The sequence below is a fragment of the Dermacentor silvarum genome, chromosome 7 (genome assembly GCF_013339745.2).
Source record: "Dermacentor silvarum isolate Dsil-2018 chromosome 7, BIME_Dsil_1.4, whole genome shotgun sequence".
In the NCBI taxonomy this organism is placed as follows: Eukaryota; Metazoa; Arthropoda; class Arachnida; order Ixodida; family Ixodidae; genus Dermacentor; species Dermacentor silvarum.
In genome coordinates this window covers 56493360-56565448 of record NC_051160.1, presented here as the reverse complement: position 1 = coordinate 56565448, position 72089 = coordinate 56493360, and the positions used below count along the sequence as shown (strand labels likewise).

Genomic DNA, 72089 nt, shown 5'->3' with positions numbered 1-72089 from the left:
ATTCAGCTAGCCTTAGTTGGACACGCACTCCTTGTAACGCCTCCGTCCAGTTTCCTCGCTCTATGCATATAAAGCTTGATTTTGCAATTATTGTTCGTAGTACATGCAATAACCAAAGCGGCGTATATGCCACTTGTCTACATACCGACCTTGGCGACACACTATAACGGCATTGTCAGGCATCCAGTGTGGCCGGTGGCAAAAGGACGTACACTACGGCCTTGGCTGAAGAACGTGCAAGTCGTCAGGGTCGACGAGCGTTGCACGTTGCATATGGGGTGCGTTATATGGACACGAGCGCGCGTGCGTGTGTGAACCAGCAGCCGCGAAGAATTGACCTTCGATGCGTGCGATGTGAACGGCAAACGGTGGTGAGCGTTTCGACAGTAGCAATAAAACGGTTAGCGGCCGTAACGGCGTCGACGGACGTCCCGTCGCCGCCGCCGCCGGGATTCCCACAACTGAGACGTCAAGGTCGTGCGTAAGGTGACCCACGGACCTTTAAGCGTGGGCGTTTGGCATGCGTAATTCTCAGCTAAATATTTGAAGACCCCTACACAGGACTTAGAAATTTCTACTCTGGATTCAGGAAAGTAAGTCAGCAACCTTAGCAATGTTGTATGAACTGTTAACAGAAAAGCAGCAGTGATTTTTGTGAGAATTCTGATATATTGAAAATAGTTTGCCTGTGACAGGATTCTCGTCGTTAAGAAAGCACTATACTTGCATACCCTGTAAACACGGGTCATGATGAACCCGAAGCTCGTATTTGTACGAAGAAGTATTTTTTCTTCTTGTGTGAGTCAGTTCGAGACCACTCCAGCAACTCGAACTTGTCTGAAGTATGCCGTTTATAATCGCATATGCGAAACAAGTGCTCCACAGGGGTGAAAATTACGGCGCCATTCACACTCGGCGGTGGGAAAGGCACACATTAATTCGTCTATGATGACAAACGCATTCTTGGTGCTACGTCTCTACTAACTACTCTTGCAGTACCGTTATGCAAGCTTCAAGAGGCGCAGCAGACTAACAAGACAAGAATGGCTAACGTTTCAAAGCACACAGATAACAATTACCTGACCACAGTGCGAGCACAAAAGAGTCGTTAGCACGACTGCTTTTGCCGGCGAGAGCGTAACCTATATAAAATAACAAAATAAAGGCCATTTGAGCAACGTTAACGGTTCGGGTACGCTCCTGAACGAAAACACAACGCCGAATACCTCGCGGTAACGTCGCAAATCGCGCATGCGCCGCCTCTCGGGCGCCATCGAAGGAGGATACATGGCAGTGCGTATACACGTGGGTTCGCTTCCATTAGCCCTCGGGGCTCTCTGTTCGGCCTATAGTGCGTCCCACGGGCACAACGAGAAACCGTAGACGAAGACAAAGGAGGACGTAAGACAAGAAGAAAAGAAAAAGAACCTGCAGAATGACATCGCTCGATGGCGGCCGGAAGTGGCTATCTAAAACGCCCATCAAACGAACACTTCCCGTGTCTCATAATCGCCATACCCCTTCCCACCCCCTCCTCCTCAAGGCTGGCATAGACAAGTCGCGACCCAGGCTCTCTTAGTAAGAAAACAAAAGCGACAAAATACGCAGAGAAGGCTCCGTAACGCACAACCTTTAGCCTTCTCGGCCATTGTTTTTTACCCGCCGCGAGCCGATCGTCGCCGATCCCGCAGTCAGAAGCAGGCTGCTTAAGTATGCGCGCCGGAGTCGAAGAGCTGTCCCGCCATTCACCGCGGGGATGGCCGCACGCACGCTGACGAAGGGGTACACGAGCACCTATATGCTTTCCGCGCCTATATAGCTTCGAACAGCGGAGGCACATGGACGGCGAGCGAGAACCACGTGAGCTGCCTTTCGCGGCGACGCGGGTGCATGTATATATCTGCACGCGCCGTCCGCTGCTTGCGGTTGAAGAGCACTAAGAGCTTTGGAGACGAGTCAGCGGGCGCAGAAACAAACACGTGGCTGGCTCGCGAAGACAAAACGCGACGACGCTGTGCGGGCCCATCACCGCCGTCACAATCACGCAGCACAATCGGCCCGAATAAAAGCGAAGCAAGAGGCGGGGTCGGTCAGCGCCGACATTGTTTTGTATCGAAGCGCCTCTTGCATGATGCGCGGTGGCGTCGCCGGGCGTCGTGAATGTCTCTAGGTCAACGGGCGACGGAAGCGAAGAGACGCGAGAACGCGGGGCGGGCTACTTTGACGAAAGAAGACAGCGGGAAGACAAAGCGCACACGATGCATCGAGGTCGCGGAGATTCAATAAACTATGTATACTCGATGCTCTACGTAATTTCGAACGAAGAATCGCCCCTGCGGTGCCTGAATTCTGAATAACAGAAGCATGCGTTCCGTCGTGTCAGTTTTGCTGGCGGAACACCGACGTAGTACTGCGATGAAAACTCGTTCACGAAAGCGAAGGCAGGATTTTGTCACAAGTAATGCAGTTCGGTTGGCAGTAGTTCACACTATGTTACTAAGAACATATGCAGGCACGGTGCAGATGACCCACAGCGCCGTACGGTGCAGTGATCAGTGCATGGGCTTTTTTTAAATGTTTATACATACTCTAACTAGATCGATAGTAGCTAAAGGCAGATGAGCTTCGCATGGCTAAACCGCTTCGTCACCTATACATTGTGTGCCGGCGAAAAGCTAAATGTTAGAAATTGTTAACAAAATAAAACAATGCTTGTCAGCAAAATACCAACATCCTGATGGAACGAGCAATACCACTTCAACATTCAATGTAGTGCAAAGTAAAAGGCAAACATCACATAGTGAGCTATCTTGCATTACTGACCTTAATAACATTGGCAGAAAATCACAGGTATTACAGATATTTTGCTTGGTAGTTAAAATTGTAAAAAAAAGACTAGTCCGTTTCATATTCAGCTCAATAAAAAAATTATAAGTGCGCTTCAGAAGAGCTCTTTAACATTATAAATGTAAGCAACAGCAGGACAGTAGTTAACGAAACAATAGTTACATAATTAACAACAATAATCACGAGATAGAGATACGCGATAAGAATTCTGCCCACGGCACGTGATGCTTACTACAATCATCGGCCGAGGTCCATTTTATGTTTAAATGATTAAAAAATGCACGTTATTTGAACTTGAAGCTTTTTAAACCCACACAAAACACGCCGATCGCACCAAGAGATTTCATATCTTCACGCACTGTTGTCTCTACTCGTACAACGTTTCGCTATAGCAACGGTGGGGATGCGGGTTGTACAACGCCCGTGCGTCCCGTGTGGTACGAGCATGTACGAAAGCCCCTGCACCTGCTGTTGGCAACGTATACATGTGGCATCAGCGCCAAGGTTTTACGCACTTTTAATGTTCGGCTGGTAACGACCACCGCAGTTAAGTCCTCCCCGTCTTTATGATCAGATGGTTAACGCGTCCCCAAGTCGCCAAGGAAGAAAAAAGAAAGAAAAGATTCCTTTCGTACCGTAAACAAGCTGCGCTGGTTTATTACGCGGCCATAAATATATAATTAGCGACTGTGTTCCAGTGAACACGAGAGTTATCTTGTCAGGAAGCCCGATATACCACCTGAGATGGATTGGCACCGTCGAATTTTCCCGAGGCACCTACTACACGACGTGATAAGCCGACAAGATGAAATTATCTTCTTGAGAAATGCCATGTTGTTGCCATGTTTTTGCCATGTTGTAGCCATGTTGTAGCCATGAATGCCATGTTACTAGTAATACTGCAATATGGGGCTTCCTGGTGGAGCAACATGGCTATAGTTGCGCTGATTCGTATAGAGCGAAAAAGGACGCGTTAACGACAAGCTCGCACAGGCAAGGTGACACGTATAAAAACTGCAGTTGCGAGTGGTGCATCATCTTGTCTGCGTCGTTATCTTGTGCACACCTTTTTCCCTCTGTTTATTGAATTTTGTCTCTCCTTCCATCGTTCTTTTTCCCCTCTCCTGTTTACCGCAGCACACTGGCTTACCACTGGCTTACCAATCTTCCTTCTCTCTTTACCTCCTTCCCTCTTTTTCTCCTCTTCTCTACAGTGGACAGGATGCGATGATAATTTGCAAAGGTACGCCACACTCAGGAACAAACGTGAATCTCCCGCTGAAGAGCTGCGAAAGTGAAATTGACCTGCAATGGCCCGCGGCGGCAAACTTAAGTAGTTCCTGGCGGCTTTCACTTTACGCTTCCCGCCCTAAATAACCGCGCAACAATTGTGACTCAATCACGGTGGCAGATTCCCGGGAAAAGGTGCACGCGGAACAGGGACAGCCGTGTACCTTTAGTGAGGATAGAAGCAGTAATGACCGCGGCGTATAACTAGTAAATGGGACAGCACTTACTCAAATTGCCGGCTAGTTAGTGAATGTCTGCCGGGACTACTGCGCACCGTGTGTCGACCGAATTAGCTGAACTGGTGAAAAGGCCAGTAGGTCAAAAAGTTTGCGCACTGCTCGACGATTTAGTTGTTCGTAATGTGACAGGCGCACGCGAGGTGCACGGAAGCTAATTGGGAGTTGAAGAGCGAAGGCGTGAACTCGCTTTGTATTTCTTATCAGGAGCCGTCTGACTGCGGTGCGTTGAATTGCCGTAAGCATTCTATAGCGAGCGAGAAACGCGAATCTATGCACGCGTTTCTCTATATTCCCAAAATGGAGACGGGAGCACGAGTTGAAGGAAAGCGTAAGCGGCTTCATTTGTCGACGTTGAATGAGAGCAACAGGCAGCCGGGTGAAAGTACGAAGTAGTTCAAAATTCAGTGTACAGGAAGTGAACAAGCCAACAAAAGAAAGCTGAAATATGTATATATCATATCAAGCCAACCAGTACATACACCAAGGACAACATAAGGGAAATCACTCGCACTTACTAGGTGAATTAAAGAAATGATAGATTAATGGCAATGAAAGTGGATGGGGGGTAATTCTAGTAGGAAAACATAAATAGCCCAGACACTGTATGGGAAAACGGCGCCGCGGTAGCTCAATTGGTAAGAGCATCGCACGCGTAATGCGAAGACCTGGGATCGTTCCCCACCTGCAGCCAGTTCATTCACTTTCACTTCCATTAATGTATCATTTCTTTAATTCAATTGGTCATCATCATCACCATCAGCCTATATTTATGTCCACTGCAGGACAAAGGCCTCTCCCTGTGATCTCCAATTACCCCTGTCTTGCGCTAGCGTATTCCAACTTGCGCCTGCGAATTTCCTAACTTCATCATCCCACCTGGTTTTCGGCCGTCCTCGACTGCGCTTCCCTTCTCTTGGTATCCATTCTGTAACCCTAATGGTCCACCGGTTATCCACCCTATGCATTACATGGCCTGCCCAGCTCCATTTCTTCCGCTTAATGTCAACTAGAATATTGTTTATCCCGGTTTGTTCTCTGATCCACACCGCTCTCTTCCTACAATTCAATGAATTGGCTTCCTATACGGCTTCCTATATATATATATATATATATATATATATATATATATATATATATGCATGATGTTGCCATAGTGTACGCTAGCTAGCTACTCTGGCGAAAGCCACTGAAAAGGAGTGGTGACAGAGCATGATGTGCGGGTCTGGAAGACGGGAATCGAATTTATACACATTAGCATATAACAGCGCGGTTTACTGAAATCCGGGACGAGAACAAGCAGGAAAACGACAGAAACGTGGGTATTAAGTGTAGGGAAATTGCAAAGAGCATGTGTTAACCTAAGTAAGCAGTCTTCAGATCCAACGCCCTTTAAGGACTACTTAACGCTTCTGTAAGAAATGGACGCCCATACCGATTAACTTGAGAGCGAGATGCTTAAAGTCCGACGACGTGCCCCAAATTAGCTGAGAAACTAGGAGTCATACAGCAAATACACTGTAATGACGAGGAACGCCGGGACATAGGCAGCAGGATTGCCAACAGCATCGCGTGCCGCGGAGGCTCGAGCTTTCGAACTGTACTCGGTGAAGCGCGCTACCGGTCATCGGCCCTTAGTCGAATAAACCTCCTTTATAATACTATGGTCAAAGCCCGTGAGTAGGGCACCTATCAAAACATTGCCATTATACTGCCTCTCGGTTTGCGGTGGAATGTCTGCGAGGTGTGAAATAATCGTCACGACTTGTCTGGTGGGCAGTAGTGTGAACTCCACACAGATGCGCCTATAGGGGAGAGAAGAAAAAAAAAAGCCCACGCAATAACAGCTAGCTTCATTCGGTAACGAAATAATGGTCCAAAAGAAAGCAGGGACACTTGGCAGGACTGCTGGCCTAAGTCGAAGCGAATGCGCCAACGTTAGCTCGCTGCTATAGGGAAGAACAATAGAGAGGGAGCGGGGGGGGGGGGGGGATGAGAAGCAAAGACAAAAAAAGGGAGGAGGAAGGAAACGACCGCGAATGATTTCTCGAGTTGATTCTCTTTCGGCTTTGCGATGTGCGCCAGAACAAGCCAGACGGAAAGCTCGGGACGCGGGGCCAAACCGCTATCAGCGGAAAGGGCAAACGGGGTGCCACTATACCATTCGTCAATCACAGAACAATCCGCGAAACTCCGGACGATTCGCATCGCTTTGTTTTTTGTGTTGCCGTCCGTTTCTTTCAATGCCCGAGAAACCAAAGCTCGTTCGTGTGTTTGTCTATGTGTGTGTGTGTGTGTGGGAGGGGGGGGGGGGGCAGTGAGTACACTTTCATTCATTTTCGATGGAGGAGGCAGTCACGTAGGTTCATTTGCCCGGCGCGCCATAGTTCCGAGGCACTGTCTGTACCCCGCCGGTGGTCATTCTCGAGAGACGCCGCCGCGCACCTAACGACCCGCCCATTTGCGATCACGCGGGACCAATAGGGCGATGACGAAATGCCAAACTGTGTCGACGAAAGCACGACCGGGTTGCGTCATCGGCAAGAGCTACACCGCATACCAGCGAAGGCACGCAGGTCCATCATCTATCGGGCAGATTGGAGCGGTGGCCAACGCGGCCTAACCCCGCTGTTGACATGAAGCATCACCAGTGGGGAATTGTTCGCTTCGACGACGAGCGATCGCCAGGACCGGGCGTCTATCTGTTTCGGGTGAAAGATGCACGCTGCTCTTCAGCAGCTATAATAGTTTATCATCATCGTCTAAATCACGTTTCCTCAAAGGACTTTGTCTTGTGGGATAAAACCTTAGGCTGAAAATGATGCGTCAAGAAAACTGGCTCCATCACAGCTTGTTAGTCATTCATAGCGTGACCTGAACAGGAGAAAAAAGAAAATGTTCACATTTCCTCGCGGTCACATTGCAAAATGAAATTCTTCGGTTTTACCTACCAAAACAAGGACATGGTTATGCGGCACGCCGTAATGATGGACTCCCGATCTGGTTTGACTACGTGGGGTTCTTTAACGTGTACCTGAATCTGTGTACAGGAACGCTTTTGCATTTCGCTCCCATCGAAATTCGGCGGCCGTGCACCGGGATCGAATCCACGACCTCATGCGCAGCAGCGCAACGCCGTAGCCATTGCGCTATACCGTGGCGGGTCAGCTTTGATCAGATCGGTTGTAGCACAAGAGTAGGTTTCGTTGAGTTGTGTGCTTGCTACCGAACGCTAATGTTAATTTAAAAAACACACACAAAACAGCTACAGTGACAAAAAAAGCAAATGCAAATACAGTAATACAAAAGTGAATAATAAGAACAGGTATATCCAGCAAACATTGGTTTAGAGTCAAAGAAAAAGGCATATAGTAAACATGGTAACAAACAAACTTGCGTGAGATACGAGATCTACATCAGTGATGCTGGCAATTACTGCTTCGAGATAGTGCCCGACGTTAGTGATGTTTACCGACGGAAGGTTTCGTCTGGGCAACGCGATGATCAATCCAGATACGAATGAGTGAACACTGAACAACTCAATAACGCCGTCAGGTCCCCTTGTCAAGGAGTTGGCTCCACGCTGAGGTTTCGGTTGTATGAAACACTGTCGATAACTTCAAGTCTCGATCATTTTGTGAACCTTTTGACTTATAGTTAACACGGTACGACGTCCACTCCAGGGCTTCACTCGCTCCTCGAACGGTCCGCGCAAAGAAGCGGGCATGCAGCCGTCATCGCTCCATCCATAGAACACGGGCATCTTCCCACGCGTGTCATGTGAGCCACTGACAACGACCGACGCCGCCTGTGACCGGGCACGCACATTCAACGCCGGGGCACCTGTTGCGCATTCTTCGCGGCCGAGGGGTTTAATCGGTCCAATTACTAGCGTGCACTTTCTTGCGAGCTTTCCCATTCATTGTTGCCCGAGACTTCCGTCCAAGAGGACGACGGCGACGACAAAGGCGATGCAACAGTGGAGAGGTATAGATTAAGAAGAAAAAAATTTGCAACAGGCGACGTCATTGTGTTCTCCCGGCAGCCCCGCAGAGGCGCCGGAATCTGTACAAGGTATAACGCACCGAAGGCGAAGAAGAATGTTCGCAGCTTCGCGGCGCATAGCAGAGCGGGCGAGCTGCCAAAACCAGAGAATGGGATGGGCGTGTCGTGGGTTCACGCGTGTCGGCGTGGTTACGAAACGAAGAGCGGACGGGTGCAAAGCTCGCCCGCGAATGCGCAACACTGTATAGCATCCATGCAGGATTTTTGTTGCGCTGCATAATACGCGTAGGCCATGCGGATTCAAAAGATATCCGTTTTCTAGTGCTTCTCTTTGTTTCTATACTTCAGCGTGACCTTCAAGGTGGGCGCGAAATTCTCGAGAGTCACGCGCGGCTTTCGGGCGTGCATTGTGCGCACTTGCGAGACAATCGCGTTTTATATCGTACTGGGCGAGTGTACATTTCTTTTTCGATATGGGCCAGAACATATTCCATGTACCTTGCTTGTCTTGATGCCTACGTATGGAGACGCATAGCAGTGGCCGAACAAAGGAAGCTTGCGGCTGGAGCCAACGTTTAGAGAAGTAGAAGTGTTCTATGGTAACGGTTGCTTTCATTGGCAGTGTTCCATGACGGCGTGTAAAGCCTTTGGACCGTTAAAGTTTAAATAAATGAAATACTAAGTAATACCAAGCAAAGCAGTTGTAGCCATGTCGAAGACAAGTGTTCTTGCTGTAACGTTGGACTCCATACTCACACTTCCTTTGTTGCGGCCATCCGTTGGTCACTTCGTCATCTACCTGTGACCCTTTTGCATTGGTTGGATTCAAGTTGATTTAGCTTGTAGCAGGCAGTGGCGGCGAAGTGCGAAAGCCGATTAAACAGCATGGAATCTTCGCATAAAAGCCATTGCGATACGCCATAACGCATTGCACAACAATGCCAAACGCGAAAATTGTGAGGAGATACACTATACCGTGCTTGACCTTAAACCTATCGTTCTCAGTCAGCGCTGTATTACTAACTCGTGGTCCTATCCTGCAAGCAGAACGCGGAAAGCTAATCAGCAACTAGCGCCATATATCTGCTTTCAACTTTTAACAGACGTTTCAGTTTCAGTTATCCTTCGTGAAGCAGCGAAGGATGCCTTACAGGACAATATCCTAAGATAAAAAGAGAGGGAGAGAAGTCATAAGGGAAATGCAGGGAGGTTAACCAGGCTGAGCCCGGTAGGCTACCCTGCACTGGGAAAGGGAGAAAGGGGAGTGAAAGAGAGAGAGAGAGAGAAATAATTTGATATAGGAAAAATAGGGTTAAGGGGGCCGGAGGGTGGGTCCTTAGTCCAGGACTCCAGCGGCCACCGCCACGCGCCGTGCCTGGTCGAGGAGGCTCAATTGAGTCTCCAGGTCAGTCCGGGCGAGGATGGCTGCCCAAGGCTCCCTAAAGGAATTTTGTGCTAAACGGGGTGAATTTGAATTTTGGGGTCGTGATTGGCACTCCCATGTCACATGGGGCAAGGATGGCCTCCCCCCACACCAAGGGCATTGACTGGCATACCTGGTTGGCCAGGTGGCATGCAATCGCCCCAGGTGTGGGTAGGTGTTTGTCTGGATTTTTCTGTATAGCTGAACCTCCTCCACTGTTAATTGCAGGTTTGGCGCGGCGAGTTCTTGGCGAGAACGACGTTGATGTTCTAAGACATCACATGCTAATATTTGATTGTTGTTTCCGATTGGGGTGTCATTCCTTGCTCGGATTGACGTCTCGCGAGCAAGAGCGTCTGCCCCTGTGTTACCAGTGACACCAACATGCCCCGGACACCATACAATGTGATGTTCTTGTCTTAGTCGATCGCCCAAGATGTTAAGGGCGATCCTAGGGATTCTTCCGTGGAGGAAGAGTCGGCAGGCCACCAGGGAGTCCGTAAGGACGTAGGCGGGCCTGTCTTCTCCCTCCCATGTCTTTATTGCCAGGGCCACTGCAGCCGCCTCCGCTGTGCTGGTGCAGGCTGTGCGGACTGAAGCTGTTGTTATGGTTCTTGGAATACCGGAGGGTCTCGAAGCAGCCACGATAACGTGTCCCTTAATGTTCCGTGCTGCCTCTGTGTATATTGTGAAAGAGAAGTTCACCCTTTGCACACACAGTCAACTTGTTCATCGCTGAGATAGTCGCAGACGGTCACACAGGTTGGTGCATTTCGAAAAATGCAGCAGCGCCTTTCTATACAGCCTTGCACATAGCAGACGCACGAGGCCACGGGCCCAAGATCATCTCTGTAAACGGTATGTCGTCTAAATGCCCAGTATTCATGCTACGACGTAGATTGCTGTCGTATAGACTGTACCTTGTTTCTCTGAAAATATGCAAGAACAGTTAGTCAAAACTTGAGTCTGGAGGTGATATAGGCTTCCAAAAACTGTTCTGAGATAGAAAAGCTAGACTACGTAGTATGCACGTGTGATAGTAAATGCCCTCCACTTGCGCTTAGGTTTGACAGCAATGAGGAGGTGTCACACGTTCACGAAGCGAATTTTAGCCTCTGATAAACCCAGATCGGTTTCGTATATAAATAAAATATTGGTATATTGATATGTTTAACTCATCATCAGAAAGAAGCAGCATTGTGCCGCGAGCACAATGCTGCTTTTTTTGCCCCCATGTCCCCCCCCCCCCCCCCCCCCTTGTCTCGCCTTCACACCGCAGCGATCTAATAGAATCGATGAGTTGCGCTGGCTCGTACACCTGAGGGCGATTGAAAAGACTTCACAGTGGCGCGCGTGCGAGGAGGGTTATTACAGGACGTTCCCCCCCCCCCCCCCCCTTTTTTTTGTTCCCCTCAAAAGCGTGCACAAATGCAAGGTCTCGAACAATGGGATTCAGCTCAAAAAACGCCAGCTGGCGCAGTCTCGTCCGCCGAAGACGCGCGCACTCTGTACCTCGCGGGCCAAGTCGACGCATATACGACGCCGTCGGCGAGGAGACGACCTCGTCGTGCGCCGACAGAAGACGAGCCGAGACTCTGGGAACGCGGCTGATTCTCGTCGCCTTCTCGATTCGTGACAGCAGCGGCGAGGGTCGAGCAACCGCAGCGTGGAGCGTTTCGTCTGACGTACACGCCTCCGAGTTTGTTTCTTACGCAAACGCCTTTGCCGCGGTCCGACGACGTTCATTCTCCGAGAGCACAACGTGCGCCATCCCTATCCATTTTGCCTTTGTTCTTTTGTGCTTTTTTCTTGTTGGTATTGTGGTGGGAGACAACAAGCTGCCAGGATTTGACCGCGGACGATACGGAACCGAAAGAAAGAAATGGTTAAAGCGCGTGCAAACGCGGTGTTTGCCATAGGACAGGCCCTCCGCGCGTGCAGAGATGAATGCGCAAGACTTTCGCGCGGTCAGAGGATTACACGAAATCCTGTTGTCGTAACTGCGGGAATCTCTGCGGGAAGTAGGAAGAAGAGGACACTACATGCCTCCTGGTGAACACGCACACGTACCCGCACATACGCACGCACGCACGCACGCACGCACAAACACACATTCTCGTGGGTCGTGCGGAAGCAGTCACGCGTGAGTGACTGCTCAAATAGTTTACGCCACCCGGAGTCATTCAACGTGAAGCGGACTGGGCAAAGCTTTCTTGCAGCCGGGCGCCGTTTGGTCGCTTAATCGGATAGTTCGCGTCGGAGGCAGCAAGCGTGCGTGTTTGCCCCCAGGTTTCATAACGCCCGCGGCGTTTCGCTGCCACGCGTCACTTTTGCTGTCGGCTGCGTGACCCCCGGGAGCATGGGAACCGCAGCAAGGACTTCTGGGACGATCGATGATGCGCTGCGCAGGCGGACCTGGGGGTTTTGAGCGTGCGACGGGTTTCGGGTGGCCACTTTCAATGCGAGTTCCTGAAGGATTAAAGTTCTACTTCGGTGCTCATTGTTTCAAGAGAGAGATGAGAGAAATGTTGTATGACTTGTAGATTAAATAATCCCGCCAGGTAAACACTGAGCCACCACGGCTGGTAACATTGCTGTAAGGGAAGGCTGGCTTCTTCAAGTGGAGGTGATTGAAACAATGTAAATGAAGGAACAGGAATAACAACGAAAGGATGTGAGAGAAAAAATAAAAAAAAGTTGTCGCAGTTTCACCTGAAAGGCGAAGCATCAATTGCGATAGCAAATTTGAAGAGAGCTATACGGAGTAATGATAGCAGCTTTATCAGCTGTATAAACTTGGACATGCAGCAGCACCGGCAACACGCAGAACTGTTGTCGACGCCGTCGGCGTTTTGCCCGCGTTCGCTCAAAATGCGTGCGGCGTTGGTGACTGTTGCCGGAGCCTCTGATATAAATAGGCACTTGGTGCCGCAGCTAAACGTCGCCTCCCTTCCCTCCCCCTCCCGCCCACGGCCTTTCGTGCGTCGGAAGAAGGCGCGTTTGCTCTACATATATGGTGATTGTAAAGGAGAAAAGAGACGCCTACTTCTGCAGCCCTTAAGGGAGCACAGAGCAGAACGCGCGTTTGTTCTCCGCCGTGCGTTCACTCCCCGTGAAAGCGCGCGTCCCTCGCGCCCTTTCACTCGCACATACAGCGTTCGGCGCGCGGCGACGATTTCATTTCCATTGACGTCATACGGAACCTCACGGCGACGGCGACGGCGACGCCGACTGCAGAAATCTGCTTTTGAGTGTCCATATAATTGCTATCGCAATAAAAAAGGAAAAAGGGCACACACACGCAAGACTAAATAGCAGTGCCCAATGAAGTAAATACCTCATAAAAAAATGTCACAGTTTCGCCCTAAGGGCGAAGCAATGAATGCGATAGCAACACAACAATGTCATACGAAGTAAGGTGAGCGGCTTTGGTAGCAACAACACGCAGAACTGTTGTCGACGCCATCGGCGTTTTGCCCGCGTTAGCTCAAAATGCGTGCGGCGTTGGTGACTGTTGCTGGAGCCTCTCATATAAATAGGCACTTGGTGCCGCAGCTAAACGTCGCGTCCCTTCCTTCCCCCTCCCCCACGGCCTCTCGCACGTCTGAAGAAGGCGCGTTTGCTCTACATATATGGTGATTGTAAAGGAGGAAAGAGACGCCTACTTCTGCAGCCCTTAAGGAAGCACGGCGCAGAACGCGCGTTTGTTCTCCGCCGTGCGTTCACTCCCCGTGAAAGAGCGCGTCCCTCGCGCCCTTTCACTCGCACATACAGCGTTCGGCGGCGCGCGGCCACGATTTCATCTCCATTGACGTCATACGGAACCTCACGGCGACGGCGACGGCGACGCCGACGGCAGAAATCTGCTTTTGAGTGTCCATATAATTGCTATCGCAATAAAAATTGCGCCAACACATGGTTCATGTCTGATGTCTGTCGGTGTAAGCGGAGAATTTAATAGTTTCGGTGAACAGTGCATTGTAGCACAACACTTGGTATATATTACAATGTGCGTGTCTCGTTATTTACAGGTTGCGACGTGTCCAAGATTTCAATTTTTTTTTCTTCATATTCAGCTGCTCTCTGGACCTTCCGACGGGGGCGGTTCCCAACTGAGTGAATGGGTCTACTGCAGTCTCTTTTACGTGCGCCTGATGTCACGAATTGCCTATTTCTAATTGGTTAGTAGATTAGAGCACCTTTGTTCAGTTATTTGAGAAATACAACTGCTCTTGGTACCACTGAAAGACCCTGTGCTGACGACTTCTGCGCGTTAAGATGGCTTGCTACTACGCGGTGTAACAGAAAAACGGGAAACCTAGAGGCACAGTACTACTTGACGCCAGTGGTCAAACAGATGTGCCACATCTGCCGGTATACTAAAATAAACCTAAGATGAACCTTATAGTTTATTCATTATCGTCATCATCATCTTCATCATCATCATCAGCCTATAATTAGGTCCACTGTAGGATGAAGGCCTCTCCCTGCGATCTCCAATTACCCCTGTCCTGCGCTATAGCTGATTCCAACTGGCACTTGCAAATTTCCTACCTTCATCACCCCGCCCAAATTTCTGCTGTCCTCGACTGCGTTTACCTTCTCTTGGTACCCATTCTGTAACCCTAATGGTCCACCGGTTATCCAACCTACGCATTACATACTACTGAGTATTGTGCACTACGATTATGTTGGTCATTTAGTCACAGGGGACCCTGATGATGAGAAGTATATTTAGAGAATAAAAATGGGTTTAAGTGCACACAGCAGGCACCGCCAAAAACCGACTGGGAGCTTACTACTTTCGTTGAAAATAAAAGTGTACAGTCACTGCATTCTACCGGTGCTAACATATGGGGCAGAAAATTGGAGGTTAACAAAGAATCTCGAGAACAAGTTAAGGACCGCACAAAGAGCAATGGAACGAAACATGTTAGGCCTTACGTAAAGAGACAGGAAGAGAGCAGTGTGGATATGGAGAGCAAACGGGGATAACCGATAATCTAATTATAGTTTATTACCACATACTAAATAAACGTGAATTCAGAAGTATGGTATGTCGCTACATAGCTCGCATGATAATCGCATTATCGTCGACAGTCATTGTGAAAGGAGTTATGCCGTAATTTTCCTGCTTACCGTGTTGTTTACCCATGCTTATTGTACACTTATGTTATTTAATAACATTAGTGCAGATTGATTCAACGTATTAAGATTACCTATGTACTACATGCCCTTCTTGTTATGATCACCTATGAGATCGACAATGTTAACGTATAAATAATAAATAAATAATGGCCACGAGTGGCGATGGCTAACACTGAGAGGGTCAGATTTATGTGCGCATACATAGATAGCCAGGAACGTGGCCATGGGAACAGCGCTCAGCTTAGTTTTATTTGCAAGAACATCACACGCGTAATTCGAAGGATGCAGATTCGGCTCTAACCAGCGGCACGTTGTTTTTCCGTCCACATTCATTTCTATCTCGTCTATGATATCTGCATTTAAATGAAAGCAACGAACAATTTTCCTCTGTTCTTTCCTCAGCTTCGTATGGTTGCTACTATGCGTCTGCGTCAGAAACCACGTGAGCGGACTAAGGAGACAGCCCAAAACCTTTAGTCACACGCCACATTCGACGGGGGCAGATTAGATATTAATGAACGCTGAGGGTGCGGAAAGGATGCAGGATGTGTGGTCCAGATTAGGCACTATATTTAACCCGATACAAGACTATGTGACGTCAGTGTGCAGCTGCGCAGTCGATAGAGGTTAGAAGAAATGGACACCAAAGTGTGGGAGTGATGCTAAGAAAGCTTCGCTGTAAAAACAACAGATTGTTTTCATTGCTTCACGCGGCATCGCGCTTCCCATTTCGTGGGTCATGAAAATGGCTTCGATGTTCTTAGGACGCTGCATTACGTCATCAGGTTCTCAGAGTGACGTCCACAGTTGTGAAAGCGTACTACACGATCCGCATACTGTATCGTCAGCACATGAACGGGGCACACTAATATCATGTTTGTTTCGGCAACTTTTCCGCCAGACCACCGATGTCACCGCGCGCTAGGTAGCACCTGAGCACCATGTGGTATGCTTGGCCCAGTCATTTGGCGCCTGCATAGAGTCGACGTGGTGGTATTATTTACATATTATTTTCATTGTTTGCTTCTACTGTTTGAAGACATGTAATTTCTCCCCGTGGTAAACCTTTTCTCACTGAAAAAAAAAAGTTGATGTCAGCGTTTGATGTTCCCAAGCGGTACGATGGGATGGATGGGATGGGATAACTTTTTTGTAAGGTCCTTCGGGCTACGGGCGCAAGGCCCCATAGAGCGGGCTACTCCCACGTTGGGACCGGGAGATTTAGCTCACTGACCGCATCGTGGGCTTGCTGGACGGCCCAGAGCTGTTCCGCCAGGTCCGTGCTGCGTAGTGGTTCTTGTAGCCTGGCGATGTGACCGACCTAATATGTTACCTCATGAAGAGTCAGTGATGTGAATGACATGGACGATGAGGTTCCTTTTAAGCGATCATCTCGCGCCGGTACAATGAAGAGTTTCAAAAGAGGTCCCTACAAGTTTTACTGGCTTGGGCTTGGCAACCACAAAAAGCTCTTACGCCAGAACTGTTCGTAAGAGAAATTTTCAACTAATACATATTATTGAAAATACATGCTACAGAGCCGGTCAGTAGGATAGAGCCCTTACGTACGAAACAATTTATGAATATGGTCCTTGGTGTTTATATCACTGCGACAGCAGTTATGAGCTAGAAACGGCGCCTGTTGTAGCCGAACGTTCTGTTAGAGATGAAAACTTTCCAGAAATTTCCAACTGTCTGAAAAGAAAGCCGTTTTACTTTCATTTATATTTTTCAGGAAGAATACGACAAAATTGAAATAAACTAGATTTCGTATTGTGTACTCAAAATATTTGTTATCAGGGCGATGTTTTATGCTACGCAGTTAACGAATATGAGAGACCGCTAATATATATTATTTGCTTAATTGACTATAAATACAAGAATAAACTTATCTGCCGCACTTCATGAACGTGACATTAAAACATATTTTTTACAAACACGGAGTAAATGTAACCACCTAAACACCTAAAACAAAAGCACAGAACATGTCTGCCTGGTTTCCGTTTCACCCCTTTATCCCCTTACTGCACGAAATTTTGTTTAAATTTTGCTGTTGTTAACTTTGGAAGCTGGAAATTTTGGCCAATTTTTCAGGTGCTCAAGAGAAACAAGCCGAAAAAAATAGTTTCGCTTCCCGTATAATTTCTGAACGTTTTCATTTTTTTTCGGCCATCAGAATCTATAGTCCGGCCCGTCCATACTTTCAGTGACGTGTTGGTCGAGAGCGCACCTGCTTATCATCTGCTTGGCCCTCACCACACAGCGAATGGAAGGAGATTAAGAGATAGAAATTGGGTTTCGAAAGGCAAGGACGTTAACCGGAAGACATTCCGGTTTGCTACCCTGCACTGGGGGAAAGGTTAGTGGTAATGAAAGACGGAATGCGAATGGAAACGGAACATCACCGGCCACAGGGATATCTATGAGAACTCGCCCGCGCATGCACTTCAGTTCCTACCACCGTGTGTAGTTGGCAATTGGACGTGCTGACGACCGAGGTATCGCGCAACGTTTGCACTCAACATTTTTATGCTGGGTTTGCTACGAGTCTCAGACTCCGAGATTGGTGGCATTTACGCGTGTCTTTCGGAGGCCACATCAGGGAACACTGTAGCCCACGAAGGGGACTTGTGCGCGTCGTTGTTCTCGAGACGACGGAGGTGTACGCTGTGAGACCCTGGCGCTACCGCAACAAGCGGGTCCACAGTCGAAGTAACAGCTGATGTCTGCCAATTTTACTAAGCGAAAGCGTTAGGTGTCTATGTTGGCCCTTGGTGGTGACCTTGGCGAATCTGCGCCGTGACGAAAAAAGGCCGACGCCGCTCAGAATGCTCGGATTGACGTCACATTTCTCAGGGATGTTCCTGTAAACGAAGTAAATTAGTGGCTTTGAAAATAAAATTCGGTACACCTAGGTCTGGGCGGGAGTCGAACCCGGGTCTCCGGAGTGCGATACGAGCACGCTTCCTTGAAGCCACGGATGCTCCGTGTGCCTAGTGCGTGCGTGATTGCACACGTCACGTCGCAGCCATCTCGCTGACTAAAGGTGTGGCCTAGTGCGTGCACTGACGTGCTGCACTTTAGGTACTGCGCTAAGTGTTCATATGCGATGTTCAGGAGGTCACCTTAGTGCCTCACGTGTACTTCCCGTTGCGACTGGTTATGTCTTGCAAGAAGGCTAGAGCCCCGATTGTATACCTCTATGCATTACCAATATGTCCTACAAAAAAGTCTGACCCCGATTGTATAACTTCATGTATTACCAAATGTGCTGCAGGCTTTCGCCTTCTTGTGTTACAAGAGTGTAACACCTGTCGAACGTTTTCAATCACTAGCGGCCAGTTTATTGCCTTGCCCTCAACTCCTTCCCCGAAAGAGGCTAATGAGCCGTCTCTTTCTGAATAAGCGTATGTCCTATCATATAGCTTTAGAGAGAAATGTTCTCGGTTGTGAAGAATGAGACCTCCTACACTTACGGACAACTTTCCGTGACAAAGAAGGTAAAGCTATACGGGGGCGGAGCTTCGGCACGAGCGTTCCTGCGCCAAGTAAACCAGCAGATCTTTGACAGCGCTTCGGATTTCATGGAATAGGTACTGTATCAACGCAGCCTAGCCGTGAGACGTTTTTGTATTACCAAGCCCAGGAGCGAAAAAGCAGACAAATCAGTCAAATTTAGCACTCGCCATATCTCATCTTGTTGTTTTGAGGACATTTCTACTATTGTCCTCCACAGCTTAAAATGTGACACCAATTAGGAATTTGGGCATCTTTTCGGGAGCGCTCTTACTTTCGCGCTCTTTGCCTCGGCAGCTCTCCCTTCGTTCGCACAGAAAAGTTTTTCCGCGAGTCCAACACACTGCATCGGCGTCCCAGCCTCCCCCTCCCCCCTCCCCCCTTCGACTTCGATTTGGTGCGTGCTGTTTTTCTTTCCTGTTGACCAGCCCTGTACCGACGCCCGAGCACCGGCTACCGCTTCTCCAAGACAAACACACCGGCGCCAATGCATGAAACTTGGCTTCGGAAGAGCCTGCGGGAGACTCGATTAAGAAGCGTGCCCCACGATGCCTTGCGATCGCTCACGGCAGCGGGCAGACTCGCACGTGCGCCAACGATATGCTCCTGAAATGCACCGTGCATCGTGCCGTATTTTGAAGCTTTTAAATGGTGCCGTAGAAACTTTAATCTTCAGAAGGGCAACCGATGCGCACCATTTGCCATCTCCTATCTAAGCTAACTAAAAGAAAAAAAATCGTCGGCCCTTCCACTTCGTGAAGATGGTTAGCCAGCCAAGATCAAACATGCGGCCCCCGTGTTTATCACTTGGTTAATCCCGGGGGTTCATTAAAGTATTTCTTAATTATGAGGTTGCACACACGTTCGGCTGCGACGGAGAGAACGACGTCACTGACGGTATGCCCGCAGTCCGCCATTGTCGCTTGCGTTCCATGTCTCGAGTTTGTTCGGCGGCGTGGTTAGAAGCATTCGCCCGCCATTGCCGCTTGCGATTCCTCGAAATTAAATTGCGTCAAAATTAAATCTGTCCGTCACGTAAAACAATGAATGTTTCATACCCCCTTAAGCAATGGCTCACACCACCGTGAACCCGGCCTCCCCATTACGACGACAGAAGTGAAATTCTACGCTGGAATGATGAGCGGCAACGCAGCCAGCTGGGGAAGAAGACGACGACGATGAATGTGGGAGCAGTGGCACGAGCGCGTGCCGAGCACGAGCACGAGCGCAACCCGAAGGGCGCCAACGAGCCAGCTGCGGAAGAAGACGACGCTCGAGCCAATGCTGCTGATGATCATTTGCTGTACAAAGGCGATTTCGCCTAGCCATATAAAGCTTCGCTTTAAAAAAAAAACATCCAGAAAACATAATCGAACTTTTTTTCTTCTTTTTTGTCTACTCAATTACGTGCCTGCAATTTTTTGTAGTATATCTGCATGTACTCCGTGACGCTTATTCTTGTCATGTTTTTTCATTGATAGAGACAATATTGATACGGTCAGCCACCACAGTGTGACTGCACTGAAGAGGAGGAAGACGACGTGTTCCCGCTTAATATCATGCCACCGTTTTTCCTCATCAGAAGATAAATTTAACAGTGCTGGATTAAATATTACGATACCCGATATTCTATCTTTTGGTGCCTCTTCTATCGGACATTGTCATAGGGATGTTGGTGCAGCTGTTGTGGGGTACATAATTGAATCAGGACCATTTCCTTGCTAAATTCTTAAATTTTATGTGAATAAATTCCTTTCGTCATTCAAAAATTTTCAAAAGTGATCCTTATTAGACTCCGACAATTGCTTTCCTTCAATCACCCGATTCTTGGCCAATCCCCAATAGTGGGTACGAGCCACTTTTGAAGGCAAGCAAGCTTAATATAGCGTCACCATCTTGGCCTCCGTTGGCTTCCATCAGTTACACGTGACAATATAGGCGACGTTCATTGAAGGACAGTAGTGCAAGTCTATATGTAGAATGAAAAAAAAAGAAAAAGAAAAGACGACGTAACAAAGAGATGCTGTTTCAGTACGAAATACACAAAGCACGAAAGATTACACAGTTATCATGCACCATGAAGCACGACAACACATTTCTAAGCATTGTAATTAGGCATTGCCGCGTATCGCCGCGTAGCAAATTAAATCGCTGCGTAGCATTGTAATTAAGTCCCGTATCGCATTGACTCCGAGAGTGCCCCGTGAAACTTTATTGACCAATGCATGTCGGAATCGTGCCCGTGACATCTGTGGGTGGTGGTTTCCGGTCGTAGTGTTCAGTGGGCGTTAGGTGTCACAGCCGTGCTCTGCTTTCGGCGTGTAGCGGATGTGTGAAAAGCAGCGTAAGAGAATAAAAGCATTGCGAAGGGACATTTCGACACTTTACATCTTCAATCGTGTCTGTGCGTACAGAACATTGCACGGCAGTGATTGTATAGCGGTGTATAATCTAGCCTTGCTGTATGCAAGTCTAGGTGATGCTGCAGGTGGGGTGATTAAAATATGAAAACATAGAAATAACAGTCACACAAGCATGCACAATATATATATATATATATATATATATATATATATATATATATATATATATATATATATATATAGAAATGTGTGTGTGTGTGTGTGTGAACGAGAAGAAAGGCAACCGAGGGGCTCGATTTTTCGTAATCATATCGTAAGCAACCAACAAACAAGAAACACCAAGGACAACATAGGGTAAATTACTTGTACTTACTAATTCAATTAAAGATATGATAGATTATATAGACAATGAAAGTGGATGAAAAAAAAATCTACTTGCCGCAAGTGGCATGCGAACCCACATCCTGGCATTACGCATGCGATGCTCTGTGTATACTTCAATAAAGAACTAAAGATAAATTCTCCTATGCTACCCTGCTTACTTGTTACCTTCGAAGTTCGACGCTGATGGGATAAGCGCGGTGCTATCAAGCATATGAAGACTCGCCAGTTAATAAGCCTGCTAATTGATATACACTATAAGGACACTTCTTAAGTTGATTCTTGAATTGAACAATTTTGATTTTAATGGGGTCTATTACGTTTAATAAACGGAACGTCAATGTGAAAGAAAATTGGTTCTAACTACGCCAATTTTTTATGACTGCTCTGGAAGAACAATTTCTCGCTTCCCATAGCAGCAACTCTACTACAAGCCTTTTTTTATTGATGATATCTTCATGAAATGGCCTCATGGGATAACGTATCTCTTAAAATTTATAACTGACTTCGATTGTGCTCATCCAACTGTGTCCTTTTCTCACCATTACTCGCCGGACAGTGTTAACCTTCTGGATGTAATTGTCTCATTGTATGGGGGCAGATTAACTACGAAACTTTACAGGAAGCCAATGGACACCCACCAGTATTTAAACTTCTATAGTAGTCATGTGAGGCACTGTAAGACAGGCATTCCGTAAAGCCAAACACACCGCTTTAAGCGTATATGTTTGAACAAAGACGATTTCAGTGCTAACTATGGGGAAATGAAAGACGTTCTTCGTAAGCAGAAGTACCCGGAGCAGATAATTGATGATGCTGTAACTCGAGCTGGCACGTTTAACTGGGCCCATATACTTAAAGCTAAATCACCCAATAGCGTATAATACACTAATCTAATACTTACCCACTTTGCATCGGAGCCAAATGTTCCAGCTATTTTTAGAAAGCGCCATAACATTCTTGCTTAAAGCGATCGTCTTAAGGGCATATTCATCGAACCGGCCCGTGTCCGTGTGTAGGAAAAACAAATATGTACGGGATACTTTGACCAAGCAAACCCTATACCGTTACCGTGACACTGGTTGAATGCCTTGCAACAAATCAGGTTGCCAGATCTGTCCTTACATGAGCACTACACAAAAAGCAATAAGCACCGCGTTCAACTTCTCTGTCCAAATTAAAGGAACCTAAATTAAATTAAAGAAAATAAAAGGTAGACCACATTGGCGTCACCGCCAATGTGGTCTACCTTCTCGAATGTAAAACCTGTAATCAACAGCATTTTAATCGGACAGAGACTCCTTTCAGGATGCGATTTAATAACCACGGGTCACATTCAACAGCTCTTTTGAACTCTCCCCTATCCAAACGCGTGAACCTTCCTGGTCACCCTTTTAATCACTTAAAAGCGACAATATTACAATCAGGCATTCACTCATACCACAACAGTGAAACTCGTGAATCATACCTTCTTTAAACGTTTAATACCACTGCCCTGCAGGTATTAATGAAAGCACCGGGAAGCTCAAGTGGTAGCCTTCTGATTAGGACAATGTTGTTTAAGTCGAAATGACATTCCTTGTAATTTAACTAGTACACTTGTTGTTGCTTGCTCACACGCTCTCTTCCTACTCTCTTTCTCTATCTCTTTTTACGCTGTTTCGAGCCGCTAATGTGCCGCATGCCCTTCGCACGGCAGGTCAGCAGCACAGGGGCTTCTCATCTTAAATGTTGACAATCCCTCTAGAGTGTGGAGGGCGCCGCTGCCGCAGGCACGGCTCAGCGGAACCTTCCAGATGTTTTTCCCATTTCGCCGGCGCAGAAAATAGTTGCCTTGTCCGTGACTGGAGCCACATGTCCGTGATTTGGAGCCACATGTCCGTGATTTGGAGCCACATGTCCTTCCTACGTTTTTTTTCCCACTTTCCAACGTTTTGGAAACGTAAGTGTTCTGTAGTCCTGTTCACTCTGTTATATATGACGAGATCTAAACCGAGTGCAGACGTGTAGGCGTGAAATGATGTCTACGGATCCTCACTGGCCTAGGTAATTCTGAAAGACCTTCGAGACTCGGATCGGGGTTAACTCCCCAAGCTTTCGTTCATAAGAACACTTCTTCATTGACCGGCTGTTTTCGCTCAGTATATGTCGAACGTCATCATTAGGGGCCACGCGCTCGTATACCCGCAGTTCTTGCGATAACGCAATTTTTTTTAAATAAGACATGTAGGGGCCGTATTCGCAAGATACTTATTACGCTAGAACCGTTCCTAAAAGCAGGTACCAGCCCTGTTTCTCATTGTCTGCCAATGACGAACAGTTCTGACCAACGAGAAGGCTCGTGAACTCGGTCTCGGAAGAGTACCGCGTCGCGTATAGCACAATTTTACACCAATTCCCTCGAGTCGCTTCTAAGGCTCTGAAATTTCAGAAACGCTAACCGTATATATATACGTGCGAAAGTGCGGTCCGACATGCTCTTGGCTCCGCAAACACACGTACAGACACGGACGCGTGTGGTGGCCGTGGCACCGTTGTTGGAACTACTGAGCGACGCCATTTCTCTCAGCCTCGTGAGCGTGCTGTCTGTGTATATATGCATAATAGGCGGTTGCGGAGGACGGCCGCGCGCGCATCCCTTTCGCGGAAGACACGGCGCTTCCATACACACGAGCGTGTAAACGAGGCGACGGATCCGCCTCGGTCGCCGCCTTCGCCGTGCGCGCTGTTGAATGCACCTGCGCACCTGAGGGCTGCACGAGCACGAACGTCTGGCTGGCGATCGCTATGCGTGGATCGATCGCTCGTCCAAGCTCGTTGGCCTCCTAGACACATCGCGTCTTAATTAGCTGCGAGAAAGATAGAGAGAAGGAAGAGATAAGAGCTACAAAATCTCATTATGGCACCTCTGATCTCGTTGAATTTGTGTTTGTAATTCTTTGCTGCTGGAATTGCAAATAGCCTTGCTTGTGAATTTTGTTTTGTTTCTGCGTTTCCGTGGCTCTTGTATTCACCCCACCCCCCGGGTCTCCACATTTTTTTAGAGTCATACCATAAGAAATTATGTTTGACATGTGGTAATGTGTGCTGTAAGGGGCTGTGTTGTGCGAGTTCAAGGCCGTTGTTGTTTCCTCCTTGCGAGTGTTGGCGTTTCGAGTAGTGCGCTGAGGAGGAAGGACCTCATTTGCATATTACCGGAAAACATTTGTACATTGTCAACTGCCCAGAAACAAATGTTTTGAGTGCGAACTTTAAAGTGGAGATCCCGGTATATCTTCTTTTTTTTTCTTTCTTTATATTCGCTTCTTCCAACAATATCGTCTCTGCGCACAAAATATTATTACTGAGAAGACGAGTATCTGAACGGCAGGCGCGAAGACGTCCTTGAATGCAGTTGATAAAAGAAAGCGAAAAAGGAAAGAAAGAAAGAAAGACGAAATAAATAAAGTGTAGGAGTTATGAACGGCGGAGTTAACGTGCAGATGTAACCGTGCACTGTGTACATTTCTCGCGTCCTTCGTCTTTTCGTGTACTGCGAATCTTGCTGGCGACCCGGCTATAACCGGAATTGGCGAAGCGCGCACGCGCGTGAAACGTGCTTTGGCGGGACGCCGGCACTCGCTGTGCAGGACTGAAGTATATGCACGCGGCTTGTACTGTTTTCGAAACTTGTAGACTGACTGCGTGCGAAAAGGACACGGGGTTTTTTCAAAGCACCTTGCTTGGAGTAAATACGCAAGGGCGTAAATAGATGTTGCGCACATTGTAAAGTGTTAGTTGGAAGGTGACAATGGCAAACATTTGTTCCATGATAACATTTTCCGCACAAAAAACATCTGAACAAAACAGAACGTTGCCGGGATCCTCCAGGGCACTAGTTACCACGATGATGCCGGAACCAATGCATGAATGAACCATGAATGACGAGTCTTGTCAACTGGAACTTTGCCTAGGCTCGTGTACAGCGCTCGAAGCACGAAGATAGAACAGACCTCACCACAAATTTTTGAAATTAGTTCAATTGTGCGGTTTTACGTGCCAAACCCACGATCTAATTATGAGGCGCGCCATAGTGGAGGACTCCGGAATAATTTGGACCACCTGGGGTTCCTTTCACGTGCACTTAAATCTATAAGTACACGAATCAATGAATGAAAAACTTTATTTCATGAGCTTTTCAGCAGATGCGCCGGATGGAAGTGGTTCCCACTTCATCGGAATCCATATGCTGTTCTCGCCGCCTGGCCCCTGGTTACAATCCAAAGCTGGTCTTCCAGGGCGGGGCTGGACAGCAAGATCTTCCATCGCTCTCTAAGGGGTTGGATGGGTAGGGGGATCATGTTGGGGTTAGGATTGGTGAGGAGTGGTGGGTGTTGTTGGCTAAATTTACATTCTGCTATCATGTGTTGGAGTGTACCTGGCTCGTCACACACGGGGCATTCTTGCCCGTGCTGGCACGGGTACATGCGGTTTACTAATCGGGGGTGGGGAAACAACTGTGTCTTGATCTGCATATATGTTCTCTGCTGCTCCCTCGTTAACTTGAGGTGTAGCTCGGGGATGCTCTTTCTCCCGTTTCTGTAATATTCCACTATGTTTTTGTACGTGACCAGTGGTTGGATCTTTGCGTTCTCCTCTTCCCTCTCTACGGCTGCGGCTCGGTGTGAGAGCGCTCGGGCCTGCTGGTGGGCAAACTCATTGCCCTCCACTGCGGAGTGGGCCGGAACCCAGATTAATTATATCTCCTCCCCTTTCGGGGGTTCCTTGCCTTTGAGCGCCCGAAGCACCAACCGGGACACCCAGCCCGACTGGAAGCTCCTACACGCTTGTTGCGAGTCTGTGACCACTCTGGTCCTGCCTTGTATAGTGAGGGCCAGGGCAATTGCCAGCTCTTCTGCTTCGTTGACGTCGTTTGTTTTAGGGGCGAAGCTCCTTAGGGTGTGGGTCGTTCCCTCCTCTGTAGTAGTAGTAGTAGTATGTAGCCACCTGCAGTTTTATGAAGTGTTCACTAGATGGCGTTCCGGTTCCGGTTTGCGCGCGTTCGGTTCGAACGCGGGCAAAACGCCGACGGCGTCGACAACAGTTCTGCGCGTTGCTGGTGCTGCTGCATGTCCAAGTTTATACAGCTGATAAAACTATCTTGAGTCGACCCCATGGCTGCTTCGCATACTACTCAGGGTTCCCCTACGGAAAGATGGTGTAATTTTCTCTCTCGTTCCCGATGCGTGCTCTCTTTATCTCTCGTCCGTAGCTGTGGTTTACCCGAATGATCCCCCGGTGCTTCGCCCACTTATCATCATTCACTTCGTGGATATGCTGTGATTTTTTTACCGTCACGCACGTTAGCAGCTTTTCTTTGGTTGTCACCGTTACGGTCGCCCAGCTTTTTCCTCTGTCTTTGGAGGCGAGTGTTTTCGCATTTCGCCTCCATTGAAATGCAGCCGTCGTGACCGGGATGTGATCCCGTGACCTCGTACTTAGAAGCCCGACAGTCACTATAAACGTAACTGCCAATGTTTCAAGCCGTGGAACAGCTAACATATCACAAGAGCATTTATCGCGTAGCCCACAGTGATTGACAAACAAACGAACAAACACATCGGGAATGACGATATGCTATTTTTTTTTTCTTCCTTTGACTCCAATGTTTCTGTTAATGATGGCATTGGATTTTCTATTAAATATTGCAAAAAATATCTTAGTAGTCAATAAATATAGGGGATATAACAAGGAATGTGACACTGCTTATTGCGGAACAGGAGCTCACGATAGCGCGCATCGAAGACCTTCAGCGTAACAAGTGGATGAGACAGAAGCAAATGACCTGGAATGTCCTATAGAGAAATCATAGATAATTAAAGGCTAGCCAGGGCTAGATACCCGGCAGCACATTGCTCGTTAAACAAGTGGCAATCGGTGACTTGGCGGTTAATACTAACCAACACATTCCGCAACCCCACTGCCTTCAGTCACTATCATCCAGGCGCATACACAGACATGTAAGCGCTGTGACAACAGAGCAGACCTTCAACACATGATCTGAGCATGCCCAAAGAAACAATATAATAACAATCACAAGTCAGAAACACAACAACTAACTTTAATAATAAGAGATGAGGTGCAATGGGACACCGTGCTGCTCAGCTGGGATCCGGATGTTCAAGCAAGACTAGTCCAAATGGCTGAAGACGCCAGTGTGGCCCACGGGCTGCCGGCCGCCGTCTGAAGGGGGGAGGGGGGAGGCTTCTAGTCATTACCCCCTCCTCTTACCACATTTTGGGTCAAATAAAGTTATTTTTCTCTCTCTCTCTCTCGATTACCAGCGCAGTCGAGGCCACAGCGGCACTGCAGGCTTTTCATCAGCAGAAAATGTAGAGTGAATTTAGAAACTTGCGAAAGAAGAGCCAAAAACACAAGGGAAGCTATCACGAATGTTTGTTTTTCTTTTTTATCGTTTTTTTTTTCATTGCCGTTGAAGTCAAGCTCCTTCAGCCATGCGAGAATTACGGTTAGAAAATACGCAGAATGGCCATCATCAGATCTTTTCAAACATATAAGGATCGCATTTTCCAGGTCGGGTGCTTGGTTACGGGAACCAATAATTTCACATGGAACATACTGAGGTCTTTTGTGAACTAAAACGTGCTTGACAGTTCATTGTCTTGCTCGAATTTTATCGCAAAATATAGCCAGAAGTACTCTTTTCATGATTATGTCGTGGCCGACGTGTGTACGCCGGCTAGTAAGTAAAATTTTGTCACTAACTGCAGCAAGTTTACTGCGTCATGTGGTCATAGGATGTCGGAACCTTCGCGGTGGTTCTTGTCTATGTAAAAATTATCATAGTAACGTGGCAAAATAAATTCATAAAAGAGAGAAAAAAAGACACGTTCATCGACCCTAGATAAGCACGAAGCTTCACTGTAAGCCTGTAGGAATTTCTCTGAAAGAAAATAGAAAGAAGTTGAAGAAAATTTATTCTTGTTTGCCCTTTGGCGTTTGTGAAACTTCCCCAAGACCTTGCGGATTTCCACGGTACCAATTTACTCTTCCAAAGGCAATTCTTATATACGTCAGAGTAGAACAAAAGGCACTGTGACAAATTTACCAGATCGATTTCTTTCCATGAGCCCACTGCTATGCAGACTATTATATGCCTTGTTGTTGCTAAGACGTCCATCATTTATTGCACATCTCAATGCACGCAACTAAAGACCAACGATACAGATATCAATATAAAAGGCCCTGAGGTTCTTCTTTTGCATGCAGTGGCTCCCTTGTACCTTATGCATGCATATCTGTGTCAACTGCAGCAGAGTAGCTTTCCATATTAAGCTACGTGACAGCCCCGCTAGCTTGCCACCCTTCGCCGAAGTAATTGTTTCAGCGAAGAGCCGCACTTTATGCCTACAGGTGGTGCGACGTCAGCGGTGTCAGGCGTAAATACGTACTCGCCTTCTTTTCCACGTGACCGTACGAGTACGAAGCAAGAAAACGCCCAATTCTCACGCCATAAAATAACTTCGAGGCAACGCTTTAGCCCACCGTGGGCACGAATCCAATGACACAGCTACGCGCATTGGACAGATCTGGGCCGAACTCGCGGGTCTACGCTAGCTTATACAGCTCGCATTTCGTGTTCGGGACGTGCTAAAAGCGTTGCCTCCCCTCCCTCGCCGCTAGTTGGAAGGCAGCGCCATCGCCTATACGAGACGAGGAAAAAAAGTGAACGCGGTCAAAGGCGCACGACTTCGCCCAAAACGGACGAGCCTGCCGCGATCGAAAGGTAACAATTCCGCATGACGGAAGCTGCTGTGTAGAGTTCGGCCTTCTCGGGACTATACATGGGAAACTCGCACGCATACGCGTCAATTCCTCAGCGGCGTCGAAGAGCCTTCCATCTGCGACGGTGCCTATAAAGCATTCGCTTTGAGAGAGGACTTTCATTTGTATATAGTTGCTGCCCAATCTTCACGTCTCCGGTTTACATACCGGGACTGCGAAGCCTGTATACACTGATGGCCGCGGCCCCGCCTTGGCTGGCACCGACCGCCGCGCCCTTTCACCCGATCGTTCCTTGAGTGACGCGATAACCTTGCAGGGTCGCACCCTCCTCGCGGAATTCCGTGCATTGTTTGTGTGAGCTATAGTTGTATGCGGCTTGTCCGAATCGGGATGCGGGAAAAAGCCCCGTCGGACTCCGCGGCCTTTGATCGAATGCGCGCGAGCATTTTACAAATCGCTTTAATGGCACTTTCGGTGAAGCGACTTGGCAGAGGAATCTGGAATTTGTACGTGATGTGTAGTTGACCAACTCGAGGTGGTTCGTTCATTTTGAACCTGTCAAGATTCGGGAACATTGCCTAAGGGAGCTTGAGTAAAATTAAATATGTGATGTGCGTACCTATTTTTACTGCGCTGCATGCGCCAATGGACAGATGGGGTGTTTAAGATAACGTCGCGTGCGATCACATATGTCAACGCGTCTGGCTCATCAATGGCTTATAGATTAACTTGTATCATTCCCGGAACGCAAGTTATTTAGTACTGTTATATGTAAGTCATGCACATCCTACAACACTATCGCCTTTCCCGAAGAACACTACCCCCTCCGCATAGTGCTCTGACGCGAGAGGAAGCCGTAATATGGCGAAAACTCCAAACAAACACATATCCACGTTTGAGTCTTTACCACGGCATACACGCTGCGCTGTATTCCTATAATATGTCCACACTGAGATCAATGTGCAACGCTTTACCACATGGTATGGGCTTGCGCAAACACACCACAGCTCACACCCATAACACACCCCACCAAAAGGCAACGGAAGGCAGCGCTGTCCAGCTCCGACTCGACGGACCAGCTCAACCTGGTCAACTGAGCGAGTAGGGCAGCTAAGGCCGCTGTACTCCTGGACTGAGGGGACCGCCCACTGCAGAGTGGAGGAGCTACCTATGCTCGCATGCTCTTTTGATTAAAATCTATCTATCTATCTATCTATCTATCTATCTATCTATCTATCTATCTATCTATCTATCTATCTATCTATCTATCTATCTATCTATCTATCTATCTATCTATCTATCTATCTATCTATCTATCTCTAGTATTGATATGTGTGATGAATGATAATGGTGTATGCCGCGGAAGAGCCCGCAAAGATGCCTGCAGCGCGACCTCGCAGAAAATGTGCAGCTAACCGCAGTCCGCTTAAGTAGTATGCCTGCCGCCACAGGGCAAGGCGTATAGTGAGTGCTCGTGTTTAAGTCGTCTCACAGTGTTATACCTAAAACCGGGGTGGTGCTGTTACTACTACAACGAGCTTGCATGATGAAGATCGTGTAGGTTACGTTATCGCGCAGTGCCCCATAAGAGTTTGCAGAATGGCGCCGCTTGCAAAGACCTTCCATTTGCATAAGGACTGTTGATACGTAAGAGGTCGCAGATGTTTGTCGGCTGTAGAGTTCCAATACAGCGCTTATGCGCTGCAGCAAAAAAAAAAAAAAAAAAAAAAAAAAAAAGCTATACCAATAGCTACAGTTTCTTCCGCGTTTCTTCCTTGACTTGCCCTCCATTTTCACGAGCACAGGTGAGCAGGGGGGAGGGGGTGGGGGCAGAGTCTGCAATGATGCGAATGTACCAAATGACTAACTGCGTGAGGCGAACACTTTCCGGTAGGAAAACATACACGAGTACGTGTTATTTTCGAGCAGACAATATACAAATTTAGGATAGCTGCACAAGGCAAGCGTAAACGCTTTAAAAACAAAGAAATATATAGCGTTCTCTTCATTGCGCATGCTCTGTACATTATCCCGTTCCTGTAGATTACAAACGCTTTGTTAATTTACGATTTCTGGCGAGCAACGTCGTCGCATTTACGTACGCTAAATGGCATTGACAAGCATGGAGACACCAGTGGCCCCCACGTCAGTGAAAACAGTATTGTTGGCTTTGCTCACACAAAACCTGATCGCCGGTGAATGGTGAATTAAGCTTTCGCTTCTGTATGCTGAGTAGAACATCAGGTTATCAGCGGCTAGCCGACTGAAATGTTTTAGATCGCCCGACGACCTTGTCGTCCCTATACGCCTGACGAGACACCTCGTCTTTGCTTGCAATAGTTTCACACAAGGCAGGAGATCTCGTCGCCTCTACTTACGTTTCCTTTGTGTTTTCGTCCATGTGCGTACGTTAAACTGAAACACTTCCTTGTCGCCTGCACCTTGTATATATCGCAAAGTCCTCACGTTTGAAATATATGATTCACTAAGCGCTATTCGAGAACTGTCTATTGCGAGATGGTGGCACCAAGGCTAAAAATAAATTGTAGTCAGGCATTGTGTCAGGTAACAGCACTAAATAATGTCTTACATTTCAAGGATAAGACTAGTCATTTTATTAATTTTTTTCGTACTGCGTGGAAAGAATGGAAGGATTCTGCGAACGGCCGGCCCTCCTAGCTCAGTCCAGAATGGAACGGGCGCTGCTTGAAAAAAATATAACTTCCCTGGAGTAACTAGATATTGAAAGAAGAACTGACTACCTTATCACGTTCTACACCTTCACATTGAGCTATGATGGGCTCTGTAGTGGAGGACCCGTCATTAATTTTTACCAGCGGGGTTTCTTTTACCGGCACCTAGATCTCGTGTTTCCTATTCTAATTGGAATGCGCCCACCGAGGACGAGAATCGAACCCCTGACCCTGCATTGAGCCAGAAGGACGCCATAGCCACCTACCGAGCCGCCGCAGCGGGTGCCATATCGCAACACATAATAGACGCTTCCATTAGGCAGACCCATCCGTTACACCTATACACCCTGCGAGCTAGACCAATTAATACCTGGCTCCACCGACCGAGTCCCACTGCGTTCGGCACCCTTGTAACCATCGCCGTCTCCGCCGCAGCGCGCAAGTATAGACGACACTTTTCACACCGGGTCGGGTGACGGGTGGACAAGGCCGCGTTGGCCGCCGCGACCATAATTTTCGCGCGATCGAAGCGCGATGTGATTATCGAAACAGCGGCAGCGCAACATCGCAAGCGGCCGCTGTGGATTTGACCATGGCGCCGGGAGGAGAACAAAAAAAAAAAAAAGACAATGCTGTCCCCAATCGTGGCGCCGCGATATCCAATCAATCTCGCGCATTATTCCGCCCGATTCGCCACCGCACACACAGCCACCGAATCGCGGGTCAAACGAGCCATGGTCAGCGCCGGCGATTCCATTGTGCCCGTGCCAAGCGCCCAAAACGCGACGGTGTCACGGTCGAACGCGCCTCTCGCGGTGTTTTATCAGAGGCCTGTCTCGTCGTCGGTCGTGCTATAAGGATGGCGAGAACTGTCCCTGCGAGGCTGAAGGCTGAAGGTTCTGAACGTGCCATCTTGGGGCGCCTGGCGGATAAATTTCGCGCAGCACGCGCAGAGATATTTCGCAAAGGTAGACCACAACGGCATCTAAGTTATCCCTGCTTGTGCAGAGGTCAACAACACTGGTCTTTCACATATACGCCTCTGACATGTTTAGGCTGCGCATGTGCTTGAACTGCTTCTATACTGCTGATCACGAGGTCTCGGGTTCAACTGCCGGCTTCGGCTGCCGCATTCTTAAGGGGGCGGGATCCAAGAGCTCCCGTATATAGATAAGTGCCCGTCAGAAAAACGTAGGGGCCCGTTAAATGGTTTTAGACGGCTAAAATTAATCCAGAGACCCACACTACGGAGTCCGTCACGTGTACAGTCCATTGTTCCCTCAGAACGTCAAGCGTTAATGGTCTCTTACCTGTTCGAGAAGGGAGAAAGAAAGCACAGCGTACAGGTGCGCCACGGGAATAGAGTTGTTAGCCACCGTGGTGAAATTTAATTTCAGTCACAGGTTTCACGTGCCGAAACCACGATTATGATTACGAGGCACGCCGTAGGGGCGGGGGGGCTCCGGATTAATTTTGACCGCCAGTGGATTTTTAACGAGCCCCCAATGCACGGGACACGAGCGCTTTAGTATTTCGCCCCCATATAATTGCGGCCGCCATGGCAGGGATCCCATCGCGCGAACTCATGCTTAGCAGCGCATCATCATAGCCGCTAAGCCACCACGGCGAGTGTATACAGTATGCAAAAAGGGAAATGTTTCTGAGCTAATCCAAACAAGTAACTAAAAGAGAGAACATTTCTTGGCAGTAATACTCGAATGGCTGTTGTATTTTTTGGCAACGAACCACGCAGCACGGTTTTGAACAGCTTCAAGTGAGGGGATTAGATAGTCCTGATGGGGTGACCAGATTGGCGAAGCATATTCCAGCTTACGACGAATGAATGTTTGAGAGGAGAGTTTACGGGTAGTAGAAGGGGTTCCGGTATCCAAGTTTGCCGGACGCTTGTCCAACAATATTGTCTATGTGAATCTTCCAGAACAGATTTGGTGTTGAAGATACACCGAACTCTTTGTAGCACGTTTGCACGGGATACGTCAGAGTTATTAATGCGTTACCATTAGGGCTGTGTTTCAGTACTCCCCGCAGACGGCAGAGCAGACGGCTAAGGGGACAGCGGCCATCTTAAGTCTCGTTACAATTCTCACGAAGACGTCAAAGTAGACCGCTTCGCGAAGACAGCATGGAAGTCAAAAACGATGCCGGCTACTTTCCTGCCCAAACGAGATGGCGGCTGAGCAGGACGCTTGGAAAGCCGACAGTAAGGTCGTCTGCGCACAAGAAAAACGTAGACACGCTTTCCTACGCCCTTAGTGTAAGTCACATTGTGTTTTTAATAGGTTCGCAGGCGCAAAGACATAAAATACCGAAATATTGAGTGCTTTTCTCAACTTTTTCTTGTCGCCGCGAGGGGGCGTCACGTCGCAGAAGCGTCTTCCATACGTCTTCCAGACTGTTCGCAACGCGTTCCATTACTTGGGCTCGAAGCTGTCTCGGCTGTCTCCTTGGCTGTCTACGTAGACTCACTTCGATGCATGGCCACAACTGGAACACACCCTAGCAGTGTCAAAGTAGAAAAAACAGGGTATGTGTGGAGGGTGGGAAGCCGGTCACGTTGTAGAGGTAGAAAGGTCATGGTAGAACTTAGACGAGTGTGTATATGTGTGTGTATCATCATCATCAGCAGCAACAGGAACCTATATTTATGTCCACTGCAGGACGAACGCCTCTCCCTGTGATCTTCAATTACCCCTGTCTTGTGCTAGCTGATTCCAACTTGCGCCTGCAAATTTCCAACTTCATCACCCTACCTAGTTTTCTGCCATCCTCAACGCGCGCCCCTTCTCTTGGTACCCATTCTGTAACTCGAATGGTCCACCAGTTATCATCAATCCTACGTGTATGTTTATATATATATATATATATATATATATATATATATATATATATATTATATATGTGCCTGGATGAACATTGTATATTGTATTGGACCACCGTCAGTTGCACTACGCTCGTCGAGGAGGCAGGACGTGCGTCAAGTGAGCTCCCGAAGAACACTTTACAATGTGGTGAACGCGGATTAAATTACAAATCCAGGACCTCGAAGAGGTACGACGCGATACTACCGCATCTCCCTAGCATTTACCCCTACAGCGACACTGAAATTTAAGTGAGTGGTTGAACACAGAACATTTTTCCGTGTTGAGCGACATTTGCCAAAGTGAGCACCGGTTGTTTATAACATTAGTGTCATTTCGGAGTGCAAGATCGCCTACAGCTAAGTTGATGTTGCGGTAGATTACGCAATCATCAGCGAATAGTCGAGTATTATAGTTTACATGAGATGGTAGGTCATTACTATAGATTAGAAATATTAGCGGGCCAAGAACGCTACCTTGTGGAACGTGTGATGTTATATCACTGGGAGCAGAAGATAAGAAATTAACAACGGTAAGCTGCTGACTGAATGAGGATCAAGTTGATGAATCCAAGTTTACTGATGAAAGTTGGCTACTTGTCGACAGTGTGCAACGCGATCGAAGGCTTTAACAAAGTCGATGAATATACAATGTTCATCCAGGCATTCATCCACGTACATAAGTATGTCGTTGTTCATTCTATGAGTTGGGAGTCACAAGAAAATCCTTTTCTAAAGTCATGCTGGTTAGGGAGTAAAAAATGGTAGCCTTATAAGCGCTGAAAAATGTTAGAGGCAATGATGTGTTCAAGAAGTATGCATACAACACTGGCTAACGACATAGGGCGGTAGAGGTTAGCGATGCTTTTACTGCCGGTTTTAACGACGGGTATGCCATTTCTAATTCTTTTCACTCTGTTTATACAGGGTTGGTAATTTACAATAACTTGATTGATAGCACTCCGTCGGTGGATGATGAAAAATCGCCTAATCAGTTTAAGTACGCCAATATGCACTAGAGCACTGTATGGGCCGACTTTTGCGGCCCGGGCCCGGCCCGGGCCCGTTTTTACATTGGGCGGCCCGCCCGAGCCCGATCAAAACATTTATGACGAGACCCGGGCCCGGCCCGGGCCCGGAAATAATCTACGTTACCCGCCCGGCCCGGCCCGCCACCCCTTTACCTTAAGCCCGAGCCCGGCCCGAGCCCGACTCGAAACCGGCCCGAACCCGGCCCGAGACCGAAAAATACATGTTTTTCAGAGTTGAGAAGCCCGAGAATAACTCGCAGAAAGCCCGAGCCCGGCCCGGGCCCGCGTCTAAAAACCCGAGCCCGGCCCGGGCCCGGGTCAAAAAGCACGCGCCGTGCCCGAGCCCGGCCCGAGCCCGTGAAAAAACTTCTCTACCCGACCCGGCCCGGCCCGTGGGTAAGCCCGAGCCCGTGCAGTGCTCTAATATGCACTTGTGTTCAGGGAAGAATTGTGCCCCTTATTTTTCTCTTCCCACCTTCCTCTTCCCGTGTGTGTATAAGCATTGGACAGCTAACCACGTGAACTTTTACTAGCCGTTTTACCTTCTTATCTTCCTACTCTCTCTCACTGTCTGAATAACCAGCGGGGGATCGTACGACATTATTTCCGAGGAGATAAAATATTGTCCGATCGTCATTATCATCATCATACGCCAAACAAAGTCCACGATTGCGCAGCAAAACACTTTTCACCGAGTACCTCTCGTTTAAATCCACACGCCAAACTTGGCCAGTTCGCGCTTGCGATTTCCGAAAACGTATTTTCACTGTCATCTAATCAACAGCCGCCCCCACTGATCTCGCATCATCTAGCTTTCTGTTAAACTATGTAGCACACCGCTGGATGCTCCACTGAGACTTACATGCCCTGTCAAAGCAGACTGATTGGTCTTAATTTTGGTTGAAATACTGTCAATTTAGGTTTCCTCAACAGTGCATGTTGCTGGGCTTCTATACCTTATTGTTCACGTTTCATATTTGGTTGGGAATATCAATTGAATATCAATATCAACTGAGTACAGGAGACATACGTGAATATCTTGGCGAATATCTACAAAGATTTTACAGCTACATTGGTTCTCCACAAGAAAAGTAGAAAGTTACCTATCAAGAAATGGGTCCAGGCAAGCAGACACAATCTCTCCAATGCTATTCACTGCATGCTTAGAAGGCTTAGGAGTGAGGATCAACGGCGAATATCTAAGCAATATTCGGCTTGCAGATGACATTGTCCTATTCAGCAACAATGGGGACGAATCATAACAAATGATTGAGGACCCTAACCAATAAAGTGTAAGAGTGGGGTTGCAGATTAGTATGCAGAAGACAAAGATAATGTTCAATAGCCTGGCAAGGGAACAAGAATTCAGGATCGTCAGTCAGCCTCTATAGAGTCTGTAAAGGAGTACGTTTATCTAGGTGAATTACTCACAGGGGACCCTGATCAAGAGAAGGAAATTTACAGAAGAATAAAATTGGGTTCGAGTGCATACGGCAGGCATTACGAAATCCTGGCTGGGAGCTCACCACTGTCGTAGAAAAGAAATGTGTACAATCATTGCATTCTACCCGGGCTAACATACGGGGCAGAAACTTGGAGGTTAACAAAGAAGCTCGAGAACAAGTTAAGGACCGCACAAAGAGCGATGGAACGAAAAATGTTAGGAGTAACTTTAAGGAGACAGGAAGATAGCGGTGTGGATCAGAGAGCAAATGGGGATAGCGGATATTCTAAATGACATTAAGAGAAAGAAATGGAGCTGGGCAGGTCATGTAATGCGTAGGATAGATAACCGGTGGACCATTAGAGTTAGAGAATGGGTACCAAGAGAAGGGAAGCGCAGTCGAGGACGGGAGAAAACTAGGTGGGGTGATGAAGTTAGGAAATTTGCAGGTGCATGTTGGAATCAGATAGCGCAAAACAGGGGTAATTGGGGATCGCAGGGAAAGGCTTTCGTCCTGCAGTGAACATAAATATAGGCTGATGATGATGATGATCAACTGAAGAGCAAATGTCAGCGGCTGCGGATTATTGCCCTCGAACACTCTCTTCAAAGGTGTTTGGCAGTTACGGCCGCGCGCCGAATGCGTAACTGTGCTTTGCCAATCGCGGAAGGCCCCAGCCATACATAATCTAGTTCCCGAAGCTCCGCATGCGATGAACTGCATGAAACTCGTGGGAGAGTATAATGGAGTCGCTTCGCAGTTTCCGTCGACGGACGGTGAAGGCGTCACAATTAGGCCGGCCCGCAGAAGTGCAGGGTCTCGTCATCGGCGAGGCCGTCCGCTTCATTACGTTGGCCCATGATCGGGAGGGGAGAAAAGGCCCGTGCGTTATGTGCGTTATGGGCCTCCGTTGTCTGTGTCGCAGCTGTTCCCAGGCCAAACGGTCAAGGCCGCGCGCGCAGCCAGAATTGGAGGTGTGGTTCCCAGGCCTCTGGAGCGGCGACGTCCGTGAAATGCGGTTACGGAAAGCGTTTCGGCTGGGCAGCGGATCTCATCGCTAGTTGGCTTTGGAGCGAACGAACAAGCAGACGCTATCGCATGCGATGAGCTATTGTATCGTACCCAAAAGTGAGAGAGAGGAGGGATAGAGGAAAGGCCAGGCTGAGCTCGGTTGGAAACCCTGCACTGGCACAGGTGAGAAAGGGGGCAAAGAATACAAGGAGATATGAAAACTAGACCGGCTGCATCGACAGGCACAAGCATTTGTCGTTTACACAGTCACAAATTGTCACACAGGCAGGTGAGTCTTAAGAGACGCAAGCAGACAGAACAGAACAGGACAGAAGTACAGATAGATAGATAGATAGATAGATAGATAGATAGATAGATAGATAGATAGATAGATAGATAGATAGATAGATAGATAGATAGATAGATAGATAGATAGATAGATAGATAGATGTTGACTTTGTTAAGTAACTGGAGATATTAGCCTGGCTGGTGGCCTGGTAAAGTACTCCAGGAGTTAAGTTTGTTCTTTGTCCTTGAAGTCGATGAAAGTCTCTTCAAGGTGTTTATCGGCGTTGATGAAGCAGGAGGCAGGTTGGAGGTAACAAAACTTGAAGATATATTGCAACGAAAATATTTACACAGTCAAATGCAGAGTTAGCAAAACAACACTGATGCAAAACACACAAGTAAACAGCGCCTTACTCTTCGACTTTCTCTTAAGTTAGAGCCTAGGACAACTGTCACTACATACGACCAACCGAGTCTCACTGTTCTACCACTAAGTGGTTACGGCCCAGACTAGCGTTGCATCGTACGGAGTCTTACTGATCTATCAGGTTTAGTGATTACAGCCTAGACTGAGGAACAAGCACCTCGTCTCGATTGTTATAGGTGAAATAGACAAAGAAAAAGGGTGGTAGGACCGTTGGCCCATCCCACGGAAGCAGTTGCCAATGAGAGCTGAAAGTTTGTTAAGCCACAACCCAAAGGGATGGGCTTACAATTAAAAGTAAATGTATTGGAAAACAGCCCTGTTTTCCTTCTTTCCGCAACTCCGTTTCCCTCTGCTATTCCCACGTGGTCAGTGACGGCTTTAGCAAACACGCCAGGCACGCACGATTTATTGCTCGGCCATCTCAAACCTCGGTAGCGTTTCTAGCCAGCAGGGGGCTCGGGGGCTGGTGTCACAACACTGCGTACCGCAGTCCCCCCCTCAAGGTTTTTCCGCGTGGGAAAATAATGACCATTGGCGGCATTCGGACCCGGTGTTTTCAAGACGACGTTCTTCGAACGCGATCCTCGCATGCGCACTGCGCCTCTACGGCGCGCACTGCAAGCTGACACTCGACACCACGCGGGCTTTTCTCAGCGCTCAACACAAGATACACGTGGTTGCCGCCCGGACGCGTAGGGGAGTGGACCCCCGCTCCGTACGCGCAACCCATCGTTAACAATGCTAGGCCATAAACCTCGGCGCCGTCTCTAGCCCTCAGGGGACTCAGAAGCCGGCGCCACAACACTGCGTACAGCCGTTCCACTCGAGGTTTGTCCGCGTTGACCTATTATGAGCGTCGGCGGAATGCCAACCCCGTGCGCGCAAGACCGCGTTCTCCGAATCCGTTCTCCGCATCCGCACCGCGCCCCCCCCCGGCGCGCGCCGCGGCTCGTCACCCGACACCACGCGGGCCGTTCGACCCCTCAAAAACAGAAACGGTTGCTGCCCGGAGGCGCTGGGGAGTGACCGCCTCCCTATTCATGAAACACGTGGGCAAGTTGCGGCACTGCAACAATATATACAAAACAATCATGCAGCCCTACACCGCCCATTCTGTATGTTCGATAGAAGCGCGGCCTAACACGTCCCCCCTAAAGAGTATACTGGGCTGATTTTTGCTCAGTGATACGATAAATCACTGCCGCGATTGCGTAATCGAACTTACTAACCCCACCATGGCCTAATTAGATGAACAACAACAAACCAACCCGCAAAATAACAAAGCAAGAAGAGAGGAAAGAGAAATACACAATACATGTCAGTAAACAATTAAGCACACGATTGCAGTTCCAAGCTATAAGAGCACTCTAGTGTCTCTGTGTCTTGGATCGGCACTCTCAAAGTCCACAATATACAGCGCCAGGTGAGCAGGAACATTCACGCCCATCCAGTTGGCATGGCACTATATTATTACGATGGCTTCCATGAGCCGTAGCTGATACGTCTGTGAAAAGCCAGTAGGGCCCAAACGGATCCGGAGTGCTGAGTGCCATGGACTCGCAGAGGGAAAGTTTCGGAACCTCAAATGCCGTCTGAGCTTCCTCCGAGCAACGTATCTGATTGGGTACCGCTTTCTCTGCTAACCGCGTGATCCGGTTCTCCACCTCTGCACATCCTCGGCCGTGCTCGCGATAGTGGCCGCACAGTCCTAGCAGGCTGCGTAGTTTCCTTTTGGTGCACGGTGAAACCGGATTCTTAATTGCAGCTATTTTTTCTAGATCTGGTGCGTGCTTCCCTGAGCCGACAATATGCCCGAGGCGATGAATGTGGCCTTGTGCAACTTGACACTTTTCCGGACTGGCTTTCAGCTCAGCCTTTTCTAGGGTAGAGTTAGCTAGCTGCACCCTACTGAACTCCTCTCTCCGGCTTACTGACTCATTTGATTGTTCTAACACATGGACAGGCTCGGCCGGTGCTCCACGGTATGGCACAAAGCTGTTGGCCTTCAACAACAGTTCCAAATCTTCATGGGTCAACAAACAATCCGTGCCCTCGATGAGCTCATTAGTCAACGCACAGAGTAGGTCGACGTTCTGAGGTTCCGCAGCCATATTCGGGCTATTTAACCTTACCGGCAACGTAGCCAGTTTTGCCTGGATAATTTTCCCAAAAGCAGACACCAATCTTACCGTGCCTGACGGCTCCACGAGACTTTTCGGAAGCAGATTCTCCCGTATAACAGTTATTTCACTCCCTGTATCCATAATCGCAACTGTGGATACATCTCCGCATGAGATATGAATTAACTGTACTTTAGTCATCCCTTCACAGTTGCGTCTCACGGCTTTTATATTTGCAGTAAGGATTCCATCAGGAATCTCACTTCCCTCAGGTATCTCACCTACCGTCTCGTGGGCAATCGCCACATTTTGTACCCTCTGCCTTGGCTCGATAGCCCTCTTTGATTGATTTATCTTATCGCTAGATTTCGGGCAATCCTTAGCGACGTGGCCCGAGCCGTGACACAAGTAACATTTGAGGGCGCCTTTCTCTACTCGGGGCGGCTCTTGCCCCATGTCTGCCGCTGACGGCTTTGAAGCGTACCCCTTGCCTTTTGCCTGTTCAAACGTTTGTAGTACTTTGGCGATCTCAGGTGGCTTAAGCCATCCCTCGCCTTCTCGTAGCCTCACGTACTCGAGACCCTCTATACCAAGGCCCGATTTTATACGATTTGCTACCATGAGTTCTGCCATCACCTCTACAGTGTCGGCCCCTCTCACTTGGAGGTAGTAAGAGAAATACGTTTTCACTCGTGACGCGAACTGTGACCACGTCTCCTCCTTACGCTTCACTGCTCTCTCAAACCTCTGCAGATACTCTGCCGGAGAAAGCTTCAGTTCCATCAACACTGCCTCTTTAACTGACTCGTAATCTGTACTTTCTTCCTGGCTGAGGTTACGCAGTAGGTAGCGGACGCGTTCAGTTAGCGCTGGCATGACCAGATGCACGCGACTCTCATACGGTACCCTGTACGTAGCAAAAAGTTTTTCTACTTCCTCAAACCATAATGGTACATCCGCGTCACACGGCAGGCGGAACCCTTTCAGCACTTTTGCGCATTGCTCGATGGAATCGAAACCCATCCGCCTCTGATCGCCCCGCTCAGACCCAGTGCTCGGCAACGAAACATTGAGACGTTCAGCACTCGTCCTTGTCTGCAACAGCCTTTCGTACTCAATCTGAAGTTGAAGCTTTTGAACCTCGAGCTCGAGCATTCTTGTATCATTTGGAATTTGCAAAGGCTGAGATACCTGCTGCGACAATTCCTGGCTCTGATTGGGTGCTCTCACTTCATTTGAGTTATCGGAATTTAGAATACCGACATTTGATAACTCCTGATTCCGATCCATTTCCGCCACAGTCGCACCCTCAACTCCATTAGACTCCATTGTCTCTGCGCCCCCGCGTGTCCTCACCATGAGCTCTACACACCAACTGCCATGCCAACTTGAGAAAGACGCAAGAAATCCTGCTCACCCGTTGCTGAATGCACTGCCATTTCCGGATCTCCTCCACGGTGCCGGACTTGGCTGCTTTGGGGTCTTCTCGAAGGTGCGGGAGGTGGTCGTTAGATGACTTGATCCTCTCACCACTGGTCCAGCATTCGATGTTGTAGAGCTCGCCGATCCCTGTCGACTGCGCCAGTTAAGTTTGTTCTTTGTCCTTGAAGTCGATGAAAGTCTCTTCAAGGTGTTTATCGGCGTTGATGAAGCAGGAGGCAGGTTGGAGGTAACAAAACTTGAAGATATATTGCAACGAAAATATTTACACAGTCAAATGCAGAGTTAGCAAAACAACACTGATGCAAAACACACAAGTAAACAGCGCCTTACTCTTCGACTTGTCTTAAGTTAGAGCCTAGGACAACTGTCACTACATACGACCAACCGAGTCTCACTGTTCTACCACTAAGTGGTTACGGCCCAGACTAGCGTTGCATCGTACGGAGTCTTACTGATCTATCAGGTTTAGTGATTACAGCCTAGACTGAGGAACAAGCACCTCGTCTCGATTGTTATAGGTGAAATAGACAAAGAAAAAGGGCGGTAGGACCGTTGGCCCATCCCACGGAAGCAGTTGCCAATGAGAGCTGAAAGTTTGTTAAGCCACAACCCAAAGGGATGGGCTTACAATTAAAAGTAAATGTATTGGAAAACAGCCCTGTTTTCCTTCTTTCCGCAACTCCGTTTCCCTCTGCTATTCCCACGTGGTCAGTGACGGCTTTAGCAAACACGCCAGGCACGCACGATTTATTGCTCGGCCATCTCAAACCTCGGTGGCGTTTCTAGCCAGCAGGGGGCTCGGGGGCTGGTGTCACAACACTGCGTACCGCAGTCCCCCCCTCAAGGTTTTTCCGCGTGGGAAAATAATGACCATTGGCGGCATTCGGACCCGGTGTTTTCAAGACGACGTTCTTCGAACGCGATCCTCGCATGCGCACTGCGCCTCTACGGCGCGCACTGCAAGCTGACACTCGACACCACGCGGGCTTTTCTCAGCGCTCAACACAAGATACACGTGGTTGCCGCCCGGACGCGTAGGGGAGTGGACCCCCGCTCCGTACGCGCAACCCATCGTTAACAATGCTAGGCCATAAACCTCGGCGCCGTCTCTAGCCCTCAGGGGACTCAGAAGCCGGCGCCACAACACTGCGTACAGCCGTTCCACTCGAGGTTTGTCCGCGTTGACCTATTATGACCATCGGCGGAATGCCAACCCCGTGCGCGCAAGACCGCGTTCTCCGAATCCGTTCTCCGCATCCGCACCGCGCCCCCCCGGCGCGCGCCGCGGCTCGTCACCCGACACCACGCGGGCCGTTCGACCCCTCAAAAACAGAAACGGTTGCTGCCCGGAGGCGCTGGGGAGTGACCGCCTCCCTATTCATGAAACACGTGGGCAAGTTGCGGCACTGCAACAATATATACAAAACAATCATGCAGCCCTACACCGCCCATTCTGTATGTTCGATAGAAGCGCGGCCTAACACCAGGTATTGTGTGAAATGTATTTTAACGAAAGTGATTACACAAACGCGCTAAATGATGCATGAATTCGCGATCATACAGTGCACGATATGTTTCTCCATTCTGTACTCGGTATGTTGTTGTAAGCAACATTAACGCTTCACTCGGCTGTGTCCGGTCAATGCATGACGCCGAGATGAAGGTGCTGCTTGAAAGCTGAGGGTTTCTTTTCGGGCGGACAACGTTTTCTACATTCATAAACACCTTGCAGACTCTTCTGGTTATTCATACGCATGTACTAGTCAATAAGTTGTCTTGCACGAAACACCCACCTGTGCGTGTGATAGGATTTTTTAACAGACTGAGTCAGAGCTGGACTACGGCTTCACCCCCGTCGCAGTGAATTAGTCGTTATTCTGTGCGCATGCGCATGGCACAATAAATGCTCAAATTGATACGTACGTATTCCGTTTCCAGTGCAGCACTGTGACCTGCGGCATCTTGTCATCGAGCGCAAGTTTTTTGTTCGCCCAATTGATGCGCGAACCAACTTTGTTAAAAAAGCACGCGGGAAAGCTAAACAAAGCCGCTGCTTTGATTTTATTTTTCTTTTATTCTTATTTTTTGTTTGTTTTGTTGCTTCCCGTTAGCGGCGCACGACTCCGAGTAGCTATTGCAGCGACAGGATATATTTATTACTCACGATACCATTGCGAAAGAAAGGCGCACCTTTCACTTCTTCCGCTGGGACAGTCAGGACAAACATAGACCGTGCCACGAAGTGTTCGCGACAGAGGCAACACACTCTGCAAACTTCTCCGCGCAAAACCCAATTGTCTAGCTGATTGCGTGCTTACTGCCTGAAAAGGTTGCGCGCCATCGCCGAGCTGTCCGGCGAGCCGGCATTGTGTTCGCGTCTGTTCGTGCCGCAGATTAAGCCCGAGCTTGGGGGGAGTCCGCCGTATGCCCGACTGGCAAATCTCCGGTTGCCTCGCGGTGGAGAAAGAAAGTCAAACCGGCATCGCGATTCACCGCCTCGCTCACCTTTTATTGTTCCCCGGTGTTTACGCAAACAACAATGTTCGTGCTTTCACGAGAAGACAGTGACTGCGCGTGTACGATACCCCCCTTCTTCGCACGCCGCTGTTGCGACGCGCCGTAATGGTCTAATGGACGGACGCGGCCGTCAATATAGAGGCAGATGCAGGCATCTTACGAACATGCTCAGAACGCGGCCGTTGGGATATATGCGCATCGCGCCTACCCGGATACCATATCAGCTCGCTTGTAAGTACGACTCGCCTTTTTAGGGGCGCGCTCTGCTTACTGAGCTGCAGAGAACTTTGTAAGCAAAAAAGCTCTCTGTGGTTCCTGACTAGGAGCTAGAGAGAGACCTCTCTCTAGAGAAATATCTGTCTGTCTGTCTGTCTGTCTGTCTGTCTGTCTGTCTGTCTGTCTGTCTGTCTGTCTGTCTGTCTGTCTGTCTGTCTGTCTGTCTGTCTGTCTGTCTGTCTGTCTGTCTGTCTGTCTGTCTGTCTGTCTGTCTGTCTGTCTGTCTGTCTGTCTGTCTGTCTGTCTGTCTGTCTGTCTGTCTGTCTGTCTGTCTGTCTGTCTGTCTGTCTGTCTGTCTGTCTGTCTGTCTGTCTGTCTGTCTGTCTGTCTGTCTGTCTGTCTGTCTGTCTGTCTGTCTGTCTGTCTGTCTGTCTGTCTGTCTGTCTGTCTGTCTGTCTGTCTGTCTGTCTGTCTGTCTGTCTGTCTGTCTGTCTGTCTGTCTGTCTGTCTGTCTGTCTGTCTGTCTGTCTGTCTGTCTGTCTGTCTGTCTGTCTGTCTGTCTGTCTGTCTGTCTGTCTGTCTGTCTGTCTGTCTGTCTGTCTGTCTGTCTGTCTGTCTGTCTGTCTGTCTGTCTGTCTGTCTGTCTGTCTGTCTGTCTGTCTGTCTGTCTGTCTGTCTGTCTGTCTGTCTGTCTGTCTGTCTGTCTGTCTGTCTGTCTGTCTGTCTGTCTGTCTGTCTGTCTGTCTGTCTGTCTGTCTGTCTGTCTGTCTGTCTGTCTGTCTGTCTGTCTGTCTGTCTGTCTGTCTGTCTGTCTGTCTGTCTGTCTGTCTGTCTGTCTGTCTGTCTGTCTGTCTGTCTGTCTGTCTGTCTGTCTGTCTGTCTGTCTGTCTGTCTGTCTGTCTGTCTGTCTGTCTGTCTGTCTGTCTGTCTGTCTGTCTGTCTGTCTGTCTGTCTGTCTGTCTGTCTGTCTGTCTGTCTGTCTGTCTGTCTGTCTGTCTGTCTGTCTGTCTGTCTGTCTGTCTGTCTGTCTGTCTGTCTGTCTGTCTGTCTGTCTGTCTGTCTGTCTGTCTGTCTGTCTGTCTGTCTGTCTGTCTGTCTGTCTGTCTGTCTGTCTGTCTGTCTGTCTGTCTGTCTGTCTGTCTGTCTGTCTGTCTGTCTGTCTGTCTGTCTGTCTGTCTGTCTGTCTGTCTGTCTGTCTGTCGTCTGTCTGTCTGTCTGTCGCTGGTCTTTCTGTCTGTCTGTCTTGTCTGTCTGTTCTGTCTGTCTGTCTGTCTGTCTGTCTGTCTGTCTGTTTGTCTGTCTATCTATCTATCTATCTATCTAAGGTAATCATGATGGTGGTGGGGACGTTGCTATTGTTGGAGTTATAGTTCATGACCCGTGTCGAGGCTTCGCGTTATTTGTTGGAATAGGACAGTATTTGTTTCAAAGGAAAGATACCTTCGTGTGCATTGAAATCTACGAATCCAAATGAAACTTTATCATAAAGTAACCAATGCTAGAAAGCCCGTTTATATGGGCTTTGAAGTTACGGCTATAGGGCAGGATGGCGATATTGAGAAAGATGAATTTCGCAATCCACAGGTATCAAATGTAGCGGTTAGATTAAGTTGTTATTATTATAGCTAGAGCTCTCGTGTCCTCCAGGAGACGAAAGCTCGTTTGACAGACAAGAATAGCGGACAGGGCTTTAATGGTTTGCGGGGCGCTCAGTGTAGGCCGAGGATAGTAACGTCATTAACAACAGATACAACGACCGTGCTCAGAGAGGTTAGGGGCACCTCACATACGAGTCTGCTGCAGGTAGGTTCCTTGTCAGAGGCATCCAGGAAGAAGACAGTTTGATGGTATCTAGCTATGGTTATTATTTACTAATGTGATGGCTTAACTGCGCCTAAATCACCCCAAGCGATCTATAAACAAAACATGTTTTGGTCTGTTCCAAAGCGAGCGTGAGCGTGAGAATCTCATTTACCTCTGACAAGCGCAATTTCGGGTTTGCTGTGATGCGTGGTAAAGTGACTTTGTCGGATTGCCAATCGCTGGGGCTGTATTTCATTGACTTCCGCTGAATTAATCACTGAATTTATTAACACCTTTCGGGTGCTTTTCTTTTTTCAGCACATTCCACTATCGGTAAATTTGTGCAGAAGCCCATGTTTACAACGCTTAGATTTATAAACGAATAATACGAGTGACCTGCTTCATCTTTATAATCATTGCCTTGATCAACAAAGTCCCCCCTCAATAAGTTGTCCTGCGATACCCTAGCCTGCTCTACCAGCAGAATTTATCATCTTGTCACACTGTCTGATATTCTGTTCTCACAGACTGCGTCTGTTCTTTGTCAGCGCTCTTTAATTGTTTGAAAGAGGACCCTTAATCTGTTCTACCATATACAAGACAAGCTCAACTTCACGCTCTCCTAGAGTGCTATATATCAGACATTGATCATCAGTGCATACTACTATCGCTGTTATTTCTCTTTCTAAATTGCTTATCTTTACCGTTCTGCTTGCGGCATTCCTTTCGATAACCCTAGGAGCAGTACTCAGAAGGGTACTGGTTTGGGCGACTTGGTAGCACTCCGATAAATAGTTGCGCGCAAACTGAAAGACGAAGGACTAGGGATTTGACGAGCGCACGCACTTGTGTTCGTCCATTCCCTAGTCCGTCGTTTTTCAGTGTGTGCGCAACAACTGTTCATCATGGAGCAGTGCTCACTTCGATACCGAGTCTTCTTGTTAACCAGGGGCTGCTCAAAGACGCGCCATTACGGTAACGCTGTTACACGACCACAAAGGGCGCAACACTTCGTGGCCACGCTCTAAACTGGTTCCCAAAGACGCACTGCTTCGCTGACATTAGGACGGGGAGGAGGCGCGCCCAATACGGGCTGCTTCTTCGAGATTATCACTGATGCCCGACGAATGAATGGCGAGAGAGATAGAAATAAACAACGGAATAGAGCGTTGTCAGTGTGCGTAAACACGGAACGTAGCTTCGACTCGCCTGCGCGCGCCGAACGTGCCGACACGACACGTTCTGTGGACGACTCGGTTCACACGTGCCATTGTGTGAACGCGGCGTGTGACGGGCTGTGAACGCCTTCCTGGTGCCCTCCCGCTGGTCTTCCTTTTCACACTTGCGCGTCTTAGTGATAGCTCTCGTGACTCTCCTTCCTTCCGTATACGGCGAAGATTGCGCTCCGCGTCTTGGCGCCTGATAGAGGCATTATGCTGCGGACATCAGTGCGGAGACAGAGACTTCGCAAGGTTAGGCTTGCACGTGTGTACGTGTGTACGGTTGGCGTCAAAAGTTTGCAGAACGCGGGATCGGAGAAAAGTTTTGGATCATCCGAGAAGTTTGTGACCGTAGACAGTAAAACCGTACAGCAATCATTGTGTTGTCAACGTTAGAAGCTATACTTGAATTGATATGCGTTCCGCGTTCGTTTGAGTAGATTTATTTTGCCACATTAGTATTATACCAGTTACGCGAAATACGAATACCTGGCTGCGGATCTTTTCAGCTTTTTCTTATATTCGGCGGCCCATATTCTTTTCATGCCGAATACATTTGTGTGTATGCATATGTGTGTAAACGTATTGTGGGGTGTAGTATGTATGTATGTATGTATGTATGTATGTATGTATGTATGTATGTATGTATGTATGTATGTATGTATGTATGTATGTATGCGCGTATGTATGTGCGTATGTATGTATGTATGTATGTATGTACGTACGTACGTATGTATGTATGTATGTATGTATGTATATATGTATGTATGTATGTATGCATGTATGTATGTATGTATGTATGTATGTATGTATGCATGTATGTATGCATGTATGTGCATATGTGTGGTTCCATGCCCGCTTGCTTTAAGTACACTGCGGTTGCACCCCTTACCCGAAAAGTGAATCGGCGGAGGGGGGGGGGGGGGGTCTATCTAGCACATGCGCACTGTACAGTATTCACGCAAGTCATCGATAAGAGTATGGCCATTTCGATGTCCGAAGAACAATACCATAAGCAACGTAAACTTCACCCTAGACAATTTTTTGTTTCAATTTTAGTGCACGGATCACAATTGCGCCATGTTGAAATAGAGTACGCAAGCTGACATATTCAGCAGCGTCACAGTTAGCCCCATGAAGTTAGCTACCAATTCACGATACGTGTGTTCTCTAGCTCAAGAGACATACGTCATATTTGAATAGAAATAATATTTCGAGACAAAACGCACGCTTGATAATTAAAAATAATAGCAAAAATACAGAAGTTTCATCTTCGTACTTAAAGCACCATCTTATATCCTCAGCTGCGCACGACTATAACTAACATGCGCGGAAAATGATGTACCCCGCCCAAATAATGCCGGATACGCGGACAGTCGGTCGACCTTTCCGTCTCCTGATAAGTGCTGGCTACTACGGCCGTGGACGACTGACCAGCGGTGCGAAACGCCTTGCCTATATTGCACGTATAGGATTGCCTGGGGTCCGTTTTTCCTCCAATGCAAGGTCGAACGCGAGGAAGAACACTCCAACTGGCCGATGCACGTTACTATGCGCGGGCGTGCAATTAAGTTTGCGCGGGACCCCAATAGACTGAGCTTCCACGTGACCTCGTATAGGTCCGGCAGCCTAACTTCGGTGCACTGCCTTGATGGTCTCCTTTGCGTCGACTATTTAACAGTAGTGTACCGCCGAAGATAAAGGGAGCCGCCAATTTCATTCGTGTGCGATACGACCTGGAGATCATTATTTACGGAAAGAGCCGGTATTGGTACTGATTTCTAACCAAGGGCTGTAGAGCGGCTTTGAACCCTGACATAGCGGAACGACCTTCGATCGAGTGACAAGCTAGCGGGGAGCGGATAGAAGGCCGCGGTAAGAATGCCGGCCGTAAAGACTATGTTGCATTGCATTAGCGAAATTAGCTCTGTGGAAGGTCTGTGCAGTATTGAGCTACGATGAAGCGAATGCTGGAAGTAAAACGTAAAAAAAAGCAAAACAAAAGCAAGGACGATGTTGGGAACTTTTTGGGGACAGGCTGGCCAGGTGTGGCATATAAGGAGGTGTTTTGTTACGCAACGGTCTGAATTATGCTCATGATTATAAAGACCATGCACAATTCTGAAGATAAATTAAATGAGGCCAACAGACCCTACATACCAGAAAACAAAACCTGCTTTTCTAAGAGGAGAAAGCGAACACAGCCGTTTAGTCGCAGTAGTCGTCGTTATTGGTAAGTACCAATTCATAAGACAAAAAACGAATGCCACAAATGAACTGCCTATACGCAAATTGCGGCTAATAAAGCCGCACCTAAAACAAGAAACAAGTGAGGAATAAAATAAGGTTTCTTTACCCAACCCTACGCTGCTTAACGATGAACGCACGAATACAACGTGCGCATGCACAACACACGCAGGAACGCAGACACATACGCACAAACACACACGAACATGCACGTACAGGTATATACGCATACATATAGACACACATACAGGAGCGCACAGGCCGCAAAGTTGACTGAGAGATGCAAACACAAGTTGATGGGGGAGAACGAAAGCTGTTGTGTATCCAACATCAACAGTTCGATATATCCAACATGCGGTTCGTTATGAGCGAGTTCTTTCACGCGAGTATCGTCAAGGAGTTTCGCTTTTTTTTTCTATATAGAGGATAATTCGCTTCATCCGTGTTCATCTGTACTTTCCGCGGTCACTCCGAACGCACAACTCGTACGACGGCTTCACGCGGTGGCCAGCGTTTAAACAAACGCAACGCACACATTCAACGACACCCGCCATCGCGGTTAGGCCTCCTTACCGGTGAGGAGGAGACCGTAAAACGAACGCCGAGTACGCGTCCATAAAACAACGGGTCATTGATTTGGAAGCGCAATTTCTTGGAGAACGCAACGGAGGGCTCAACGCTGCCGTCGTTATTGGTGTCCAGTGGTAATCGAGATGCTCGTGCACCGACACCGCCCCGAAACGAATTGCATGCTCTCGCGCGCGGCACCGCGGGAAGACGTTTGTGTCGTGCTCTCTCCGTCTCTCTCTCTCTCTCTCCAGGACCCAATTATCCATCAGCGGTGGGTCGCAGGTGACCCCGGCGCCCTCCCTCCCACTTCGAGAGTCGGCGGGTCACTCTCGGAACGCCCATTATCGAAATGAGGAAGGAAGGACCCCGACCGCGTGCTGCGGCTCACGAACGCTGCACGCACGCGGAATCGCGTTCACGAGCTCGGTCGCTCGCGCGTCGCTTATTGTGCAAACGCAAGCACAGACACGCAGACACGCTGCTGACTCCCGTGCACGTAGTGTGTTCTCACGGACGGGATAAAAAACTTGTAATCGTCGGGCGAAGAGACGGCTGCAGCTATGGTACGTCCCGCCGTTGAAAAAAGAAAAAAGAAAAAAAAATCCTGCCTGCTAGAATGGTGTGGCGGGATTTCGTGCTTCGAGAATATCGAAACGCCATCGAATTTAGGGCAGGATCTAAAGTGACACGGGGACTTGCGTTGACAAGTGGACGAGGAACGCGATTGCCGGTGTTTGTGTGGTACGTGGCCACGCGGTATGCACGAAACTGTCTTTCTCCGCAGGAAAACACGGTGAGGATTGATTGATTGCATAAACTCGTCGTTGCGCAAAGGGTCGACTCTTTGGCCCCATGCAGGAGAGGAGTTAAAAGGCAGAGAGGTTTCGGACCGTGACTTTTGAGGTCAGCGCCGCAGCGATCGCGGTAACGGAGAGAGAGAGAGAGAGAGAGAATTCGCCGTGCCGTCATGACGCATCATATATCTCCCGGGTGCCAAAACCGAAATTGGTTCATAGAAGCAAGTAATACTGTCACTGATTTGGAGATCTCTGAAGCTTTCCACTGCTGTGGGGCCACGAGGATCCGAACCCTCACCAAACGCAAAAAAGGGAAACGTAAAAAAAGAAAACGAAATAAAGAGCCGAAAACGTCATGTCAGTACTCTTTAGACGTTGCAGTAGTGATCGGGTGACCGTAAGGCGCTACAAGAAGGGCCTGGCCGTAGTACCACGAAACCTTTTTTTTTTTACAAAAGGCGCTCTTCAGTTAGGACGATACGACGTGCTCGGCAGTGACAGGCGCTGGATGTCCGCTGGCGGAGACATGGGCGGAGGACGTGTTGAACGGAATCCTCACGTCCGCATCTGTCACATGTCGCCACGTCAAATACCACGCAATAAAATGCGTTCCCGAAGGCCACTCCCATCTGTCCAGGCGACGTGGAAACGTTACAGCTCGAAAACACGGAGTATACTCGGTGCTGGCCGTGTCCAGGAAGTTAGTATCGAGGGTATAAGTGACGGTGAAGAAAGAGACAGATAACCTTGCAGGTTGTTGCGGGAGAGTAAATGAACTTCCTTTTAACATCTGCTCTTGAAGGAACAATGTGGGTCTGCATTTTAGAAGAAACCTTTTTTTACCTAAGAGCGTTAACAGGATACCTGTTTGGAGGCTGATCGTCATGTTAGTGTTCTCATTCTCAGCTCTCACCTAACCCATAGTTCATGACGCGAGTACGTAAGTAGTGAAATCAACAAGCACGAGGGTGTAGGATAACACATGTTGAGGATAGGGCGAGCAAGCGCAATTAAGTAAGCTGTGGACAAGGTAAATGGTTGCAGGTTAGCGGTCGTGCGCAAGTGATTGCGTAACCGGTGTTGACGGTGTTGAGAATAAGAGGAAACAATAAAAGCGAGTATAGCGGTTAATAATAAAACTTCTTAAGCAAGTTGGTGCGATTTGGAAAACATGATTTTAGGGCGTGCCTCTTTAGCGCCCTAAAATCATCTTTTCCAAATATAGACGGCTTGAAGAAACCACTGGCCCGGTTTGAAGAATCTGTTGTGGGCATTTAGAGATCACGGTTAGAGGGATTAGAACGAAGTGTAGGTGTTGCGCGTAATTAATTACGTTGTTTTGCGTGCCAAAACCATGATCTAATTATGAGGCACGCCGTTCAGGGGGACCCTTAATAATTTGGACCACCTGGGGTTCTTTAACGTATACCTAAATCTAAGTACACGGGTGTTTTTGCATTTCGCCCCCATCGAAATGCGGCCGCCGTGGCCGGGATTCAATCCCGCGGCCTCGTGCATAGCAGCCCAACACCATAGCCACTAAGCAACCACGGCGGGAGTGGTGCCCAGATATGTCATAGTCTAAGCTATAGTCCAATAAGCATCCCGAACATGTTGAATTAGCAAGAAGGCGCTTATTCTCTTCACGAATAATTACGGCATCGCATTTCGGATGTCTCAGTGCATAAAATCACTTACACAGTGATGTCACCGGTGACTGCCGTTCATTCACGCACTAAGAAATGGTTACTCGGCGACAGGGCCACCACTGAACGTATTAAAGCGAAGCTCTCTTTGCGAACCATACCGAATTTTCCTGACCGTGGCTGCTTGGGTGCTGCTGCGGTTCTGCTACTGTGTCGCCGAGCTCAGAAATTAAAAAAAAATGAACTTGAATTACCTGCTCGATGGCGAGGTCGTACCTCAGTTCCCCAGCTCTAACCATAATTACACGGATATATCTGCTGTGCCAACACCAACTAATTTTTTAGACGTTTGCCGCGTGTGTAGAAGCCGTGCGCGAGTGCACATGCGAGCGCACGTGGGAGATGTAAAAGGGTTGCGTTGGATGATGCTGGTACTACTGGTACTGGTTGCGTTGGATGATGCTGATTCTACTGGTACTGGTTGCGTTGGATGATGCTGGTGCTACTGGTACTGGTTGCGTTGGATGATGTTGATACTACTGGTACTGGTTGCGTTGGATGATGCTGATTCTACTGGTACTGGTTGCGTTGGATGATGCTGGTGCTACTGGTACTGGTTGCGTTGGATGATGTTGATACTACTGGTACTGGTTGCGTTGGATTATGCTGGTGGTACTGGTACTGGCTTCGTTGGATGATGCTGATTCTACTGCCACTTGCTGCGTCGGATGATGCTGGATGATACTGGTACTGGTTGCGTTGGATGATGCTAGATGATACTGGTAACGTAGATGATGCGGTTTGGGCGACGGCCTTTGGCATGACTTTGCACTCACATTGCAATAACGCAACGATAAACGCAAGTTTCACACCCGTTATGCATTTAAGCACAGCTTCTCTGTATGTAAGGTTCCAACAAGGTGCATTTGGATCTGCTGCACTTTTTGTATTACTTTTATTTATTTTTTGAGGTTCAAGCTTTATTGATTGAAAGAAAATATATAGCTCTAGACTGGTGATCCTAGAACTTTAGAGGCACGTGTTTCTTCACGGATTTGCTCTAACTTCGCCCTTCTGGATTCGAACGGCCTTGTGGATTCTAATATTACCTTCGCCAAACTGTAGTTAGTTGCAAATAGCTTTATGTGAGATTGACTCGGTCATCTGCCCTTCGAATTGTGGCGCTCTATCGGATTTAGAACGTCACAAACAAAATTATTGTTTGAACGGCATAACATATAATCACGTAAGAGAAATTTTTAACGTATAATCACGTTCCTGAGAAATTTCTGCTTCGTGACAGACATGGTCAGGTCTATTCAGGCATTTAACGCGTTCGTGCTCTTGTTGATTTACTGCAAACGTAAAAGGGAGGGAGGGGACATGTGCTATAAAGAATTAACCAATCGGAAGCGTACCAAGCAATGCACGTGGACCACAACAAGCAACAATCTTAAAGCCGTAATGCGCTGCTACAACGAAACCTTTCCAAAGCGTAGGAAAAGAAATGTACTACGGTGGTTGAACGATGGCAACACCACACTTGCTTCCAGTAATCTTTCTATGAAACATCGCCGCGCCTCATGGAAACCGAAACGGCTATGTCTGGCTCTGCTCGGTACTTTTGTTGTGGCGGACGTCGTTAGTTCACGGGTGTACGTTTCACGGGAAGGGCATTGGTTCTTGGCCACACCGATGATATTTTAACGTAAGCTCGCACAATTACAGAAACGTCGTTGTCAGTCATATATTTAGGTCACTAATGAAACATGTAACGAGCTGGGGCGCGAAAGCGAGACTCTGTTCAGCAGGACACAACGAAGGCCGAGTGCGTCTGACAGCACGCTTGGAGGCTAGCTCGGAGCGATTAGTTTTTTTTACAGACCATGCTCGTAGACAAGCAAAGTAAGCTGCTGCTCGAAGCGTGCGCGTGGACCACACACAACGCGATGTGAAAAAAAATGAACAAATAATTTTCATACTCTTGGACCCATACAAGCGACAGGCTCGCATCGGAAGGACCTCCCGCTGGCGCATGGGAGGTGCATTTTATCATGTTAAACAAGGCTTCTCGACAGCGCAATATCCAAGTGGTGCGCTACGAACAACAAGAAACGTAGATGAGCCTCCTCTGTGCTCGCGGGCGTTAGTTGTCTCCTGGAAATACACGCCTAATTAATGGTGGCTACTGGAGTACATGTGCGTCTTCTACGCCGAAGCAAAATAATAAGAAATAATACACCAGCAAAGGGCGCATCGAAAGCTACATTACCGAGAGGGTCAACCACTATATAGTTTCTAGGGTGTCAGAGTATACGAGCCAACTTTGTGGTTCGTTTCTGCAGGAGATGTAGACCGCGGGCCTGCACATAGAGAATAATTCCAAATAGCAAGTCGACTGAGTTATTTATTAGGGCTTGGTTTCGTGGAATCAATTATAGGCAAAGATTATTCTCTGATTCATCGCTCTCTTTGTTCCCTGACCCATTTTCGGCCCTACAGGAGCTTCGAAGGTCTTCGTGCTTTCTAGGAGGGGGCGTCATTTTTGTTTCTGTTTTTCGGGAGGAGCAGTGGTCAACAAGTTACAATGTGCTGCTGATATTAATGTGCGGCTAGGTTGCCCTTGCGTAATGAAGGACCTGTTCTATTATGATTTGAATTGCGGGAAAAACCTCGTGGCAAGACCTCCATGAATGGGCAAGCCATAGCCTCAGTAAGGGTCATATCTTGCTGGGGCAAGCAACACACGCACGCACGCACGCACGCATTTAAAGCTTTAAGTGCTCAACACGGCCCCGACCAGTGTCTTTCCCAGGACTCTGTCCGGCGTCAAGGGGTGATCGTCCAGTTTGTCCTGATCGTCCGGTGCTTACCCTGGCTAACGTTCCCTGCCTTTGCCTCGCTTTTTTTTTCTGCTAGTCCTTCACTTTAAAAAGCCAAATTATTGAGTTTAACGTCCCAAGGACAACCACGGGCGGTGAGATCTGCCGTATAATAAAGAGCTCTGGAATGATTTCGACTACTAGGTGTCTACTAATATATTTAGCTTAGAGATCACGTGACTACTCGGAGTTTTTTTTACCACGCGCCTAAATCTAAGTAGGCGATCGTTTTTTTTTTCTTTCATTTCAGTGCAATAGAATGCGACCGCCGCGGAATTGAACCCGTCACCTCGTGTTCATCAGCAGAACACCGTAAACACTGAGCCATAGTGGTAGGTTGAGAGAGAGAGAGAGAGAGAGAGAGAGAGATGTCTTTAATGGAAACTTATGTTGGCCTGGCTGAAGGCGCGTCGTAGCTACATGAAATGTGGAAAGATGGCTTTTACTAATTGGTTAGGCACACAAAGATAGCTGTGAACACTGGTCAAGGGCTCCGTAAACTTCCTTACAGCACGTTAAACCCAATTCGTTTGGCATGAAAAACCATGAAAGACCGTGAAAAATAAACGACGACTTCGTTAGCGCGCGTATGTCTGCCTATAGTTTACATTTCACAGCCCTACTGAAGACATGTATAAGCAAAATAATGCAGGACACGTGGTGGCCATGAACAAGGAATGTGTACATGGACATGCGGACACAGGGCATGTGCACATGGACACAGGACATGTGCAGAACGTGTCCTCTGTTTTTCTTTTTTTTTCATGTCATTGTATTAAGAGGGGCTGTTGCAGATGGACCATTACCAACTTGGGGTCAATTTGCATTCCTAATACGTCTGTAGTCTTTAAAAAGAGCGGACGCGAAGTTTAGTGAAGGAAGGAAGGAAGCAAGAGAAAGGCAGAGGGCAGGGAGGTTAACCAGAATAACGTCCGGTTGGCTACCCTACACCGGGGGAATGGGAAGAGGGAACACAAAGATGAAAGAAAGACAGAGGAGGGAAGGAAAGAAGGGAAATTATCGGTTAGTTCGCTGACGCGTGTGGTATTGCACTAGTAGTCACAGACGTTGACACAAGCCCGTCGTCCTCAAGAAGCACAAAAGTGCCTTCACCGCTTAATGGGCCGACGAGCGATGGGGGCGGTGTTTCAACCGCACCTGCACGGAAAGCGTCCGATTGTCCAGTTTTTTTTAGCGCGTTAGCAAGTTCTTGTCTTTTTGGGGCATATCGTGGACAGTGGCACAGCAGGTGGTCAATAGTTTCGTCGGTGCCGCAGACCTCGCATGCTGCACTGTCGGTCACTCCAATTAATGTAGAGTATGCCGTTGTCAAGGCAACTCCTAACCAAAGGCGATAGAGAAGCAAACTTCACGTTGAGGAAGTCCAAATGAAGAAGTTTAGTGAACTTCTTACACAAATATGTCGTCATTAAGAGACTCAACCCCATCGCTCCCCACTCACAGCTTCTTGTCCGGCAGCATCACATAAAACACCCGCTACAGCGTGAAATGATATGCTCCCTCGACAACGAAATTAGAGCAACAGCAAAATGGTAGAACAACCACGGCGGCACACAATAACGGTGCGAGAATGCGTAAATCGTTCCCGCAGACGCCATACTCCAAACGCCATACGGAGGGTGTTAGAAATGGTCTGCGTATACTCCTTGCAAAAGCAAACACACACACGCATACAAAGTAAAGGCGCGCACTCCGGTCGCTTGCTATACGTAATAGCAACCCCCCTCCCCTCCCCTCCCCCTTCGCCGCGCAAGCCTTCAGCTCGGTTATGCAACGGATGGAGGAAGGAAATGGGAAAAGAAGAGCCAGAATCGCTAGACACGGTCCATTACGGCGAGGAGCAAAACGTTAAGAGGCATTGAACGTCGACGACTACGAAAGCGACGCCTGTTTCCCACCGCGAAGCCGCCAACTGCGCCACAACGTCACCCTTCCTCCAAGACCATCCGCCTACACGCAGCACGTTGCGGCGCAGTCAACGAGCTCCGATCAAGCGCACACCAGAACACACGGCGTCGCTCGCACAATCGCGACCTTCTGCAGGCTGAATGTGAAGAACGCAATACTACTTCGCTCATGTCCACTGTAGAGCCTAGCACCACGCCGTGTAGGCACAGCAGGAAACCATAAGCACCCCCCCCCCCCCCCCTCCCGGCCGTTACTCGCAAGAAACCATAACTGCATGTCGCTGCGTGTTGCTCCACCGGCGTATAGCGGGTCGGCCCTAACCGCGCATGCGAAGTGGTAAGATGCAATGCAGCCGTGAGTGTTGTGTGTGGTTGTGTACGTAACACGGTAAACGGAGGTCTACTTGCGCTTTTATGCCGTGCAAAGCTGGGTCGCGCGCTTGCGTGATGGTGCATGTTTTAGCTGAGAATCGCTGTCCGTCGCCTACGCGCCAGCCTCGTCGCACTGTCTTTCCGTTAGTTTTTGTTTAATAGGACGAGGACGCTCGCACGAGTTTTATGAAGTGAGAATGGAACAAGTGGATGCGCTGCTTTTGCATGGACACGTTTGACGCGCCATAGTGTCGGATGGTAGAGAAAGTTGCCCATGACAATGGAAACGCATTTGCTGCTTTCTGTGTAAGCGCGTGTATGCTATGAATGAATACGAAAACTAATTATTCAGCTGTGCCCATGATCAGACAATTGAGAATTTCTTTGTTAATCAGCCGTTGTTTTACGTCATTAAAGAAGAACACTCTAGGAAGCGCCGTGTAGGCGAACTGGTGTAAATCTTACCATTCTGCATATTCTTTCTTTGGGAGCCTCCTCTTTTGAACATTGTCATAGGAATGCTTACTCAACCATAAGTGATTCTTTAGTTGATTCAAACATATTTCCTTGATAAATTTTTCGTGAGGTATATTCAATAAATTTCTTCCCAAAAATGCTTATCGTAGTCAGAATGACGTCAACTTTAATAATTCCATCCGCGTCATGACCTATCCCCCAAAGTGTGCATGCGCCACCAGTAATTGAAAACAAAATGAAACAAGTGTTGGTAGTCAGCTATCTTAGAGTACACACGCAAGACGATAGATTCAATTGAATTTCCGGGTTTAGCGTCCCGAAACTCCACAGCGGGTATTGTCAAACGACTTTAACATCGTGAAACCGTAAGTCTCTGTCATTCTCATACATTCCATCCACGGTGTCCACTGTTGATGGAATGGAAAATATAGCATTTTCACTCCGATTTCACGTTTGATCGTGCACATCCGACGGCGTAAAGTGTGCGCTATAACTGTTTTCATGTTGAACATGAAATGATGAAACATGAACATGAATGTTCCGTTGGCGTCGTTTCTTGGTGCTTAAGAAGAATTAGCTTTCAAGGTGTCCTTAAAAACACTAGGCCCTCTTTATTTTAGCCAGTGCACGCATTCACAACCGCTGCTCGCTTACACAGTGTCAGATAATCAAGTACTTGAAGTGAACCTCCGTGCGCTGAATAGTAAGCGTCTCACGAGGGATGTTCCCGATTGAAAATCAAGAGTATATGTGCTTCGCGTCGAGCATTTCAGTTTATTTTCTTACTTATTTTGCATTATAAGGTAGGATGAACCTACTTTTTTCACATCAAATAATTAAATCTTAGATAATTCTCTGGCGCTAGTTATTTTTTCGCGAAATGAAATCGGCCGCTTTGATTTAGGGGTTGCTTCACAGCTCATGCATTCTCATTAGGCAGCCGTAGCGCGTTTAAAGCTGTCTGACAGGTGGGACGAACGTCATCTTCGGTAAGAGAAGGCCTTTACCGTATTCAGACAAAAAGAAGAGACAACAATGAATTTCCGCGCGCTTTCGACATTACGTCCTCCTCCATTGTGGTATCCGTTTCGTTGTTCGGTGGCAGTGATCCTGCCTGTCCTCGAAAGCTCGCAATCAGGTTTTTTTCCCTTATTTTTTAACTTGCCTCGAGAGAAACGTTGCTCAAGAATACTCTTCAAATGAATCGGACGAGTTACCAAACCAACCGCCTCCTAGCGGCGGAGCTTCTTAAGTGATAAGCGAGAAAGATAACGGGGTCCTAGGCGGTAAATTATTTCTCAGTTACAGCCCTATGACGAAACAGAGTATGAAGCCACAAAAATTTATGGAAGAATTCATAGAAATTCATCACATTTGGTTGGACACGTAGAAATAGAAAGGTAAAGAACAACGGAGCGGCACGAAAAAGACAGCTTGCCGCAGGAGGGAGCCGAACCCTCAACCTCCTCAGTGAGCGTGCGGTGCTTTATCAATTAAGCTACCGCGGCGGCCATCCTCCCGTCCACATTCTCGGGTATTTATTTATGCATGCAAACATGAGTAGCCCTGGGTGTGTTAGCCAGTTCCAATCTCGGCCGTGGCAGCGGATACGTCACGAGCAAGAGGTGAGGGCTTATTTAAACACTGACTTAATTTAAGCGAACAGCCAGAGGCCCCGTTCTTCACCCTTTAGCATTAAGGTATTTCTCTCTCTCTCCTCCATCTTGCGCTAACGAAATCGCTCGGCGTCGTGACCGCCCCTTTCCCTTCCGAAATCGCCCGAGTATTGCGGCGAACGAACGGGGTCCCCTTCTGCGGGCAATGTGCCGATCCATCGGACGTCCGCTCCCGGTCGAGCAAACGCGCCTAAACGAGCCGCCCGGGCCGAGCCTGGGCTGCGCCGAGCCTGTTCTCGCATCGTGCCCTCTTCTCTACGAGCATACGCGCACACGGTGCCACTTAAGCCAGCCCCCTTTGGGCCCCCCGGTCCCCGCACTGCCTCCGCGCCAAATAACCACCGTGCCGGCTGCCGCTGTTGCCGCGAGAGCTAGTGGGAAAGCAAAACGCGCCCGAAAGCAAGCATGCACCTCCGCCACTGCGGCGCAGGGAGGTCAAAAGTCGCAGCCCCGTCCGAGGCCCGACCCAGATTTCGAAGGGGGCACCCATTGTGTGCCGTGTCGTCATTGCTGCCTCTCGCTCTCCCCTTCTCTTTTCCTTCCGCGCGCCTCCTCCCCCTCCCTTGAATCTCGGCTCAGCTGCTTTGTTTTAACCTGGCTTCTTTCTTTCTTTCTTTCTTTCTTTCTTTCTTTCTTTCTTTCTTTCTTTCTTTCTTTCTTTCTTTCTTTCTTTCTTTCTTTCTTTCTGGTGTTTGATTCGATCTTGTTTCGTGCTCACTCGCTGACATCCGCCGCGAACTGCGTTTCACTCACAAGGTTCCTGAGGTCCGAGCCCGCAGACGGGTGGCTCAAGAAGCTTCCGTGGTATAATGCCTGTTCTTTTTTTTCGCTAAGAGCCAGAGTGAGCTACCCTCGATCTCATTACGCATGCCACGCGTATGTTTCGCAGACGTGCGAGAGCGCTCCGCGTTGTGATGCTACAAGAAGGGTACACATGATGTGTGCGCCCACGTATAGATGGGCTCACCGTCCGCCCTGTACTGGATGGCCTGGCCTGATCTTATAGCTCTATGTCGCTGGAAGTACACGACTAAAGGCCGCATTTTGTTATATGGTGTTTCTACCTCATCCGACTCCAAAAAAAAAAAAATGAAGAAAATGGTAACAGAACTTTCTCCCCTGAGTTTGAAGATTACGCCAGACAACCAACTGGTGTTCATTGCACTCAGCCATCCGCGGATGGAATCGTTTAATGCTTTCTATCATTCTTCAAACCCGCACCTCTTCACCCTCCAAAAAACCAACCCATATTCTCTGGCTTCTTGGTCATTCCCCCGTAGTGGGTGAGCGCAACAACTTGAGGAACAAGCAAGCGAGAAACAACGAGATGTTTTTTTTATTTAATTTTTTTTTGAGGGAGAATGCTGCTGTCGCTGCAGAAGCTAGGGGCCGAAGGAAACACCGATGGCTACTGATTTTCTTTTTTTACACGGTCACAAAAGAGAAAATTTTCCAATGTCGTATAAAAAAGTAGAAGCTTCCTCGACGACAGCCATAACGACATGATGACGAAGATACTTACGACATACATACGACGAAATCGGGGACGACCCAACGACGGCGATGACGATGACGGCACGACAGTTCACGCAACGACGACTCGAGGTCAAATCATGGGTCGGGACCAATGAATGTTGCCCCTTCTGGTGATTTATACTGCTGATGATGATCATGGTGATTATGATAATGGTGATAATGATGTCGCGATAAACCCTGCGAAGCCGTGTGGAAGTGCAGGCCAGTTAGCGTGAGATGGTCAAGGATAAAATAGCAGCATACACAGAACAGTGCATGCAAGGACGGAGATTGTTGTTGCATCTTGTTGTCTGTCCCGTGTGTTGTGCTGTTTCTTAATACAGAACACCGTGACGTTCGGCTGTGGTAGTTATTAAGAGCCATTCTCATACAAAAATACCTGCCGATCCGCACCTCAGATGTATCACAAGGACCTGAAAGTAAGACCAATTAAAATAATTAGTGGCGTGATAACCTTTCAAAATTAGGTCACGCTATGCCAAGGAAATGATGAATAATGAATGGAGGATGAGAGCGGCGAAACTCAGCAAGGATACGCTAGAATAAAACTGACAAGGAGAGCAGTGTCACCGAAGAAAACAATAAAGATAAAACGGAAGTGTAGCGGAGGTAGAAACGCAAAACTGTTCGGCAGACCCAGAGAAAATGTCCAGTCAAGTTAACATTCCGTCCATGGTCGTTATAATGAAAAAAAAAGTTATGGGGTTTTAAGTGCCAAAACCACGACCTGATTATGAGGCACGCCGTAGTGGGGGGACTCCGGAAATTTGGACCACCAGGGGTTCTGTAACGTGCACCTGAATCTAAGTACACGGGTGTTTTCACATTTAGCCCGCATCGAAATGCGGCCGCCGTGGCCGGGACGTTACAATGAAAGTAGCGTATTATTTTGCAGTCCTTGCGGCATCGGCTGCTGTCTTTCGCAGAAAATTTGCCCTAGTGTATTTGAGAACGTTCAAAAATAAGAAAAAGAAAACCGCTATCTATGGTTGCCGGTGGTAAAATGGCTAGTATTTCCGGGACCGGTTTCGAAACAGCGAATTACAGTGCAGGCTCGTTTCGCTAACGGTGTAGATAACGCTGTTTCTGATACACAATGCATGGTTCACGTGGAAGTATGGTGAGAGAGAAATCCCATTTTTTGCCACCAGTCAATTAACGCCGCAGAAGATGGTCTTCCTCCGCAGCGCCTCTATCCCGCGGCCGGGATCCCGAAGGACTCAACGGCAGCTAGAGCTAGACTGATGATTTCTGGTATAGTCTTGCTGTCCGGGTTGCGTAGCATACCCTCCCAGGACTCTATCGTGTTTGAGCTATCGTACATTGCTTCGCACGTCCGCACTATGTGGACCATATTCGCTACTTCTTTGCAGAATCTGCACTGCGGTTTGAAGACTCCCGGATGCAACTTGCTATGTAGCGCGGGGTTTGGGAAGACCCCTGTCGGCAGCTTCCGCCATACTACTACTACTTTCTTACTGAGCGTGCGGTCCGCCGACGGAAAAGCCTGTCTGCTGAGTCCGTAATGCGTAGTGATTTCCTGATAAGTACTCAGTTCCTCATTTCTGTCTACGTCCTCAGCGGGTCGAACTGCCCCGGGGGCCGACCGGAATGTGAGACCTCGAGCGACCCTGTGGGCTTTGTTTCCCCTGAGACCCTGGTGTGCGGGCGCCCACACGAGCAGTAGTTGCTCCGTGGGCCTCCTCGCTCCATTTAATATTTGGGTGGCGGCTGCCGTAATCCGCCCTGATTCGTAATTGTCGATGGCATTCTTGGAATCGCTGATTACCACCTTGACCCTCGGGTGACCAGCCGCGAGGGCTATGGCCATCTCCTCAGCCTCTACGGTAGTGACCCCGGTGAGCGTACAGCAGGGCACCAGGGATCCGTCCTCCTTGACCGATACCGTCACGTGGGCAGTGTTATCTCTATATTTCGCTGCGTCCACGTATATACCGCGTCCCTGCCTTGGTATTTCACCTGTAAGGCCTCCGCTCTATCCTTCCTTCTACATTCGTGAAAGGCTGGATTCATGTATGATCTGTAAAGGCTTTGCATAGAGGTCCGGTGCTGTTAAAAAAAGAAAAATGCTTCGAATAACAAAGCTTATTAAACACGATATCATCCACTGAGTGCAGATAAAATAGGTATGTAGACTGGTCCTTCGCATTGTTTCAAAAAAGTCAAGAACGAGCCCGGCGTTACCTGAGAAGGTTTAAACAACGAGGTTTCCTAGACAAATTTTCTGATCGAGAAACTTTAAAACCCAAAAACTGTCTCATCACTCGCTGCAGCTATATTGCGCTATATTTCGTTGGAGATTGAAACCCCGGAGAAGAGGACACACGTCCAGCGAAATTTGGAACATCCCATTACCGATCTACGTGTTCAAGTAAAGTCTACGTGTTGAAGTCTATTCGGGACCTAGAACACTCCTTTCGCGATCGTCTGTCTGCTTCAAGTATTATTGTAACCTACTTGCTCTCATTTCCATTGATCATTTCATTGACGTAGACGGTGATATGTAAGGCCACTGGTTACTTCGTCATTAGTGAGGGGCGTGATATCTCAGCCACACCGAAACTGACATGGAGACAGGACCACGAAAAAAAAAATATGCAGATCCAGCGCACATCTTGTAATCTATCAGAAGCGAAGCTTTCGGGAAGCCCTCATTCAAATGCTATAAATTTGACAATTTCGTCTTTGACACGAGGAAACGCAATGTGACACACGCGGCGATCATTTTGAAGAGATAGTTGGCGTTGGCGCATTACCAGTGCACGTGCCATTGTGGCCTAATGGTTAGATCATCGGGCTGCTGTGCTGTGGGAGCGAGGTTCGATCCCATCAGCGGGCACGTAATTATTATAACAGCAGCCAAGGTAACGTAAATCTGGGAGTGTTCCCAGATAAAGCTTCGCTTCAAGAGCAGCACATTTTTTGAAAAACAGAAATCAACATTGAAAGCACACGTCACCGCAAAGGGGGTCACAGGTGGCTCGAGCCACGGAGCGCTCCCCGTAGTCGGCGCCTATGGCACCACACTCAGACTACAGCGCCCGTCCGTGTCTCTTCTTGTGTCGTCTGTTTGGCGCTTTAGTACTTCAGTAACGTGCAGCAACTAGCCCGACAAAAAGTTCTGATCGAGCTCCTTCAACGCCTGAAGAGACTGGAACAAAGAGCGGCCGGGACGCAACCAGAAAGGCTGTGGGCTTGACACTGAGACAAAACGGGATAGTGCACTTTCCTCGAGCCAAACTGAGGCACGAATGCGCCGAAACAGGTCACGTGCCACACCCACGCCTGCCGGTTCCTCAACTTGCGTGCACTCGAGCTCTGGGGTGCATGCTGCTCGAGTGGCTATGGTGTTTTGGTACTAAGCATTATGTCACGCGTTCGACTCCCGGCTGCAGCGGCCGCATTGCGGTACGGCGGGATGTGGAAGGGCTCGCGTATTCGAGTACTAGCTGGACTTTAAAAAAAAAAAAGGAAAGAAAGAAGCGCCAGGGGCTGCATTAACAAATCGTTAGTAAGTACTGTCTGTCATCGGCTCTCCGCTTTCGCTAATAATATGTGCAGCATCAGGATTGCCTGGAATTCGTTCTTACGAACAATTCGTTCGTGAGAGCTTTTTACGAATACGGGCCAAGGCTCTCGAAATTAATTCACAGTCATACACAACGGATTTTGCCATATCACTTGCGTTGCTTTGCAACCATGAAGCCTTGCCCATCAGCCGATTTTTAACGCAATAATGAACCGTTTACTCATAAAAGCTGCAGTTTTATTCCTAACCTGTGACCATATTACGTAACGATCATCTTCATTAACCTTTCCTTCTGCCCTTCGTCACAGGGTAGCAGAACGCCACGCCTAGGCTACCGCTGGTATCGGCCATTCGTTGCGACTGTGCGATAAGGAAAGAACGCAGGCCAAATTCACAAAGGTGTTTGTCCGTAAGAACTATTTCTGATTGACCAGCGGCCTTCGCTAATATTATGTTGGCTGTCACTATTGGACGGTTTTCGTTTTTAGGAAATTTAGTAAGAACGTTTTGTTAATATCGGCTCAAAATTGGCGGCAAGCAATTCTCTCCTTATTTGGCCACAGGCTTTGATTCTGCATAGCTTTTAATTCGTAAAACGTCCTTTGTCATTCGCCGGCATCTGATCTTACGACTGATTCTGGTGTCTATTGACGTGAAAACATCGGTTAGCTGGTTACTCATATTCATTTGAGAACAGCGCTCAAGTCACGGACACAGGTGAATTGGCACATGGAAAACTTGTGCCCCCTTTCCCTGTTTCCGTGTCTTTACCGCCATTCCCAGCTGAGTTACAACGTAATAACTTCTTTGTCAATACTGGCTTTGAAGTACACATGCAGAGGTCCGAGAGACCAACACATTTCAGCCAGACATGACCTCGACGGAATTGTCACAAGCTCCCTCTCGTGATGGTCACCATTAGCGAGCTGAACTATCAAGACGGCAAGAAACAGAGATATACAGGATATGTATCCTGCAAGATCTCATTGCTTAACAAGAGTGCTGTGCATAGTCTGCCTGTACCCAAATATAATTGAACGCCGGCGCCTTCCTCCGTCCTGCTTGTCCCAACAAGGAAGGACTCCTGGAGCGGAAAGGTTAATAGGCGATGGCGGAGGGGCGGACGTACGGTATATGGGTGTCGGCATCCAGAGTGTCACGTCTGGTTGCCAGGTGGTTATAGCGACCTCCCCGGGCACTAGGCCACCGCTGCAGCGACACAGGCGGTGGCAGTACAAAGCGCCCGCATTGCCGTACACTTTCCGTGCAACTTCCGAAACGGTAAGGGTGGGGGGGGGTCTCGAAACTGTCATTCCCCGTCGCCTCGACCTTCCTGGAGCGAAAAAGGGAAACCACCGCCGGTCGATGGAAAGGGTTGCTAAGTGTCGCATCGCAGCGGTCCTCCCTTTCCACCACCTGCTGCCACACCCTCTCCCACACAGCCGCTGCCCTGCGTCTATACGAGACAACAAACGGTCTTCAAGCAACCGCGCGGGAACGTCAAGAGCTCGCAGCGAGCGACATCAAGGTGGCGGTCCCGCTAGAACCTCCTCGCTTGGAGCGAAGAAGAGTTCCGCGCCGGAGAATGAGACAATCCGCGTCTTTGAAAGTGAGGGGACAGTCGCCTTCTTCTTTCTTCTTCTTCGTCTTGCAACCGCCGATTCTTCTTTCCTAGACGGCGGCAGTTGTCGACGACGGCGCAGAGCAGCTGTTTAAATATAGGCGCACACAGTCTGCGGCGTTAACGGGCGTGCTCGTAGACCTGCTGCCGGCGCGACTCGCACATTCTTCGGTCGCGGGCGCCTAGAGCGAGGCAGTAGAGTTCAGGGCGGCCGCCTTGAAGACCTTCCCGTTATTCTCCTCGGGTCTTCACATCAACTAAAGACCCAAGAAAAGGGGAGAAGAAAAAGAGAGAGGGAGAGAGAAAATGTGACGGTTACTTTCGAGCTGTTGGTTTAACCGTGGTCACCCAGAAAAAAACGGAACAAAACAGCTGAAGAGTTTACAGGCTTCCTTGGGAAGGTGGTTCGTACGGGGCAAGTTTGTAGAACAGGAGGCTTTTATTCTCCAGGGAAATGCCCGTATATACTCACAGTGGGAGCGTAATGTGAAGGCCGCTCATTAAGGCCATTTATACCAAGGACGGCAATAACCGGGTGAAAGGGCGGCAAAACCAGGCTTCTAAGAACTACCACTGAAAAGAACGGATGCTCAGGACGGTAACAGTATCGTTCACAGCAGCCTTATGCAGAATGCGCGTGGGATTTCTTCTCATTGTAGCTTTTCATTACTATGCTGCCAGTATCTCCTGATGTGTGAAATTGCGACGGAACCTGCAATTGTCTGCATTTATGTGTCGTTTATCGAGAGAAATTATGGGGGCCGAGATCGGCTTGATTTTAGGTAACACTCATATGAGGACAACAGGCAGGGAAGCTAAGGAGAGCACATGTAGAACAGCAGAGTTTTTTTACATTTATCTAAACGCAATTAATATGCAAATGCCCACCGGCCGCAAGGTATGTCTTCTCCCACATTTCTTTTCCCTTCTAATTTCTAAAGAATATGAAGGTAATTGCATATACCCCATTTAAATGTAATTACACATTACAGAAATTGCATGCATATACCCCATTTAAATGTAATTACACATTACAAAAATTGCAAAGAAAGCCAAAACGTGATTTTCCTCTTGCTTTCCTTTCCGCCATGTGGTTGTTATATGCGTATGTGTTAATGCTTAAAAAAATAAAATAGTTTCCGGTCCAATATTCCTTATATTATTTCGTGATTAGTTGCTATTTGGGAAAGAGCAGCTGTAAAAATTCACGAAATATACATGAGAATCCCGCGGTTGGCATCGCCTTTCATTTAGATGGAAAACTGAGCAAGCTGGTAGGCGTTCATGGTGAAATTTCGGGGCAGAGCTCACAGTTGGACGAAAGGCAAGGAAAGTACACCAAACATGCACTTACTCTCAACTGATATTTTCTTCGTCGGAAACTAAACAGCACACAGCTAAAACACGTGACCAAAGACACGTGGCAAAAAAAGCAGAACATGCGCAAATTTGAAAGCGCCCTATCATCCAAAGCCATGCGCAGCGATTGCATTTCAGTAGATTCTTTTCATGAACTTTTGTATTTTTTACTGAAATCCACTTTTGTTCAACACGATAGCAACATGCGTACATTTAAACAGCTGTCAGCCCTTCCACTGGGGTGGAAATGGAATACAAGCGAAGCTGTAGTGTGGTGGGAATTATCTATTTCTAATTATGACTATTAAGATGTGATGGTGTAATTGGTTATTTGAACTATTAAAAATGAGAAATATTTATCATCCAGTGGTTTTGATTTATTTAGTGACCACATGGACCATGGCCTTATGGTCGCTACGGTACACCGCCATAGGGAGCGAACGCGGGCAAAACACCGCCGCCGTCGACAACAGTTGTGCGCGTTGTTTGTGTGACCGCAAACAACCGCTGTCAACCGCTGAGCGTTTTGACAGCGGTTGTTTGCGGTGAGTGTTTGACAGCGCGAAAGGCCCCACGGCCTTTCGCGCGACTGAAGAAGTCGAGTTTGCTCTCCACCATGCGTTCGTTCCCCGTTAAGGCGAGCGTCCCTCGCGCGCTTTCACTCGCACATACAGCATACGGCCAATGAGAGTTTTATTCTACATCCGGACACGACCATCCAAGACTGAGCCCTTAAAAGCTTCGCTGTAAAATTGGTGGGTGTATTGCTTGAAGGGTCGCACCTGTACTTAGTGAAGCTTTTCTCAGCCGTGTGGGCCTGGATGTTTTGATGAAACATGTGAGGATGTGCGACTGGATGAGTCGGAGTTCCTTGATTTGTCGCGCGCCCATGTGAATGTTCTATGGGTAGTAATTCGGCTAGCATGCATTAGTGTATTAAAGGTGCAATAAATGCCCTTTTGATTGTTTACGCTACTGTGTTGTCGTTCCTTTGTCCCAAGAGCCCGTGTGAGACCCAACACGATATGCGGATGATGTTGAGCTTGCGAATTCAGAGGTACGGCAAATATGCCATCGGCCCCTTCGTGCGTGCGATTCTTCGATGTTCGCCGGGATTAACTTCTCTGCGAAATCACACATGCAGCGTAGACTGGGAACCAGTAACAACGCGGATCTTGAGACGCGTCGCTGTGCACAGCCTGCCTGCTTAATTTTTTGTCCTTATGGAGTAAACAGCTCAATCACGAAAATAAAAAGTTTCACGAAAGCAGTTTCTAAATTGTTTTACATTCTCTTCGCCGAAACGGGCCCCGACGCCAAGAAAGATTCACTGTTTTACTAATTTTCACTACATGATCGGAAATGGGGAAATCGCCGCTGCCGCAATCGGTAGCGTGTGAAACGGCGATGCGAAGTTCGCGTTTGCGGAAATGGCAGCGGAAAAAAAAAACGCAGTATAAGGTGCTGCATATGAAACAGGCTTTCCCGCCTACGGATGTGACTGCTGGTTCTTTTCTTTTGCTGCCAGAGCTGTTAGGTACAACCTTTGCTTCCCCGAGAGCAAGGTAGCGGAGGCAATTACCTCCTAGAGAAGTTTATCCTTATAGCTAACTGGTAAAATCTGAGAATAGGACAACACGACACATATGTGTGCACAACAATCACCCTGTGTCAGCCAGCTGGGCCATAACGTCCGTGGCATCCACCCATTGCGATACAATGCGCAGCGAACGAGGCGGCCGCAGCAGCTGGTAGCGCCACATGAAAGGCATTCGTGATGCCACTTCTTAGAAGTGCCACGCCGATTCCCGTATCTATGGCTTGCGTGGGGTTTACAGCGTTCTCTATAATCAGCGTTCTCTATATGGAGCTTTGCTCCATATCAATACGGATTTTTGCGTACAGGTCACCGCGATTGGGATTTGAACGTGCATAACTGTACCTGTGGATGGCACGATGCGCACTAACACGGGGTTAGAGTGAAGGTCACGTGCACCGATGGTTTCATTGAGAGAGAGAGAGAAAAAAAAAACAGCTCTCAAACTCAAACTCGCACGTGTGACTGACTTACCTAGCTAATTATTGTGGCATTGCAAATGTATGCGACAAGTATGAAGTCGGCTTGTCCACAAGGTAAAGTTAGTGCATGATTGAAATGCTGACATTAGGTGCTTTGAATCACTACAGATATTAAGTACTTTAATACCATACGTAAAGCAGTAAATTGCAATGATAAAAAATGCACAAAAACGAGAGATACAGTACTTTCCGAGAATTTGAGTCTGAGATAGGTAAAGAAAGAGATAGTTTTCGAGAAGTCAAAAACTGTCACTGAACAAGAAATGAGGGATAACGAAAAAAAAGGCACCGGTCAGTTGACGTCCCCAGGTGTACACATAAATGAAATATCACACCTACAGTGAAGCAGACGGAACAACAATCCGCAACTTACATAAAGGAAAACAAAAAGAGAATATTGAGAAATACACAGAAAAAAAAGGAGCAATTTAGACAGCGATTACTGCCTGAGCGAGAGAGCCTCTCTTTACAGCCAGCCGCCACCAACAACCACCGCATGCGACGTCGTTCTAATAACATGTTAAAAAACTAACCTGCCGAGGATGTCAACGGCACCTTTGACGAAGATAGATTCCGCTATTGAAACGTAGGTCAGCCTTTCTAAGGCACCTTATCAATGTTTATGACATTTATACCACAGTGTACTTTCCATTTGTCAGCCCCCTTCTCATTTTAGAACATTACCAAAAGCACACTTGTGCGCGTTCGAGCTATGTGCGTATGCTTCACTGTTTCCTGAGATGCCCACTGGCCAGGGCTTTGGTCGAATGCCTTGTCAATTCTGCTTGAGCTGTTTTCGCTATAGTCTCATGCACAAACGCCCAGCGATACGCTACAAACGTGCAAAAGTTCATTTCGAATCAGTCGAAGCAGACCGGCAACTTTGCTTGCTCTTACTCATAGTATTCTCAAGAGGATACCGAAGAGCTGGAAGACCATTCTCTAGACAGTCACTGAATTTGTCTGTTCGTGCTTGGCTAACACGGGCAAGTGACTGCGCTGGAACTCAGTGCAAAATCAGGAACACAAACTGTCTCCCTCTCTCTCCCCACCTCTCACCCCTTTGCTTACAATCTTAATGAAGAAGACATAAATTTATTGAAAGGGCCGGCAGTTTGGGTTTGGTGGCCTCAGGTGGCGGCTCGAAGTCCTCGTACTCAGGCGGCATTTAAAAAAAAAAGAAAGAGAAAAAAGGATGCAAAAACGCAAATCAACTCGATGCCGGTGGAGCGACAGCGACGCACAGTGGACATAGCCGAATGA

The 72089-nt window shown here is 48.2% G+C and overlaps 1 protein-coding gene across 1 annotated transcript; it reads right to left on the bottom strand.

The window, feature by feature from the left end:
* Positions 1–38273: 38273 nt before the first annotated feature.
* On the bottom strand, positions 38274–42292 carry LOC125947122 (uncharacterized). Its single transcript, XM_049671486.1, has 3 exons — positions 41194–42292; positions 40699–41163; positions 38274–38282 (listed from the first exon to the last, which is right to left on the bottom strand). The coding sequence occupies exons 1-3, from the start codon at positions 42244–42246 to the stop codon at positions 38274–38276; spliced, it is 1527 nt and encodes a 508-aa protein (XP_049527443.1). The 5' UTR covers positions 42247–42292.
* Between the last annotated feature and the right edge of the window lie 29797 nt (positions 42293–72089).

Excerpts from the sequence above, each read along its gene's own strand:
- LOC125947122 (XM_049671486.1), bottom strand. The coding sequence starts at position 42,246 with ATGGTGAGGACACGCGGGGGCGCAGAGACAATGGAGTCTAATGGAGTT. Across the intron at positions 41,164-41,193 it reads CAAGGCAGAGGGTACAAAAT|ATACCTGAGGGAAGTGAGAT; the intron begins GTGGCGATTGCC and ends ACGGTAGGTGAG.